General features: G+C 38.4%; 2 protein-coding genes across 2 annotated transcripts; both read left to right on the top strand.

Moving 5' to 3' along the window:
* Positions 1–2156: 2156 nt before the first annotated feature.
* rnaset2 (ribonuclease T2) lies at positions 2157–9736 on the top strand. The gene is made up of 10 exons (XM_041981239.1): positions 2157–2352; positions 3904–3981; positions 4230–4284; positions 5783–5832; positions 5945–6002; positions 7277–7341; positions 7943–8056; positions 8257–8302; positions 8450–8524; positions 8633–9736. The coding sequence occupies exons 2-10, from the start codon at positions 3911–3913 to the stop codon at positions 8825–8827; spliced, it is 729 nt and encodes a 242-aa protein (XP_041837173.1). The 5' UTR covers positions 2157–2352; positions 3904–3910; the 3' UTR covers positions 8828–9736.
* Positions 9737–12073: 2337 nt separating this feature from the next.
* On the top strand, positions 12074–35055 carry LOC121637214 (ribosomal protein S6 kinase alpha-2-like). The gene is made up of 22 exons (XM_041981225.1): positions 12074–12669; positions 15336–15452; positions 17283–17364; positions 19165–19245; positions 24143–24222; positions 24665–24771; positions 24871–24908; positions 24998–25140; positions 25991–26061; positions 26588–26676; positions 26995–27059; positions 28957–29059; positions 29287–29435; positions 29675–29797; positions 29951–30040; positions 30193–30351; positions 30468–30629; positions 30729–30805; positions 31117–31234; positions 31355–31411; positions 32144–32224; positions 33121–35055. The coding sequence occupies exons 1-22, from the start codon at positions 12565–12567 to the stop codon at positions 33283–33285; spliced, it is 2262 nt and encodes a 753-aa protein (XP_041837159.1). The 5' UTR covers positions 12074–12564; the 3' UTR covers positions 33286–35055.
* Positions 35056–56685: the final 21630 nt, after the last annotated feature.

The raw sequence follows: 56685 nt of genomic DNA, 5'->3' as shown, positions 1-56685 counted from the left end.
AAAGAAAATTGACCATGGCGATGTTATTGGGGAGAATACCACACATTTACCAGAGGAATCTATGACTCCAGTACCAGAACAGCAGCAGTAGAATGAACTTTCTTAAGTACTACTTAAAAAAGTGAATGGACTGCACCTTAGTTTATTCTATAGCACTATTCTTTAATTGCTAAATAATTATACATATTTTATATAAAATACGCATAATTTTAATTACATGTAAAATGATAATTAATTGTTGTATTTCAACGTACATAATATCTTGAGGGTACAGGTGTTTCACTCACATTTAAATCTAGCAATGATTTGGACAGCAAGTACGCTCTCAAAGCTTTTTCTCCATCTGCATTAAGAAATATCTTGAGACACTGTGTTGCATGCTGAACTTTGGCCATGGCCTATTTATAACAGTAGCTACAGTTACTGCTAGACTATTCCTGACACAGTGGAGAAACTGGGAAACACATTTCACATCTGAGACTAAATCATGTGAGGGGACAACGTAAGGTTACATTTTACAGCACAGGGGCCTGGGAAGGAGTGCTTGATGTGAGTGGTGTAGATAGATGGAAGAGTGTAAAAGAATCTATCTATCTATCTATCTATCTATCTATCTAGATGCTAACATTATTTTAATGCTTGACATCTGACCTCTGACCCCTAAAGGGACTTGTACCACTTTAGAATATTATTTGACTCATCTGGTTCCATATTGCATATTTGGTATGAGGCTTAATATTATAGCATCTTTCTGAATTATCTGGCAAAAATTATTTGAGAGGTCCACTCTCGAATAGGTGAGGTGAGGTGAGGTAAAAACTGTTTTTAAAAAGCCGGATGGTATCATGTCCACAGTGCATGTTGTAAATTTAGGATTTTTAAATCAACCATTTTAAATTGCAACATAACATCAGAATTATTTCCGGGTTTTAGACACAGGCTAGTTTTCTTGTTTGACTGTGTGTAATTAATATTTTGCCTAATTGTTTTAATTTTTTGGCTAAAAACGTTGGCAAATTGGTTGCATTTCTCAGTGGAAAGGAGCTCTGGTCTTATCTGTTCAGGCGGATTTGTAAGTTTTCAATCATAGCAAACAGAGTATGAGAATTGTTGACATTCCTGTTAATCAATTCAGATAAATGCAGCTCTCTGGCCTTGCACAGCTCATTGTTTTAGTTACCCAGGCTTTGTTTGTACAGCTCATAGTGAATTTGAAGTTTATTTTTCCGCTGTTTCCGCTCAGTTTTTCTGCATTCTCTTTTTAGGCTGGTAACCACAGTGGTGTTTCTCCATTACATTCAAGACTTTCAGATTGAAATGATCCAGGAGTCCATCTATTGACTCTGCACTGGTTGTTGGTAACATAGCTATGGCCTCCACAAACTTAGCACTTGTTCTTTCATTAATGTACCTCTTCCTAACCGAGGAGCAGGTTGGTTGGACATTCTGAGTGATCAGTAAATCAAACAAAATACAAAAATGGTCAGACAGGGCCAAGGCAGTGACCGCAACAGAAGAAATATCAACACCCTTTAAAATAACCAGGTCCAGCATGTGACCTCGAATGTGGGTTGGTTCTTTTACATGTTGCCACAACCTAAACATGTCCAATATGGAAGAAAATTCCTTGACATTACCATCCATCATGTTATCTATGTAAATGTAAAAATCCCCAATTAAGATGAAATGGTTAAAATCAGTAGAGATAACCGACAATAACTCAGAAAATTCATCAATAAAATTTACACAGTGTCCTGGACGTCTGTAGATGAATAGAAAAAAAATAAATAAAATAAAATAAATAAATAAATAAATAAATAAATATATATATATATATATATATATATATATATATATATATATATATATATATATATATATATATATATATATATATATATATATATATATATATTTGTGTGTGTGTGTGTATGGGGTTTTTTGTTTGTTTTTGTTTTGTTATGTGTTATAATGTTGCAGTTGTGAGTGCAAGGGATAGTGTGTAATCTGCAACCTCTTAAAAATATCACCGCAATGTTTCTGAACAACCGGAAGGGGGCCAACAATGCATCAAGCGAGCCCATTCTACAGCGTGATGACGTATAATCCATGCGGAAGTCACTATTGGCTGAGCTGACATACAGGCAGTGAAGAAGAAGCCTTGGGACCTCTTTTATATACGGTCTATGCTTGGGACGTAAACAACTAGCTGCACCCGTGTAATGTTTTAATCTAGTTATCTCAACACGATACCTTCCGGTGTTCATTTCACTACCACAAGTCTCTGTTGCTCGTTATACGGTCCAAGGGAAGGTAGTTTTTACGTTTGATCTAAAACTGAGCGTTAATTAGGTATGTATACTTTAAAGTTTAGTATCACTTGAATGTTTTATGGCTAATTGCCACTCTGTAGTCTTTACTGTAGTTTGACTAACTTTAACTTTTGCATATGTTATCTACTGAAATGACATTTCCCTCAGTTCTAACGATTAAAAGTTAACTTTTAATCTTTGTACTCTTGTCTTCGTCGTATAGGTCGAAGTTTTACAAAATATTGATATTAAGGTATTTTCTAAAGTTTATTCACCTCCTAAATTGTTAATGTGTAATTCCTGGACACTTTCTTTTATAGTGGCGTTAAGAATTTCAGTGCAGTCTTAAACTATTGCTATATAATAATGTACATGAGAATAATTACATGTATCAGGTTTATTTATATTCTAGATCAAAAATATCTTTAAGGTCACTGAGCCTCAAAGCCAAATGTTAAACTAAGGAAGAGTGAGTTTTCTCTCTCTCTCTCTCTCTCTCTCTGGGGTATTATATTAGTCTACTTAATTATTAGGCAATCACCTTCCGAAAGAAATTTCCACTTGTAACCAAAAAGTAACAATAACAGGCTACTTTATGATCCTTTAAAAAATGATCAGCTCATAATTCTGGCGTCTTTCAGGCCTTTGTTTGGTCAAGTAGTGGAGTACTTGTATGCTGTGATGAAACATAGTCCAGTATAAAGATCACAGCCTTCATGTATGATGCAGACTTTTGCCTGAACAATTACATGAAGAAAAGTAGCTTCCAAAAGCTGTCAGTATGGTCAATAAATTATTTTTACTCCATCATCAACTTAAAAGGTTTCAACATAACATTTTATGACTAGCTAGCAGTACTCCCTCACCTGACTGGCACATAACTTACCCATTAAGGCCTCCTGCTTATAATGTTCATTTACTTCATAATAAGATTTATCCTTGGCCACATCTTTGAGTGATTGATATCTTGTACCTCTGACATTCTGGCTTAGACTTGTTTTTTTTTTCTCTCTCTGAGATGTAGGCTGTCAAGTTGCTTTGCTTATATCATCATCTTGTAGAATGTCTTTGGCCCTTTTTGCTTACTTTATTTATTTATATATATTTTTACTTTCTGTTGTCACAAACATTTGCATAAGGAGAGCGGAAATTGTGTTTTTAATTGATTTAACTTCTCTGTAAATGATGGGTGTACGTTTACTGTTTGTTTAACTCGACCATGTAGGATGTTTTCAACTATGATGTTTGAGATGCATTTTATATTTCATGTATATCTGAGAAGGGAAATGGAGATTGCTGTGTTGAATAAATGTTTAATAGCTTATGAACAGTATCTTTATAACTGCTCATTTCAGCCACTTAAAGCCATTGCTTCTCTTTTAGCCACTGTGTATGTGCCTATAACTTTTCCTTGATCAGTTTTTTTCATGTATTGTTTTATCAAAGCCCTAAAATAGGAGTGAATGACAATTAATTTTTTGATTTATGGTAAATTCTATATAGGTTCAGATGTGGTTTTAATGTGGATGTTGCAAGAATCTGGGATTCTGTTGTTTACGCCTTATTTTTTGTGAAATCTATCCTCTTCTAGGTCAGCCATGAGATTCTACTCTCCTCTCCTGTTCTGCCTTGCAGCAGTCATGTCCTCCACTGCTGTCTTTTCATATTCGTAAGTACAGATAATACAGGAAACACATACAGATGACTACAATAGTGGATTGTCTGAGGGATGTTGCTATTTTCTGCATTTGTTTTTGTTTGTGTATGTTTTTTTTTTTTTTGTTTGTTTTTTTTTTTGTTTTTTTTGCATCACCTCTCTCCAGCTAATCTTGTCCTATCAATTTAGTCTTGTATGTCATTTAATATGAATAACAAACAAATTAGAGGCTGCTAAAAAAAAATGTCTGTTTATTTCAGCCATATGTGGACCAAGTTGGTGCTGACTCATCACTGGCCCATCACTTTCTGTTCTGTGAGTGTCTGTCTTTATTTATCACGTTGTATCATGTGCTTTTCATCAACTATTATAAAACCAAAGCCAGATTTGATTGTTTTTGCACATCATAGTGAAAATAATTTGTTTGCAACGCTACCCGTACCTACTGTATTATTTACTGATATTAGTGGGATGTTTTTACTCACGTATTGTTTACTTAAGATCCAAAACACAATTGTTTGATGATTACTCGCCACAGATTGTATATAATAAGGTTACAAGATGTAGTCCCTTCGCCACAAAAAAGTCCGCCCTTATTGTTCAAAGACTAAAATAATTTGTACCAAAATAACAGCTGTTTTTATCAGCTAACATGAAGTTGTTTGAAGAAGTAAAATGTGGTTTGATGGGCTAAAATGCAGAAGTGTGCTTTGTAGCTGTCAGCAGTGTTTAAGGTATTTATTCCTCTTGTAGTGTTGCTGACATTCAGCAAAGTAAACATAAGACAGGAAAAGTGAAGCACCCTCTGGTAATTTTGTGGCACACGTGATGGTGATCTCGTACAATTTCTGTTGTTAGGAATATTTTGAGTATCTGCATCTTGAGAAACCAAAGTATAATAGAAGGAAAACAACATCCTCATGTCTATGTAATGATGTAGCCAAAGGCAACCTTTTAGAACAGATAAGAAATGTTTCTAAAAGGCAAATTAATCACTTGTTATTATTAGTGGGATGTGGGTGTACACTGTTAGCTTTTGTCTAAATATATATAGTTGAATGTGTTTATTTTCCATCTGGCTTTATGACATGAAACAGCCATCAGCCTAATCAGTGCCACAAGTGAGGTAAATGTTGTCAAGCTGGTTTGAAGCATTGTCAAGTTACATACTTGTCTCTTGGGATCAGCAGAGGAAAATCAGTTACTAGATGTGCTTTTGTCACCATGCCATGGGTTAATCATGAGACTGGCTGTGTGTCAACAGGCTGGTGGGGTGTGGTAACTGTCTGATTGTGGTTACAGTAGATTCTGTAAGTCACAGCATAAGATAGATATCCTTTATTTTGTACTTTGTGGTTGCATTTTTCTAGCTTATTATGCTCTCTTGAGAGCCTTTCTGAGCATTCAGTTTGTTTTTTTCTTTTACGTAAGTGGCTGCAGAATAGGTTTGGTGTGTCAGCTAGTTTCTAGTTGATGTGGTTTTGCATACTTTTTTATGTTCTTTATTTTATGTTGTGTATAATTGTTGCTTCAGTAAAGCTGAACGTTATATTACAACCATCTTAAACACAACCCGACTGCATTACTTTTAGTTAGGTTTATTTGATACAGAGGTTATGGAACATATAAGTAGCAACTAAGGTGCTCAATTTCCAAATCAAGGGTGGGTCCATGTCAGCCTTGAGAAGCATAAGCTTCTTAACTAAGTATACAGTATATGATGGCTAGTTTGAACTACGGGATACTGACTCTGTGCTGTTTATACAGTATTATTGTTTTTGTTGACAGTATTTATTTATTTCATATGTTTCAGATGGAGCACTGTCATCCCAACATTAGCTACTGGACGCTACATGGACTCTGGTAAGTGTGTGCGCGCGTGTGTTTTTTAACCTTATTGGAGTGAATTTCTGTATGTGTCCACATGACAAGCTATCTCTGTCTAGAATTAAAACTAGAACTTTGTGTGTTTCAGGCCAGATCAGGGGATCAACTGCAATAAATCATGGCATTTTAACTCTTCCCAAATAAAGGTAAAACACTGTTCAGAACAAATATATTTGTCATTTGGTATTAAACTTATATTATCTTTCCCTGGACTGTCTCAAACTGGTAGATTAATTAGAAGTGTCTCCAGTTTGTAGCAGTGAAACAAAGTCTACTGGCAGCCAGGACGAAGACAAAACACAGGAACACGTTTTAGAAATGCAAGATGATTAATTTCATACTTGGTTTGAGAATTTGAGTAGATAAATGAATGTGTTACCCCTCCCTACACAGAGAACTACCTTCTCTGATCGAATCAATGGACCTCATTTAGCAACCGTTCTTATGAACAAATTCGTTCTTACATCCTACTTATGAACATTTTACGAAAACTGTGGCATTCACCAAAATCTTTGTATCTAATTCTATCGCTGGTCTTTCTAACACCATTGGTTCAAAAGATTGCACACACACCAGATCCGTTCCCTCAGCAACAAGAATATCCCTCCTTAAATGTCTAAGTCACCTGTGACTCTCAGATCCACCTGCTGAATGTGGTCTTTAATAATTAAAATTTACTACAACAGTGTCTTTTATGGTAATAATTACTTTTATTAAGAAATTAAGTTTATTTCCTGGTTAATAACACCTGTTACTCAGCTGGAGGATTCTTCAGATGCACCACTCACTCCGTAGGTGAATCGCGTCTTAAAGTGATGCCACAGCAGCTGGAAATTTGCTTTACAAGCTATAGAAAGTACAGCAGGCTATGTAAAAAAATTTAGTCTGTAGTGTACCACTTTCCTCTTTAGCCACAGCACCACAGGGATGTGCATCATGGGACCAGACTGGAGGCTTCTGTCCAAGTTCAGGAGTAATTCAATCCGTTTATCTGTAAAGCCGTTTTTTTATTATTTGAATTATTTATGATCAAATAAAGACTTTTAAAATAAAGAAATCCGGCTTCATTGCACATCTTTATTATTATTTTTTCTATTCATTCATCATTTTGTCATTCTGTTTGTTATTTTTCCTCATCTGTTTCTCTTTTGTGCCCATAAAGCACGACCTTTTATGGGCATTTTTTTGGGCGTTAACCTATGCAAAGTAGGGCCGGCTGGGCCGTCCTTTCTACTTAAGGGAGATTAGCATTCACCAATCTAAGAGGAAAAATACAAACAATTCTGCGGTCTACGAGCATGTTCATGAATCTGACAAAGGGTTTTCATAAAACTTCTAAAGTACAACTTAAGAACAAATTTAAGAAGATTTGTAAGAAGATATTGGTGAATAATATGTTTTTGGTGGTGTGTGCTTTTAGGACCTGCTTCCAGACATGGAGAAGAGTTGGCCTGACCTGCTTAACCCTTCATCTGCTGAATTTTGGTATATATCTGATCTGCCAAGCTTACACTCCTGTTATTGTTATTGGTGTTTTAGCTTTAAACATTGTAGTCCTGCTAATATTGCATGTTTATTATCTTTATTATTTTTCTGCACATCTGTTTTTCAGTGCAGCCTTACACAGAGTTGGATGTGCCAGTTATGCACAATGATCCTAATGAACAATTACATCACTGTAAAATAATTTCACTTATAGTAACGGACAGCCATGAACTTTGAGCGTAAAGACAAATGTGTTTGCTATCATCTTTTTTTCAGAATAGTTTTTTTTTTTTATCTAATTGTGCACAGTTTTAATTAATTATTTCTATTTTACAGTTTTTAAGATTTACTTCCCCTCGGAATAGCTGCAAGAATTTAGTATGCAGAAATTTGTTCTAGTTGATTTTTTTTTTTTATTGTTTTCTCTTCTGTTTGGATTTGTACTTTTGTCCCTGCATACAGTATGTATTTGTTATAGTAGTGCAAATAAGATATAAGCGCATCTTAGTGACCACACTAACTTCACGAGTCGATTTTAGGAGCCATTTACTTCAATGTGTACATAAAATAATAAAACACACTGCTTGCATGTTTTCAACAGGAAATATGAGTGGCAAAAACATGGGACATGTGCAGCCAAAGCAGATTCACTGAACAGTCAACATAAGTACTTCAGTAAGGCACTGGAATTATACCATAAACTGGATCTGAGCAGGTACACAATAATGACACATTCTCACACATACACATGTACACACTCACCCACTCACTTTGTTTATCTAGTTTGTTGTATTGATGTGATGTTCTGTACCTCAAACCTCCATGTTTGCCATCCACAGTTTATCTCCTTGCATGCTTATTTTAATTCTTTTTGGTAACAGCTTTTACTTTAAAGATTTTTTTCTGTTGTTGCAGCGTCTTGAGGAAGTTTGACATTATCCCATCTGAAAAATACTACACTGTAAGCATTTGTTTATAATATCAAATTATAGGTAAACGAAGATCTGATCTTATGTTAGAAATATCTAATAACTGAATGTGCTTCCTACTGATATGGTCACAGCTACTGTCTTTCACTCATGCTCTTCTCTCTGCTCCTGTTGTGCAGTTTTCTCAGATTGAAGGAGTGATAGAACAATTCTATGGGATCAAACCTAAGATCCAGTGTGTCCATCCTTCAAAGGTATACACTGCTAAATTAATTTATGTAAGGAAATCATGTCTACATTATGCATGCCGCCACTTTCCTATAATGTGGAAAGTCATTTTTTGTTGATTTTTTTGTTAACAGAATGCTGAAGCCCAGATTTTGGGGCAGATCGAGATTTGTTTCGACGCTGACTTCAACCTGCTGGACTGCGAGAAACGGCTTACAATGGACGCTATTTCAGAGGGAGGTTGGGACCATGACGCGGACATCAACAGAGCATCTGGATTCATGGTGTGTGACCATGACATGCCAGTTTTCTACCCACCACTTCCATGACATTCATGCATGCACAAACTGAAGTGTAACAACACACTAATCTAAAAAAAAAAAAAAATGAGCAATACAATGAGCAACTTAACTTTTGTTTACAAATACAGTCTAATTTAGTTTGCACACACATTTAGGGATCATTCATTTTATTTTTCAGGCTTCACAATGAACATTATACCTCTATTGATGATGTGTAAAAATGATTCAGTGCAGTTTGTTTTTGTGCTATATTTGTTTTTACTGTGTGCCAAATGTTTTTAGTTTGTTTGTTTATAGGTTTTATTGGCGTTAAAGTTAGTTCACAAATGCCTCTTTGAAATGACAATGAAATAAATCCAACACAACAATTGATAATCATCAATACTGCTGAACCAGTTTGCACACAATACTAACCAACATGCTTATTTTTAAGGTTTTTGGACAAAAATTTGTTATATTTTGAAAACCCTAAATGTCTTTCTTTGCAACATCTGTATATTTTATGCATTATGAACATAAGTGACAGTTATCATTGACTATCTTTGGATCTTTGCCAAGTACATGCACTTGAGTTAAATTTTTCCTGGTTAGGTCTGTGCCTCTGTGGTGCACGGTAAGAACTGGACAGCTTCAGTTCTTTCTGCGCTGTTGATTTTTTAGAAATGAGCGATTCTAGGAATGTGGAAAACTCAAGAAAAGCACATTGCACAAGATGTCACACAATCTCTTTGCAAATCGTTGCTGCTCTGAGGCCTGCATAATGGCACATTTCTCTCTCTACTGGTTGGCTGTGGCTTTTTCTATGAAAAGATTAATCAATTCAGTTTAAAAGTAAATGATTGTTGCAATATCTGCAGTCGACGATGCTGTGATGTAAAATTACTGAAATGAACAGCTGAACGCTGTAATTTGTAATGTCAATAAAATATCTTGAAATTCTTCCTTAATTCTTCATTAATTGCTGTGTCTATAAAATATTCAGTACTGTGCAAATATCTAGAGCCATCCGTTATTTCTTCAGATATTACCAGGAGAAAAGGAAATACTTGCAGTGATTATTGACACGGGTTTGTACTTTTTAACTAATTGGAGAGTTAATATTTGGTGTTGTCTTTGTTCTTCAACAGAATCTGAACCCCTTTTAGACTCCTCTTCTGGAACGTTTTCCAGACTTCTTGAAGGACTTGTCAAAGCTCCTTTTTGGATGTTTGCTGCTTTTATTTCATTCTCCATCAACACTGCTTCAGTAATGCTAAAGTTTGGGATCTGAAGAGGATTCATCACTCCATAAGAGCTGTTCTCACTAATTTTCAGTCCAGTTGTGTAATTTAGCATCTCACAACCTTTTCTCCTTTCCCCTCCCATAAGGATGGCTTCTTGACATCCACCCTTCCATGGAGACCATTTCTAATGAGGCATCAGTGAAGGGTAGATGGATGAATTAAAGGGTCCAATCCATCTCTCATGTCCTGTTGTCAAATCTTTTTAGATTTTTTTCTCTTTCTTAATGACATAATTTTGAATTGCTGTTCATGTACTGTAATTTTTTTTAAGGCTTGCAGCTTCTTCTTTTGTCCTCCACTTGACAATTTTACTTAGATCTATTGAAGACCAAATGCATCATTGGTGCAAGTGCATCTGGAACACATGCACCACCCACATAATTCTTAAAGTATTGTTCTAAACAATTTGATGTCTTCTACTCCCCAAGATAAGTCATGTTTCTTTGTATGTACAAGACAACTCAAAGTGCTTTACAATTATATTTGAACAAAGGGTTTATTGATATTCTGCTAATAAAAGCAGTCCTAACCCTCACAATTTTGCTGCCTCCAAACTGTAAGTGGACACACTGCACACCATTCTGAAATATGTCAGATTTTTAGATAATAATCCGTGGGAGTCACCTTAAAAGATACCATCCATCAAACTGTTATCTGGGATTTCTCATACATGGAACTAAAGAAACATGAACAAATTATGTCTTTTTCTGACAGGACTGGACTTGAAATTAAAAAAACTGAAAATATCTTCATGAGAACTTTGGTTCCCTGGAGGTAAATTATGAGTAAATAAGGATTGCTTATGCACATGATTTGTCACAATACCTTTTGTAGATGCATTTTAAATGCATGTAATTCACAGTGAAATGCAATGTTATGTTAAAATGCATTTTAATGTTTTCCTCTTTATGTATGATAATGTTGTATAGTCACAGTGCTATATTTATTTTTTATTTATAACTAGGTGAGTCAGTTGAGAACCTGTTCTCATGAAGACCTGGCCAAGAGGCAGAAGAAAATTTTAGTCTGTCTGTCAGTCAGTCTATCTGCACGTATAAATATTAATGTTGTGATCTCCTTACAGAGCCTTAATCCTACCAGGACAAAGACACCAGTCCATAATCCTGAATCTCCGCCCACAACACAGCACAGCAGACTGACTGAACACTTCTGATTACATTTTCAGTGGTGCAGAAATGCCCCAAAACAACATACCATTTATCCAACTGTTGTCTAAATCCTGTCAAACACTTGATGGCAGCACCATATGCTCCACATGTCATATTTCAAGTTTAGGGATCACAGTTGGAGCATTTGATGTGAACTGGACTGAAACTTTCTTTTAGAAAACATTTCAGCTCCGGTCAACTGTACACATTTTACTCAGTTGACTGGTAGTCCTCATCTACCCTCAAGCGTTGATCAATTTGGTCTCCATTGCCATCTCTCATCCTCTCTCGCCCTATGGTTATGTAACACTGCAGCTCTGCAAAGCTGCTGATGTGACATATCCAAATACCTACCCGTCCCCCCCCCCTCACACACACACACACACACACACACACGCACACGTGCACACAACTCAACCAGATCATGCTGCACTCTCTGTGATTGCTGTCCCTTTTCCTGTCACCAATATTGATTGCATTGACTGTTGTCCTTAACATTGTGTTGAATTGTGATGTAAAGTCACTGTTTCTGAGACATGATATTGTTTTATCTCTTGACAGGCTAGAAAGAATCTTTTTTTTTTTCCTCTCTCGTTTATCACTCCATCTGTGTGAATGGGGCAAATGAGAACGGGCAGAGGACGAGGGACACAGGGAGAGGTTGCTAGTTTACACAATGTGACCTCGCCAGCTGTTGCTGTATGCTGCTGGGAGATAGGGACAGGGACAGGACACGCAGAGAGGGAGGGGGCCGAGAGCTTGCCGGTGGCGCACAATGTGACTGGTGACAATCCCGTGTTCCGCAGAGAGAAAGGGGAGAGGTAGGCAGCGGGGGGATGAAAATAAACATGCACTAGCAAAGACGTGAGGAGGGAGCTCACACACACCTCTCCTGATTCAGCGGAACAGATTTATTCGTCACCTCTCCCTGCAGCCTTGCAGCGAGCCTGCTGCAAAACACAAGGCAATTCCAAACCCGTCAGCAACCATCCCGCTGTGAGGCTGCGTGGATTAACAGCTCTGCTACAACTCTGACTGCGTGCTTACTGGAGTCCACCGCAGCTGACAGACACAGGGGAGGGGAGTTGGTGGTGGTGGGAGGGAGACGACAGTCTGAAATTCACCACAAAGACAAGCGGCGCGTGAGAACGATGGCAAAACAACGAAGTCACCACTGCACTGAGGATGGGCCGATGGAGAAACGGGACAAATAGAGAACTAAGACAATCTGTTACTGCGTCTCTACCTTAGGACCCCCCTCGCAGGGAGATGTTCTCCATTATGGGATAGATACACAGGTCTGCTTGTTGCTATGGATACCAGCACGCGAAAATTCACAGTGCGGAGATGGTTTTCCATCTACCTGAAGAACAAGGCAGCGCGCAACAAGAACAGCGCTGGATTCTGTCAGCTGGAGGTCAGTTCCTTCTGTCTGGACATTATGAGCTGAACACGAGAAGCATGCACGTGCAACTCAGTGTTTTCTGGAAAGAGGGTTGCATCCTAACGGTGCCATATGTGTTTGTGTGATGACAAATATAATTAACAGCAGTAACCATCTTACATCCAATGTGCGTGTGCCAGTGTAAACAAACTGTGTGCAAGTGAAACTGGGTGTGGAGACATTGTAGGATGGGTCATCAGTCCGGTTCGCGGATTGTCACAACACGGCTCTCCTTATCTGCCAAGAAAAAACATAACCAGGAGGCCAGACCCTGTTTTTCCCTTTCCCTTTTCTTTTTCTTTCTTTCTTTCTTTTTATTTATTTATTTATTTTTGCAGGTGTTTGGTGAGATTGGTTATAGAAAATATGGTTAGACAGAGCAAGCCAGGCAGGTTTCTAGATGAATGGATCTAGGCAGATTGATTCAGTTGACAGCAGAGAAGTTCTATTTATAGCTCAAACACATCAGCAGGGGAGAGAGGAAGCCACTGTCAGGTTTGCAGGACATCTACCTGTCTGTGTAACCTATAAATAAATAAATAAAACACACACACACAAACACTTTCTCTCTCTCTCTCTTGCTCTCTCCGTCTCTTCATATGTTTTGTTGTAATGGAATGCTAATGGATCAAATTGCTGATCTACTTGTTTGATTGTCTCTGGATGGCAAGTGTCTGTCTGCCTGTGTTTGTTTGCAGATATGTTATGTCAGCTGCCAAACAAAACTTCCAAATTCTTCGGTGCTCCCTCAAATGCTCCGCCAAAAGCAAGCACTAACTCAACATAAATTTCTCATAATGCAATACATTTATGACATGCACAGAAAAAAAAGTAGCTCAGATGTAATGTCAATATCATTAATTCTTCAGCTTTAGTGTTTGACTTAGCTAGCTAGATGTGATATGTCTTTGGTATTTTTATTTGTTTTGTTTTGTTTTATTTTTGTAGGTGTAATGTGCCCCCAGCTGGTATCAACAATCCTAGAAAGTAAAGTTATTATACACATCAGTGCACACATCAGTATTGGTGTGTTTGTACATTTAAAAAACTGATGTTCCAGCTAAAAAAAAAAAAAAAAAAAAGCAGGAATACAACATGCATTTAGGTTGTAAACAAACGTAGCTCCAGTGCATTAAAGAGAGTGCAGTTACTGACCTCCAAAAATATGATTTTTCAGTTCAGTGCCCATGATGCATTATCTAACCACGTGTTGGTTTATGGACTGTGGTTTTAAAGCCTTGATTGTTGGATGTGACCAGATTGGGACCAAATCCTGGTGCTGGACAGGATTCTTAAAAGTTGATAAGAAAAAAAAGTGTGTCTTTGAGGACTTAAAGTTACATCTTTGGAACCTCTACCTGGTGGCCATTGCTGGTATTGCATATTAGGCACTTGTACAGTTTTCATCCATTATTTATACAGTCTATGGGGAAATCTAGTGTAGATGTTTATTTTAGCCAAAGTAAGACAAACATAAAATCTAAATAGATTAACTCAGTGTTTCCCAATCCAGGCCCTCAGAACTTACTGCCCTGCATGTCTTAGGTATGTTCCTACTTCAACACCTGATTCAGATTAATAAACTTCCTCATCAAGTTTTTTGCAGCCTGTTAATGAGCCATTCATTTAATTCAGGTGTGTTAAAGTAGGGTTGCTCCTAAGACATGCAGGGCAGTGAGTCCTGAGGACCAGGATTGAGAAACACTGGATCAGCTACATGTAAGTGCATAAATACGGCATCATAAACTCAATAGGTGACAGAGGATAAAACCTTTTAACAGTCTATAACTGTGCTAACAAGAACAATTTGACATTTAGTTAATAACATTTCTTAGTTTGGGTTATACATCAAAACTACTTGTGTCGGAGTAGTAACTGGCATGGTTCAGGTTGAAATGCACATATACACTACACTACCTTCACTCTTGTAAACACCCGTTATACATGTCACATAAAGTTGCGCTCATGAAGTTGCCTATTCTTTAAACATATTTCCAGATCATATATGCCTGCACAAACATATGACCCATAAGCACATTTTGGAGGAGCACAGTGTCTTAGAATGAGTTTCTGGTTTCAGTTGTTAGATTTATTTAATGTTTAATGTGTAAATAATGTTTCCATTTTGAGTTAACTTGGATAACTGAAACTGAGTATGCCTTTGAATCAGCATTACAAAGAAAGTTCTTTTTAGATTATTATCATCTATACTTAACAGAAAAAAATATCATTAACTGTGATGTCTTCATTTAAAAACATAAAGCATGTTATTTTTTTGTGAGCATATCAGTCTTCAGAATCTGCCCATAATTTATGCAAAATTCCTGACAGAAGTAAAACTGCTATGGCATATTTAAAATGACTTTATTTTCCGGGAAGTTTTTTTATATCCTACTTCCATTTCCTACTTCTATTTCCAAAAACAACAAACATTGTATTCTCACTTAAGTAAACATGTAAATAAATAAATTGTCATGTTTATTTAATTTGTATTAAGGTTACATGAACGATATTCCTGAGATGCTGAAGTTTATGGAATATTGTTCATGTAAACTGTCTTCAGCTTTAGTTAATCTTATTGGTTTGTTTATTTTATGTTAATAATGTGCTTGTAATAACGTACGCCTTTCTTTCCTCAGGATGACAGCATACTCAAGGAGATTGATATCAGCCATCATGTTAAAGAGGGCTGTGAGAAGGCTGACCCCTCTCAGTTCCAGCTGCTGAAGGTGCTGGGACAAGGCTCCTATGGAAAGGTACTAACCCAGTAATCACTCCCACTTTCAAGGTTTCTATAACTGGCCTGGGTGGCCCAGAAGACCATCGTCTTAGTTAGCATGTGTGCCGCTTGGAGTGTGCTTCTGTTTTACTACAATTTCTGAACTTCATAGTTTGCCCAAAAGTATGAACAGACTTATGATTGTTGAACATTTCTGAAAAAGCAGAAGATTTAATTTGCTGCCATGATTGCTTTTAATCCTTTGGAAAACATTTAAAGTAGATTTTGGTTGATGTATTTGTGAAAAACTAAAGCCACCTGTTTTTGATGGTTTCCAAGCATGGTTCATTCAGATAAGGAATCAACCTTACACTGCTTTCCGTAAATAGATATGTTTTTGCTTTTTGTTTTTTGTTTTTTTTTTGTTTTGTTTTTGTTTTTTTTGTTTGTTTTTTTCAATGTGTTGTATAACTGGTATAAAGGATGTGTTGTGTAGCAAAGCAGTTAATTAGTAGACAGCATCACTGTGTCACTTGCCATGACACGGTTGTTTGCTCCTAATTTTATAAATTTTAAAAGTTCTTGCTATGCATGAAATTAGTGTTTTCTTTAAGGAGAAAAACTGCATTTTCAATCCTTTACAAGCTTCTTTTATCTATAGAGTTAAATCTCCTGCTTGGTCTTACAGTTGTTGAGCTGTAATGTGAGGATGCCTTATCATCAGAAGTTTTAAAAAGTTGAAAGCTTAAAACTCACTACAGAACTTTTGCAGTTTTCTCAGTGGCATGCTCCCTATTGACAGCTAATTCGGAGTCCATCTTGCATCCTACCTGCACTGTATGTTAATTAACCGTTTGTCAGATCATACAGAGGAATCAAAATACTAATTAAAATGTAAAAATAAGTAAAAGACAGACATGAAGTAAGGCGATAATAAATTAAATTAAAAATAAAGTGATAATAGATGTCACTGTGCCCAGCAGTGCAGAATACATCGTTTTAAGTCCGGAAAGTTACATAATGCTTCTTCAAGGGGCTGCAAAATACTCCTATGAAGATTAATGAGAGATAAATTAATTAAATCAATTTCAACATGAGTCAGAAAGACAACAAAGTTCAAAAAGTTGAAAGGGCCTGAACACTTTCCAAATGTAAAAAATAAACCAGACTTTAAAAAATAATTATAAGGACATAAAAAATTTGGGAAGCGGTTGCTCATTTACATTTGTATGTTGTGTGTGTGTGTGTTTTTTCCGTTTACCAGTCAGTCATCTGCTAATGACAAGCCTTTCATTTCCAATTAGCTGTAGATTAGCTGCCTTGACAACCGCTTCATAGATCACTAAGCTTATTTAAGTGAGTAAAGGCACACCCATTGATCTACTATTGCAGATTAGAGGTCTGCATGGGGCAGACATGTAGCCCTGGCAAAAGCTGGCAGGTGGAGCAGGAAAGTTAGGTCAAGTCACACCGTGGCCTGGATAGCATATTCACTGAGCTTACTATGTTGGCAGCTTTTGACAGAACTTGTTTAAATCAAAGCTGCAGTTGCTCTATGACAGCACGGATGTGGTTCTTACATTAAATATGGCGTTATCTTGCATTTACACCAGCCTGAGAACTTATAAATTAGATGGGAATGCAGCATTAAAAGGAAAAAAGTGTGACCTCAGCAGCTTATTTTCCTGTTTTGTTTTTTTTATTATTATTATTATTATTATTATGTTTAATACGGCTCCCAAAAGTGTCTCAAAAAATCTTTAAATTATAATATTTACACACAGGAATTTCTGTATCTAGCTATTGACCTGATAAACTAATGTTTTAACTGCAAAATAATCTCAGAAAATGTGGTCATTATTTTCAGGTGTTCTTGGTTCGGAAGATAAGAGGAGTGGACAGAGGACAGCTGTACGCCATGAAGGTTTTAAAGAAAGCCACGCTGAAAGGTAATTCAGTAACTCATACTTACAGATGACATACGGTAAAATGCAACACTCAAACATAATTAAAAGCTGACATTTAAAATAAAGAATTTTTGTTGTGCATCATGCTCTTTATAGTATAGGACAAATTGATAAAAAACAAAAAAAAAAACAAAAAAAAAAACATAATAAATAAGATAAAGACTTCATAACAGGTCCAAGTGAGAATTTGTTGAAATCAAAATAACGTTTAGGAATGAAATGAGATGCGTGGTTAGCAGATTTAACAGTGTCCTACATTCAGGGGGATTTGGCGTAAAAACAGGTTAGTTTGTACTTTTGATTCAGATAAAGTGTTTCACTTCAACTGGGATTAATGTAAACTAGCGTGTTCTGTAAAAGCAGGTTGGTATGTCATGCTGATCTGGTGTCTTCGTATGAGCCTTAATCCTCTTAACCTGCACCCCTGGAATTGGAAGAGTTACAATATCACCCTGTCAACGAGACAGATGCTACAATCATGATGTTTTTTCTGCTTTCTGCTGCACTACATACTTGCAACACAATGTTAGATTCTTAACCTTTTAAAACCTGAGGTCCCCTGAGTGAAAGACTTAGAGAACAGATGGTGACACACTGTGCCAAAATGGACATTCTGAGACCTCGTCCTGAAATATCTGCACCAAACCCAGTCTAATTTTGTTCTGCTTTACTTTATCAGATTTGGCCTTTACAGAGATGATGTTTATATTCTGTATGATTTGATTTAAATTTAGAGCTAAAGCTGTAACATTTTAAATGGAAATTCATATTAATTCTTAAGTGTTTATGTTTCATTTTAGGTGAGCCTGAGACTTTCATTTGTGCTTTGTGCCATCTTCCTTTATTCTTCACCAGTAACACATATACTGATATCTTAACAAATCTCACAACTGTTCCCTTTACTATGATTCTTTTCTACTATTCTACAGTCATTTAGCAGACGCTTTTATCCAAAGCGACTTACATTTGAGAATAAGAACAACACAAGCAAGACTCCAAAAATGACTCCAGAAATATTCAAACAGACCTTGTGGTAATATGTAATTTTCAAGCATAGCCCTAAAACATCGGCACAGGGCTCAAAGGATTAATTATATTTTAGGTCTTTATTAAAGACATGACTTAAAGAAAGCTGGAACAGATTTTAATATGTAACTAAAATAGAATGCAATGCTTTGCAAATCATGTAAACCCTAAATTTGATAGTTTATTTACAACATATTAAATATTTTAAAATAGCATTTTTTGCTACAGTGTATGCTGATTTTATAAATTTATGTAAGAAGCTCAACTCAAAAGTTTTAAATGGCCCATTTTATCATGTTCAGCAACACTAAGAAGACCTATTGCTGCAACTCTAAGATTAAACTGCTTTTCCATTCAGGTTATAAGATTTCAGCTATGCAAAAGTCTGGGACCACCTTTGTTGTTTATTTATCTGTTTTTTATGCTGCAAATTTCCTCAGTGGGTGACAGGTCTTCACACTTGTGCAACAGGTGCAGAAACTGATTTTGAATTGTTCTCACTTGTTAATTCATCTTCACTTTTATTTCAGAGAGACTCAGCCTCCTTTTAGATGCTTTTTTTTTTTTTTTTTTAAAGTGCCTGACTGGGAATTAATTTGAAATGTTGGATTCTTAAGTGAAAGATGGGGCTTAAATGATTTGTTTGTCTATGTACTCTTTTTCCTTTTATTTATAACAGACTTAAAATATTTTAGTATTGAAGGCTTTTCATAATAAATGCAGCTGCATTAAAATCGTTGCCTATGTCCTTTTCAGTTCGAGATCGAGTACGATCAAAGATGGAGAGGGACATTTTAGCTGAAGTGAACCACCCATTTATAGTTAAGCTCCACTATGGTAAGTATAAATTATTCACCAAAGGTTTCTAGGTTAGAATATTATATTATATATATTCTCATATATTACATGTTACATTTCACATAAACACACAGAGCTTTTTTTTATTTTAATAAATCTATTTTTTAGATGGACATGAACATGGCCCTTTTGAAGCTGCCTTTTGGCTTTACAGCTATATTTGAATTTAATACCAAAAGCATGCAAATGCCACTTCATGCTACTGGCCTTTACTTGTGTGTGTAATTCACACAAACTTCAACAAAGTGTACTTGTAGATAGAATATAATATCTATTCTGTCTCTTTTATAAAACAGCTTAAAACCCATAATTTAAAACTTGCTTTTGTTTAGCTTTGTTGTTTTTATTTTTTAGTTGTGATTTTAATCTTGAAAGGTTCTACATAAATAAAAAAAAATACTTACTTACTTACTACAAGGCAATTCAAAATAGCCAGTTTCATGGAGCTTCCCTCTAAGTTTACTGGTTTATCATTGTTTTCATTAGCATTTGCAGGTGTGTGTGACGGTTGATTAGATTAGATTAGATTAGATTAGACTTTATTATCTCACAGTGGAGAAATTCACTTGTTACAGCAGCTCTTGTTATAGAATAAAGTACAGAGAGGCAAAATAAGGTGAACATGCATCACAGCAAGAAAGTGCAATAGAAATTATTTACAAGTCTAAGAAAAGCAAAAATATGTACCGTTATAATATAAAGATATATATATATATATATATACATACATATATATACATACATACACACATACATTATATATATATATATATATATATATATATATATATATATATATACATATATATACATATACATACACACACACACACTACATCCATACATAAAATAAAATAAAATATAACAACAACCTCACAGACTATATACATATTTACATGGTGATGGTGGGATATGAAGAATATGATGACATTGATAATGGGGGGTATTGCACAGTAAAATATAAATAAATATTACACAGTAATATGACTATACAGACAAGTTGTACAGTCTGACAGCAGTGGGGATGAAGGACCTGCGGTAGCGCTCCTTCCTACACTGAGGGTGTCTCAGTCTGCTGCTGAAGGAGCTGCTCAGCCCCCCCACAGTCTGGTGCAGTGGGTGAGAGGTGTTGTCCATGATGGATGTGAGCTTGGCCAACATCCTCCTCTCACCCACCTCCTCCACAGAGTCCAGCGGGCAGCCCAGGACAGAGCTGGCCCTCCTGACCAGCTTGTTCAGTCTCTTCCTGTCCCGGTGGGTGCTGCTCGCTCCCCAGCAGACAACGGCGTAGAGGACAGCAGAGGCTACCACAGAGTCATAAAATGTCCTTAGCAGAGGCCTGCATACTCCAAAGGACCTCAGTCTCCTCAGGAGGTGGAGGCGACTCTGGCCCTTCTTGTACAGGGCGTCTGTGTGGTGTGACCAGTCCAGTTTATTGTTGAGGTGAACACCCAGGTACTTGAAACTGTCCACCCGGTCAATCTCCTTCCCCTGGATGTTCACCGGTGTGTGGGGTAGTGTCCTTCTCCGGAAGTCAATCACCATCTCCATGGTCTTACTGGTGTTTAAGCACAGGTGGTTGCGCTCACACCAGTCCACAAAGTCCCTGATGACTGACCGGTACTCCAGCTCGTTCCCCTCAGACACACAGCCCACAATGGCTGAGTCGTCAGAGAACTTCTGGAGATGACAGCTGCTGGTGTTGTAGGTGAAGTCCGAGGTGTAGAGGGTGAAGAGGAACGGTGAGAGCACTGTTCCCTGAGGGGCCCCCGTGCTGCAGACTACCACCTCAGACACACAGTTCTGCAGACGCACGTACTGTGGCCGGTTGGTGAGGTAGTCGATGGTCCACGCGGCTAGCTTTCCATCCACACCAGCTCCTTCCAGCTTCCCCCGCAGCAGCACCGGCTGGATGGTGTTAAACGCACTGGAGAAGTCAAAAAACATGACTCTCATGACGCTCCCAGCGGTCTCCAGGTGAGCCAGCGCCCTGTGCAGTAGGTAGATGACAGCATCATCCACCCCGATGTTTGGCCTGTAGGCAAACTGCAGCGGGTCCATCGCGGTGCACACCACGGAGCGGAGGTGACCGAGGATGAGCCTCTCCATGGTCTTCATCAGGTGGGAGGTCAAGGCGACGGGTCTGTAATGGTTCGGTTCCTTCGCGTGTGATATCTTAGGAACCGGAACCACACAGGAGGTCTTCCACAGGACAGGGACCTTCTCCAGGCTGAGGCTCAGGTTAAAGATGTACCTGAGCACCTCACAGAGCTGGTCTGCACAGGTCCTGAGCAGCCTGGGGCTGATGCCGTCGGGTCCTGCAGCTTTCCTGTTCTTCAGCCGCCTCAGTTCTCTCCTCACCTGGGCCGATGTAAAGGAGAGGGGGGAGGTGGAGGGCAGTGGGGGGCTGGTGGTCGAGTCCATTGGTGTGGAGTGGAGATGGGGGGTAGGTGAAAGTGGAGGTGAAGATGAAGGTGGTCGGGGGAAGGTGATGGTAGACGCTGGACTGGGGATGTGTGAAGAGGGGGGAGGGGGGGCAGGGAGAGTGGGGTTTGAATCAAATCTGTTAAAAAACAGATTTAAATCATTGGCCCAGCGCTGGTCTCCATCAGCTGTCCCTCTGGCACCACTCTGTCCAAATCCAGAGATCTCCTTCAGCCCTCTCCACACGTCCCGTGTGTTCTTCTGCTCCAGCTGCTCCTCCAGCTTCTTCCTGTAGCTGTCCTTGGCCCGCCTGATCTTGTACTGGAGTTCATGCTGAACTCTCCTCTGCTCCTCTCTGTCCCCTGAAATGAAAGCCCTCTTTTTCTGGTTCAGCAGGACTTTAAGCTCAGGGGTCACCCAGGGTTTGTTGTTGGAGAAACACCGCACCCTCCGGGTTGGCACAGTGTTCTCCACACAGAAGCTGATGTAGTCCGTGATGCAGTGGGTCAGGCCATCAATGTCCTCTCCATGAGAGCTGCAGAGTGTCTCCCAGTCTGTGGATTGGAAACAGTCTCTCAGTCTCTCATTGGCCTCATCGGTCCACACTTTCACAGACTTCTTCTGTGCCAGCTGTCTTCTCACCCTGGGTGTGTATTCAGGGAGCAGATGTACGAGGTTGTGATCAGAGCGTCCAAGCGGGGGGAGGGGGGCGGAGGTGTATGCGTCCTTCACATTAGCATACAGTAGGTCCAGCGTCTTGTTCTCCCTGGTGTGGCACTTCACGTACTGGACGAAAGTAGGGAGAGTGGCAGAGAGCGAGGTGTGATTGAAATCCCCGCTGATCAGCAGGAGGGACTGCGGGTGGCGAGTCTGCATCCGAGTCACTGCGCTGTGGAGCAGCTCACAAGCAGCTGCTGCATCAGCCGAGGGAGGGATGTACACATTAAACAGTATAACGTGTGAAAACTCCCTCGGGAGGTAATACGGCCGCATGCCCACAGCGAGTAACTCAATGTCCCTGGTGCAGAGCTGTTCCTTTACACAGACGTGCGCCGGGTTGCACCATCTCTCGTTGACATACACCGCGAGTCCCCCGCCTTTCCTCTTACCACTCTCCGCCGCACTCCTGTCCGCGCGCGAAAGTTTAAATCCATCCAGGGAAACCACAGAGTCCGGAATAAGTCCATTCAGCCACGTCTCCGTTAGACACATGAGGCTACATTCCCTGAACTCCCGCTGTAGCCGGGTCAGCGCCGTGAGCTCCTCGGTCTTGTTAGAGAGGGAACGAACGTTTCCCATAATCACGGAGGGTAAATATGGCCTGTACCTCCGTTTCCTCTCCTGGAGCTTTCTTCCTGCTCTGCAGCCTCTTCTTTTTCTCCGTATCTCCGCGGGAATCTCCGGCTTCTCCGCGTAGAGAAGAGCAGTGCCGCTCAGAGCTAACAGCTGGTCCCTGGTGTAAACAATGGAGCCGTGGCTGAAACCAAAGGTGTCCCCCGCCGAAGTTTGGAAAAGTGCCAAAAGAAGCAGAAATCCAAATAGAAAAACAATAAAAGTAGGTTTCCCATGTGCAGAATTGCACCTGGTACTGACTACTGTAAAGGAAAAAAGAAAACCACGTCTAAGAACCATATAAAACACTAAAAAAAGGAATAGAGGAGGCAGAGCCGCCGTAGCACGCAGCTGCTCGCACAGCGCCATGTTTCACATTTGTGCAGTGTGTTTATAATCCCTTCACTTCTTTTTGACTTTGCCAGAGTATATTATTAGAAATTTTCATAGTTGGCATCTTTTTTCTTACTTTTATCATTTTAATTCAGTGTTTTTATTTACTTTTAATTAGTTCATAGCTCCACAATGTCACAATGACTGATTTCCAAGGACAGTACATGAGCAGCGTTATCAATCTGACTAAAACAATGCACACATGTTAGCGTATGCGCATACACAGGAATCCAACTCAAATTTACTACATGTGCAAACTCTACTTAATATACAACTAATAGCAGAAGGAAAGAAGTTGTTTCAGCTATATAAATGCTCAAACAGAAAAGTTATTGTCCATTCGCCACATTTTGCTTTTTGCTGCACAAGATGGTGACTACAATGGACAATTCTTCACAGCTTCTACACAACATAGTAATGAAACAATGGCGAGACCAAACAAGTCAGAGGCTTCTTTAGATTCGCTGTAACAAAACATTATAGAAGGCCCCTCACGCCATAACAAGAGCAATGCATAGCAAGAACTTAAATGAGAAATATTTTCTATTTTCTAAATATATCTTGTCACTGTACCCACCTACAGAGAGACATGCTCACTGTACAGCAGTTTTTTCAAGAAGACATTCTCAGAATAAAACACATTACAATTAAGTCTTAAACAGCATAAAAATGTGTTTTCTTACTGCTATGTCTGTCTATGTATGTGCATGTGTGTGTGTGTTTGTAGCCTTCCAGACAGAAGGGAAGCTCTATCTGATCCTGGATTTTCTCAGAGGAGGAGACCTTTTCACCCGTCTGTCCAAGGAGGTAGGTTTGCTGGTGACAGACTCTGTCTCTTTCTAATGACAACAAAAACAAAAACACACACACACACAAGCTTCAAAGCTCTAAGCATTCTGTCCTTACAGAAGCTATTTTGTGTAATGTAATGAAGCATTTCCATCCTGTAATCAGACTATTTTCTATAAAGATAAAATCAGAAACAAACTAAGTGACAAATTAAGTTTAAAAATGAAATAAGAATCAGACATTGGTCTTCTGTACCGTCTTCAAAAGGGAAAGAGTCAATTTTGGCATAATCAGGAAAACTTTCATCTCTTAGTTTGTAGTAGAAGTTCAGTAAACAGTTATGTATTCATTCTTCTGAGGGTTTTCGCAATAGGTCCAATTTAGTTAAGTTGTATTGCTTTCTAACTTAAAAACGTCCATTATAGACCATTAATGTATCTACATGTCTGTATTTGTTAAGGTCATGTTTACTGAGGAGGATGTGAAGTTTTACCTTGCAGAGCTGGCTCTTGCCTTGGACCATCTACACAGTCTGGGGATCATCTACAGGGATCTCAAACCTGAAAAGTATTGCTTCATAAAGCCTCCTTTTTTTGGAAAGTTTTAGAAAGTTACAATAATTTTTATTTGATGTTTTGGTTAATATTTCTAATTTTCCTCTATCAGTATTCTTCTGGATGAAGAAGGACACATTAAAATTACTGGTAAGTGAGTAGATGCAGACATTGCACATCTACACATCTTTCTGCTTATATTTCTCTCACTTTGTACCTCATCTCTTTCTATTGCTCAGACTTTGGACTGAGTAAGGAAGCAATTGATCATGATAAAAGAGCATATTCCTTCTGTGGAACGATCGAATACATGGCTCCTGAGGTCGTAAACAGGAGAGGGCATACACAAAGTGCTGATTGGTGGTCATTTGGGGTACTTATGGTAAGAACTGTTAAATCATTAAAAAAAACTTTTACATTGTCTTTACAGCTTTGCATCCAACCTTGTCACTTTGTTAGTTGTTTTGCATAATAATGAATTTGATATCTTCTACAAGGTACATACAAGGCTCTAATTCACAGTGTCAGTGTTCTGGTGTCCTCATTTGACTTTCCTCTGGCAGTAAAGCTGCTTAATTACCTTCTCTGACAGATTAAGTAGCTTCACTTTCCGAAATCATGCAGCTGCTAAACTCAGCTTGTTTTGTTAGCTTGTTGGCTTATTTTACTAATGCGGAGAAGGAGGTCATCCTTCATTGACATCTGGCAGTTACACCATGGATAGATGTCACCATCGTCTACCCATGGCTAGTATTTGGAACATAAAAATGTAAAAAAAAAAACATTAGATAACTGTGGACTTGATATTCTTGCTGGATTATACAAATTTGGAAAAAAGGAGCTCTATCATGTTGGCCGTGAGTGTGTGTAAGTGAATCAAGTAAATCAAGACATACTGAAAAGCTCTACCAGAGACAAGCCAAGTCAGACGACTAAGCTGCTCTAACACCTTCATAACTGGCACTGCCTGCTTTGTTAGATAACCATGCTCCTTCCTTTGAATCTAGTTTGTTTTAAAAATAAAAACATATACTGTATCTTAATGTTACTGTGTCTGGTCAAATGTGTCTGACTTCATACAATAGTGGGTAAAAAAAGGCACAACCTTTAATGTTTGTTGCTAATTGCTTATATATAGCAGAGATCAAATTAATCAACTTTAACAATTTTCCTTCACTGTACCTTTTATCCATCAGCTGATTTTCTGATGCTTGTTTTGCTCTTTTTTCCAGTTTGAAATGTTGACAGGATCTTTACCCTTCCAAGGAAAGGATCGTAAGGAAACAATGGCACTAATTCTAAAGTAAGACCAGTTTTACCTTTATACTCTTATCTTAAATACTTATCTTTAACTTCTAGTGGCTTGGGTATTATTATTATTATTATTACTATTATTATTATTATTATTATTATTATTATTATTAATAGTAGTAGTAGTAGTAGCAGTAGTAGTAATATTTATTTTTATTTATTTTGTTTAATCATACAATTTTCCTGATGTTCAATTACTATTTTGCATTTCTCTTATGTGTTGTTGTTATGCAACAGTTTATGATCAGCCTTCTCATTCCCTCTTCTTTATCTGCAATTTAATATCTATATTCTTTTAATTTCTATATGTTAAAAAGCACTATATAAATCTAATCCCTTCTTCTTCTTCTTCTTCTTCTTATTATTATTATTATTATTATTATTATTATTATTATTATTATTATTATTATTATTTCTTATATGTTAAACTACAATTAATTTCTCAGGAACTGTCCTAGATAACCTTCTGTCACCAGTCTGCTTGTGAATAACATTTTTTCTGGATGTTGTCTGTACAGAGCGAAGCTGGGAATGCCACAGTTCCTGAGTCCTGAAGTGCAGAGCTTACTAAGAGCTCTCTTCAAAAGAAATCCTGCTAACCGACTAGGTGTGCTACATAACATACATACACTATTTACACTCTCAAAATTTGCACTCATTTAGAAAGCCAGACACCTAAAGAATCAGTCCTGTGGACTTAAAAGAAGGGGAAATGTCAAAGCTGGCTATCAGGAAGTAATTAAACAATATCCTATGCACTTGGGAGTAAAATATAAGCAGGGGATGTTTGTTTGGTTGTAGTTTTAGGTTATCAAATCTTATGTCACTTTATCTACACATTAGACCATTAAGAAGTTTTTAGCACGTTTGCATTTCCTGAAGACCTCATTGTTTGCATCATTCTGCTTACCTGTATGACTGACAGGTGCAGGACCAGAAGGAGTAGAAGAAATAAAAAGACATCGTTTCTTCGCATCAATAGATTGGAATGTAAGTAAATTAAGATTATTCTGCATTAGTGAAGTTTAGATAACTTGAATCATATACAGGATTTATACACTATCAGATTGATAAAGTCTTAATCTAAGTCCAAATAAAACCAGAAGAAAAGTCTGAAGATCATGTTGATGAGCCAAAGGGCTGTTATAAAAATATTTTGTGGAGAGATGATTCAGAAATAGAACTTTTCAGTTTAGACGAGAACCTCAGTTTTCATTCAACTTCTTTGTTCCAACTCATAACCTCATCCATACTGTGAACCCTGTGCAAGTGGTGGAATTTGCATAATTTGGCCCTGATTTGCTGCCTTTGCATTGATGGATGTTGTAGAAAAATTACCAAGAGTCTGGAATGAGTAAAAGTATAAAAAAGTTTATTACAGGAGAATTATTGAATACAGAATTACTTGCAAGTAATGAGAGTGGTCGTCTCGACTCGCGTAAAGTCGAGAGAGAGACTCTTGGGAGGCAAGAGGGAAAACAATAGTTATACATTTCTGTAGAAAGAATCCTCCTTCCTGAAGACCTTGGGTGGACACACAACTCCAAGAGCTGGCGTCAAAATAACCTCACATAGTTGTGTCTCCACTAGAACCAGTCTGACTAAGGGTCTAGGGCAGGACCAGATAAAGCTCATCTTACCCTCCTATTGAACTTTTAACAGAGCATGTATATGAAGAGAATAAACCCCAGAATGATGAGTAAAAATGTACAATGTAAAAAGTGTAATATAGTAACAATCAGTGTAAATACAATTTATAAATTAATATAGTAAAGAAAGTAATTATAGGTGTGATTATAATATTATATAGAGAGCATAACAAGTAAAATTTCTTCCAGATGGAATCTTGAACTAGATTTTTATTTGCCATTTTAAAAGTAAAATATCAGTAAATAAATATATTTGTCTTATCTTTTATTTGAGTTATATTTAGAAACTTTAAGAATTTGTAAAACTGAAATGGTTAAATTTTTGTCTGCATTTGAGAACAGTGACTCTAATTTCCAGCAGAATACACTAATCTTTCCCCTCACTATTGCCTCTTGCTGTATTTTTCACCACATTACAGCTTGTTCACTTCCCACCAGACACCAGATTTTCCCATTTGCTCAATATTTGCTTAATATGGCGAGCTATCAACAAGAGGCTTATGCTTTCCTCCGTGCATTTCTGATTAAATCCCTGTACTGTTATCAGACAAAGGGCTGTCACCAGTCTATTAATCTTTCTTGATTTTCTTGATTTTTTTATTTTTATTCTATTTACTTTAAACTTGCAAAAAGTCAGATTTAGAGGGTGTATGACTGGTTTACTGGTGACGCTTAACACAAATATTGGAAAATCTTTTTCAATGTCCTTGACCACTGGCAGTTACCTAATGTGTTTCACCTCTAGCTGTTTACAGCAGGTGGCAGAAGGGTTGATGCTGCAATTGTGACACCTGCAGACCATATTCAGTAATACTTCTAAATGAAAATAGTGTGTGTGCTGTAATATTAAATGACGTCCATATACAGCAGCTTTTAACCGGCATTAAAACACCTTGATTAAAAAAATTATTCTTTCAGTTTGTCTCCTTTTCAATGCATTTACATTTCAATGTCAAGCAATAGCACCGTGGAGTCGGCACATGTTAGTTGTATGGGTTTAGTTTCTGTTGATAGGCCACCACCTTTTTTGTGACATAGATTGTGTGGCATGTTTTTTTCTGTGATACTAAAGACAATAGCTTCATGTCAAAGTTAATATTGACTCAATTCATACAGCTGTAATAATGACTTTTAAATGGCATTGTCCTGTAAACATGCGCCAGCTTTACAGTTTGTGTGTTATTCTGCAGTGAAACTGGTTGTTGCTGCTGTAACAAGACTGTTGTTGTCATCTGTAGAAGTTGTATAGGAGGGAAATGAGACCTCCATTCAAACCAACTGTGGGAAGACCTGAAGACACTTTCCATTTTGACCCCGAGTTCACATCCAGAACACCAACAGGTAACTTAAACACAAACATAAAATAAAGTGCATGTGCATAAACAGGCAACAGAAGAAGATTCCTTTATTCCTTTCTGACCCGACAGCTGGTTGCTGTAGCAGATTTCAGATTTATTCTTATACATTTAGATTTAGTAACAAATGAGGAAGTATTAGAGACACTTTGTTTTTAATTACTGCACTTCTCAGATATGTATTGGTATAAACTTGTATTTTTCTTTATCCAGATTCTCCAGGCATTCCTCCCAGTGCAAATACACACCAGCTGTTTCGTGGTTTTAGCTTTGTAGCTACTAACCAAAATCAGGAAGCTCCTGTTGCTCCGGTCCCGGTGCCAGCTTCACGTCAAGAGGTGAACATCAACCCTATAGCACAGGTACGTACTTAGTCAGGAAAAGACAAAACAAAAAGGAATGTACAAGCCCCACAACCAATTAAGTCAAACACTTGCTAAAATCACTGTTATATAAGGCAGTTGAGTTATTTAACATGGCCAACGAAACCCTCATAAATCACTGCCAGCTTCTTTTATGCTACAGAGCTGCTGAACTCATTCACTCATGTATATGATCTATGGGTATGTCTATTAGTTTGATTATGTGTGCTTTTCAATAGCATATCCGTGGCGATGTGGCCTTCAAAGATGTTTACGAACTGAAGGAAGAGGTGGAACAAACGGGAGCTTCTGTCCAAAGAAGATGTTTGCATAGAATTACAGCTGTGGAATATTCAGTGAAGGTAGAAGAATTTATTTAGAAAAAACTGTTTTTCCTAAAGAAGATTTGGGACAGTACAGAACATTTAGTTGTAGCAAAATAGTTGAAATATGTTCCAGATATGTTAATGTGCTGCAACGAAACAACATATTCTCTGGGTTTGCTCATTTTTCAGATTATTGACAGAACTAGAAAAGATCCAGCAGAAGAGATTGAGATTCTTTTAAGATATGGACAGCATCAGAATATCATTACCCTGAGAGATGTAAGTATAAGAGACAGGCTGCCACACTCTACCCAATGAAGTGATAAGTGGAACTGCAGATTTTTCTCCTCATTATCAGGAGGTAGGAGATTATGGCAGATATTACATATAATTTTCTCTTTTTTTTTGCGCGTGTTCTCATCCAACTGTAGGTATTTGATGATGGCCAGTCTGTGTACTTAGTTCAGGATGTCCTGAGAGGAGGTGAGCTGCTGGACAAAGTTCTGACGCTACCAAATTTCACAGAGAGAGATGCATCTGATATAATCTGCACACTGACTAAAACAGTGGAATATTTACACTCTCAAGGGGTAAGACAGATATAAATAAACTAGATTTATTTTTTTACATTCACATATCCAGACATGGTGCATCAAGTCTATAGTATGGATTATTATTATTTTTTTGTTTGTTTGTTTGTTTTCAGGTTGTACATCGAGACCTGAAGCCCAGTAATATTCGTTATGCAGATGACAATTTTCTCCCAGAATCCATTAGAATATGTGATTTTGGTTTTGCCAAACAGCTCAGGGCTGAAAATGGCCTGTTGATGACACCTTGTTACACGGCTACATTCATGGCTCCTGAGGTAAAACAGTAATCAGAGCTATAACATGAAACCTCTAATATCTTAAATGAAACATCCAACAATAACTTCTAAGTGTGTGTTTGTTTTATGTGTGTGCAGGTTCTAAGGAAACAGGGTTATGATGCAGCCTGTGACATCTGGAGCCTGGGAGTCCTGCTCTACACAATGATAGCTGGGTCAGTTCCAATTCTAAAAGCAATAAAAAGTAGAAACATTAACATCTAGTTACAGTACAATCAGTATGTAAACTATATTATGTCAACATTTTTTGCAAACAACCAACTAACAGCTGCTTCTGTCTTCTAAATAAACTTTAACTCTGGTTGAAGACAATTTTTTCAAGTTTTCAACCTATCAACAAAAGTTCACTGCTTTATTTTCTCTGAATCTCCAGATTCATATATCAAATTTCTAAATGTTGTTCACTACATTCTTTTCTCACTTATTCACCACACAATACCTGTAAAATTGTGTTCTTGTTGTTCAGTTTCAGTCCATTTGCAAGCAGTCCCAACGACACAGCAGAGGAGATTCTGGCTCAAATTGGCAGTGGGAAAGTCATCATCACAGGAGGGAACTTTGACTTGGTGTCAGATGCTGCCAAGGTTACATCTTTAATGTTTTTATTCTTCATATGCATTCAATGGTTTTCCTGCAGACAGCATGAAACTGGTGCTGTTTAATTATACTAATATCCTCTGTGCATGTCTGTTTGTGTTTAACAGGACATTGTGACAAAGATGCTTCATGTAGACCCTCACCAGCGTCTGACTGCCCCACAGGTGCTATTACATAATGATAATAATTTGTTTTGAATTGCAATCTTATAACACACACTCGGATAAATAAAAAGATTGAAATGGAAGTATATTTACATACAAACATTCATGTAAACATACATATAAGCATTAGGTAATGTCCGTACACAATATGGCATCAAGTCAAGGTTTAAAGCAAATGAGCTTGTGGGGAACATGAGAAAAAGTAAAGAAAATACATGAAACTGCAATCTTGTACAACAGATTTTTAGCCATTTCAAACAAAACAAAACACAGACGTAATAAAGTGTTTTAGAGCCAAAAAGAGTCCTGATGCCAGATCATGGAAACCAGTGAGAGAGGGCACTGTTGACTGGTTTTGTATGCAGTGTAACTCAAGCTGCAGAGAACTGAGTAATGCAGATAAAATGTTAGTTACACAGCTCTAAATGAGAAAAAAGCAAACAAACTATTAACCAATTACCATCATATTATATTTAGTACAGATGGTACTTTTGTTCCTATGTACAAAAGTCATACAGAGTAGGGGAAGTAAAGGGAAGACACACACACTGTACGTCATACCATTTCCCTTTTCCCACGTGTACTTTTGACTTCAGTTCTATAAGAGAACTATACACTTTTACATGGAGTTATTTCTACTGTATTATTTGTAATATACTCATTGCCAATTTAGTTCTAGATGTTGGAAAAAGGTATTTGGATTAATATAGGCTTCAATGCAATGTTCTTCAGGTTCTCCGACACCCCTGGATTGTAGAGAGAGACCAGCTCTTTGACAAAACTCTTACCAGACAGGATCCAGTCATCGTCAAGGTCAGTCCTACTGTGCATGCATGGGTGTGTATATCAGTGTGTTTGTGTGTGTGTGTGTGTTTATACCTACCCACCTAGGGCTGTCAGTGTAATAGGGCAACATTGTTCAAACAGCAGTTGGAAGGTGGGAAATCTCTGGAAGTCAGTAACCTGTTCTAATTAAAAATTGACTGAAATCTTAGATTACAAGCTATGTAAACACAGGCTTTAGATCATTAGAAGTAGTTTTACTCATTATCCAGCAGTGGGCGATCTAATATGAACCTAACCTAATACATACTATGATAACTTATCAATCAAATAAGCTAATGTTATGATTGCTACATTTCTACAAAAATGAAGGAAACTACCATGTCCATACCCGTGCTATGAGCACAATCATGACATATTATAATCTAAGGTACATTTTAATGCATTTTGCATTTTACACCTTAAATAGTTTAATAATGACCAAAGAAAAGATCATCATTATAAGCAGCTGCCATTCATTATAAATGAGAAACGAAAAGTCAACATCATCTCACTGCTTGCTATTCAGCCAGCATTCAAAAGCAACATAATTAACATTATTATATATTGTATTATTGTTGAGCAGATAGAAATTTGCTGCCTAAATGTTGTACAAGGGATATTCCACAAAGCTTTGTTGGGGTTAAATGACATGTATCATTTGAGAAAATAACCAGTTGCTTATATTTAAATATTGGATGTAATTTGTGACTCTGATTTCAACACCCTAAATAAATCTGTTATCTTTCTCAGAGAGGAGTTTATGTCACCTTCAGCTAACTGTACAAAACATTAATGCTTCTCTGAGTCCATTAAGTGACGCTGTCTGCCATGTATGCAGTTGTAACCCAGATTCTACTAATGTAGTGGTCTTTTTGATCCACTAGGGGGCTCTGACTGCCACCTACTCTGCACTGAGGCGCTGTGCTCCGGCTCCAGTCCTGGAACCTGTGCAGTCCTCCAGCCTGGCTCAGCGGAGAGGGATGAAGAAACTGGGGAGTCCGAAAGTCACTTCAGATCCTAAAGAAAAGGAAACCCAAAATAAATCTTAAGTCTTAATTAAAGACCCACATAATCAAAGGAGATTGCTCTTCTTTAGAAAAGCACAAACCATGCCTGATTAACTTAACCAGTGAAGTGTCCCACTGGCACTGGCATCAGGATTGGCTTTCATTCACTCCACTCATAGCATAAATCTGAAATCTATTAAATGTTAAACTGTGATATAACATTCAAAATGTGCATCTTCACAGAGATTTTGACACTAAACACAATGATCACAGTAAAGTGGCTCAAACAAAGAGGGTTTAATTTGAACATGCAGATGCCTTGTTAGGTATTTTATGTCTTATTTACTTGTCCTGCAGCCATTTCATCTGCAAGCTGAAAGTTACCGTCACTTCAAATTTGTTACAAACATTTATATATGATAGATTCCTGCTTTGAAGTAATTTATTATTATTTTTATTTTTTTTTTTTTTTTTGGGGGGGGGGGCATATTTCTGGGAAAACTGTTGTGCAATATACCATTTGCAATATACACAGACATACTGTTGCCTGCCTTGAAGTGTACAGTACGGCATGTAGAGTAAAATGTTTTGAGTGCCACACTTTACTTTCAAAACACATATATGTGCCACTCATAACACTGAGACACACACACAGACATACAGTATATAGTGTTTGGATAATGCATTCTCTGATAGATGATGGAATTTTCTCTATAATCAGTCTGAGAATTGTTCTGAGTTAAGCTGTTTTAAATATATATATATATATATATATGTATTACTCATCCTTCAACAATGCTATTTACTCATGTTAATGATGTGCTGCATAATTTTACTGTAGGCATTTTCATCTCCTATGAATACAGTATTTGACTCTTTAAGATATTTTAATGTTACATGTATCACTGCTGCACGTCCCAGGTCAAATTTACCAGTTAGCTGCAGTTGTTTAGTAGTTAAGGATTTTAAAAACATTGTCTTTCATTATACTACATATGTTAAACTCTTGGCAAAAGTCAGTCTATACATTACATTATTAAAACAGTACATTAGTCAGTGCAGCCTTTAGGAAGGCTACCAGTAGGCATGTTTGTTAGTAGTGTCTGAAAGCCAAAATATTTGATAACCACTGTGTCAAAGGTTTGTATATACTGTCTATTGCTGCTGCCCTGATTCTAACTAATGAGATGTACAATTGCTGATACGAGGTAAAATAGAACAGGCATAATGAAAATGCAGATATAAGTAGCACTTATGCTGTGTCTTACACTTATAGTGTTGTACAGTTTACTAGTCATGTAGATTATGATGCTCTATAACTCATACACACTTACTAGACAGAGGTAAAACAAAGCATAGTGAGCTGTAACCAACTAAAGAACTGTAGCATAGGTGCAGTAATTGTATATATATTATGTTTGCTCATGCACAGACTATATGTGCTGAGTTGCATTGCACAACTGTAGCAAGTGTAGCTGGGACTGATGCAATGTTTAGGTATTCAGATAAGCCTTTAGAACTTGTGTGCTACACTGCAAGCTGGAGGTAAAGCTGTATATAATGTTTGCTAATTTTAACTGTACATACTGCCACACATACCCAATTCTAAAGTTAGTTTCTGTAGATATGCAGAGTTGTACACCTGCTGCCAGGAGGACTGTACATATTGTCTTTGAAAATATATTGAAACTGTACATATTAAGATGGGTTGTGCATATATTGCTCAGATTGCACATACTGTCTACAGCAAGCCAATCGTTGAGATAACTGGCTAAAATGCCAAAATTTTACAAATAAAGAAAATGAATTGAAATGGCTGTATTAAAGTAGTGACGTGTGAGTGAATTTTAAACATTTACTGACATTTCTACACAAAGGTTTTTCATAGAAATTTAACTACTTGGATATTAATAGGCATCTCAAATTGGGATAAATGAAAAATGGCAGGTGTTACTAGTAAACAGCTGCTTGGTTCCTTTTTATTGCCTCTGTAAGTCATGAAATTGTGTCATTGAGTCTGCACAATACTGTTTTCATTATCCTCAAATATTACTAACATATTTCACCCTTGAGGTCAATCTGACCCCAGGGATATTTGCCTCCAGAAAATGATTTACAAATAACTGTTGACCAAGTTTTTGTGTCAGGCACATTCTTTATTTGCTGAATACACAAATAACCTCTTGATAATGAAACCTTGACCTGTCCTCTAGTGCCACCATCAGGCCAACATTTTAAAATTAGAAGTTTACCTTGAAAAGTCTTTATTCAAATTTTCTCAGCTTTACTGACAATATTAATTACTGCAAAAGTATGAACCCTATCGATTTTGGTAAAGATATGACCTTTCCTGCAGCGCCATCACCAGGTCAAACTTGATGTTTTCAACATGGCTGACTGCTTATCTGGTGGGACCTGCAACCATTTGATGATTTGATGAATTTTAGAAGCACTAAGTCTGCTGTTAAAGTGGGGAAAGGGACCATATCATCTTTCCATTTTTGAAAGGAATCCTGTCTGCTGGTGGCTGAGTGACAACAGAAGGGTCAACACTGATTCTCATCAGATGAGAATGACTCAAAATCAGGATCCTCCTCAACACACACATTCTTCTCTCTGTCAATTTCAGTCAAAGAGCTGTTCCAAAACATCATTTACAGTAAACCTTTTCCCAGAGGACATTTTTCAGAGATAGAGAGAGACAAAGTTCAGACTGCCGTATGTACAGTGCAAATTGAGGAGTGATTTAGAGAAGAGGGCTGCCATGAAAACTTTTATATGTTTGCTCCTCCCTTATTTTGCATGAACTACCAATGTCCTTGCGGGAGTATCCTGCCCTCCACAACATGGGAAATATCATTTCTACTTCGGCAGCAGGGAGTAGTAGGTCATACATATGTACACATACACATATATTCATCTCCATGGTGCAGGAAAGTTCTCATGTTCACTCTCCCCCATGTCACATATCAAGTTAAGTATCAACTCTGAACTTGCAAGTGCGTGTATTTTAGGACACATATGGGTCACACACAGACAAGTGTTACATGGCTAAAGCACCTCGGGGTCAAATTGACAACAGAGGAACACCAATGCATACAACATGTGTTCAGCACATTGAAAAAATATTATTGTGATATTTTATGCCTAATCAATTGTACCCATCCAATTAGGAAAAATCATGAAATATGAAGCAAATAAACAAAAGTAAACTATTATTTTCGAATGATAAATGATTAAATTGACCCCAAGGATAATAAGAGGGTTGAAGGAACTAACAGGAATTCCACCAGAATGAATAGGAACAATACTTTTGCTGAACACGGCATTTCAGTGCAATATTCAACCTTACCTCCTGATCTCCTGATGGAGAGGTTATTCTGGTCCTGAGAATATAAAGATTAAATTATTACATCACTTTCCCAAATGTTAAAGGAAGAATTAAGATCAAATTTAATGAAAACTACTTATTTCAAAGACACTTAAACACAAATTAAACTCAACAGATTCCTCATCCATATTGTACTAAATTGTTTACTTTGTAGGGAGCAAAAAGGTCCATGTAAAGAGAAAGTTGTTGAGAAGTAGGTCCAACCAGGACCCAGGAGACTTGTGTTCAAGTACTCTTTTAAATCAAATCCAGTGATTTTTAGACCTTTTACTTGACTTAGTTTGATCTGTCTAATGCAAATGAACTAAAAATCCCATGTTCAGGAAAAGATCATGGTTTGGGTTGATGTAGATCCATCTTTTCAAATCACATGCCTCTCCCTGCATCTGATGCCTCACATCACTCTGTTGATTAGTTGTCACATGGAGGTCACTGAACTCTTTAAAGTCAGCTTGCAGGGCTGAATCAAACATGTTTGCAGAATTGTATTCTCCTAGCACATGAAACTGACTAATGTTCGCATAAGAAAAATGATGCACCCTATAAATATTTCTGTTTTTTTTATTTTTAAATTGCAAAAAAAAGAGTAGGAGATCTGCAATATTTGCTTTATCTTAAATTATTGTTAAAGAGACTGTGCCAATATGTTATATACAACCGCAACTATGGGAAAGCAACCCCTGTTAGAGCCACTAGATGGCAACCAGTCACAGCCAGTCCTCACACTTTCTTTTTCCCACTACCTTTCCTTCTTTGTAGAAGTTATCCCTTTGGAGCTATAATCCCCTCAAAAAGAAGAAGAAACTCTTTAATTTATATCAACCACCAGACTCACACTCCATAAAAGCTTTTAGCAGGCGCTGAGCTGATGTGTCAGGTGGGTGTGGCGGGCTCATCAGTCCTGACATTTAAGTGCAGTAGTGCTCAGCACAGAAGGGATTGTAGCATATGAGTAGATACAGATGACAAGCCCCCCTACCAAGATGATTGCAGTGGAGTGACAAGAGGAGACCAAACAACAGAAAGAGGAAGGAGAAGGTGTCAGGAGGGGAGAGATGAAAGGCGAAAGACAGAAAAAGCTTTGAGAAACAATAACTTAACCTGACAATTATAGCTTTGTCTGAATTTATATCATAGTTCACAAAGGAAAACTTCAAAATCTATTTAAAGTAAAGATTTTTATTCATTTTACACAGTATTTAAAAATATGTTTTCTTGACGCTTAATGATGTCTGAGATTTGAAACTTTAGGCCATTTCTATTTCTAATGAGAAAGACTTGGTCTGGACAGGAAAATTGAATGTAATAAATTATGACTATGAACCAAATTTGAGCCTCACCATTATTTTTATCAAGACAACTAGTGGACCAAGCCCTTCTAAGGTCTTTGTATCAAAATATACTTGAGCACATAATTTAAACAGCAGTATATATATTTGTTATTGGAGGAGTGTTGTTGAAGAAACAATTGTCTTTGTGTGAGTAAGAGTAGAGCCTCCTACCCAGGGAACACTGAATGTTAGGTAGGATTTATGCTCACGTCAAAAATTTAGTGGCAGATACTTGGATTTTAAATTGTCACTTGAAACAGTTGAACTGTTCTCAACTTTCCACTAAAAGCTATGCTGACAAAAAATAGACCAAATCATATTATATTAAGTTATGTTAAGAACACATGTCATTAATTAAATGATAAGCACAAGAGGCTCTAGTGGAAATAATTTTGTGAATTATAGTTATGCAAAAAAACAGAGCCATGATATTTACTGCAGTATTCAATGCTCACACTGTGAAGAGAATTATAAAAAGCATCTCATTTGAAATTCAGAGAGGAGAACTCATGAGCAATGACATATATCTGATTAAGCTGTCATAAAGATGAGGAAAGACAAGGATGAACACAGGCAAAGAGAACAAGTATGAGTACACGCTATTTAATCCAAATTACAACATTGTCTTGTGCAAATATATCTGTTCCTCCCCTGTAAAACATTCCTCCTTCTTCACAATACAGACAGCTGAAGACAAGCGACATACACACTCTGACAGGGACAGAGATCCCACCACCCATGTCAGTGGAGGCACACACACTCACACAAACCCCTTGGACACCCTGTGGCACTACAGCTCGACCTGCCACTCGGACATTCACCGAATCAGACGGACAAATCTCCAACAGACGGCTCCTGACAAAGAGATTATCACCGTGACAGGAGAAGAGCGTGCAGCTGTGGGTGGTGGAGTTCGCAGGGGGAGATGGGGGTGAGGAGGAAGAGTCTTTGTATATTCACACATTTGGTCCTTTCTCATCACCCCAGTGTATGCAGTCAAAGTCAAATTTACTTCTGTCTGTATGAGCTACACCTGTATATGCACTGAACATCCATCACCTTGCATCCATCAGTGTGTGTATGATCAAATATGCACTTGCAGTAAACACACAGACAGATTCTGTGTGTCTGTGTGCATCCGTGTGAGAAAAAGCGAGATGTAAAGTAAAAATATTAAGTAAAATATTAATTTAATTATATATATATATATATATGTATATATATGTGTATATATATATGTATATATATATATATGTATATGTGTAATTTTTACACATATAAATATGTGTAATTTTTTTTTTTACTCCAACACTGACTAACATGTGGTAAGCTAAATTTCAGTCTGGATTCAAATTATTATCTGAATCTATGCTAAAATGTATTTATAAAGTACACAAAATAACAGCTTTGTTCAAAACAGATCAATTTTAATCTCAAATTGTGTGAGAATTTTTGATTTGGGGAGAAATTGTCTCTCATTCATATGCATCTCCAACAACATACCTCTGTTATCATCAGGTACAGTGTGTCTGATGCAAAAATCCCTGTCTGTGTGTGGAGGCCAGTGGGATGATGTGGAAAAGGACATAAAAAAATGATTAAAATATAATTTCTGTATGTTGACTGAGGTCATGAGAAATGAAGCACAATGCTGCTTCAGCATTCAAACATGTCTGATGTGGAGATTGATGCACAGCATCTAAATGTAACAAAGAGAGTGTTTTCATTAAACATCTGTTAGTTCTTCAGAGTCTGAGCCTATTATGGCTATTTTTAAAAACTTTTGACTTTACCATAACCTTATTATGTTTAGCAAAAACTCACATACATAATCAGATAATTATTTTATTCTTTTTTTATCTGCTTTATAAACATATTGGGCCCAAAACAATATAAAAATCATCAAATCTGAATAAAAAATACAGTTATTACAATAAAAAACACAAACATACTTAATTAACTGCACAGCCATCTGTTTAAGGTAAACATTGGTTGCAAATATGAATATGTAAAGGTAAAATTGGAATATACTAAAACTATATAAAGCAGCAGCTACAGCAGTAGATGTACTGTTTGAGAGCCATAATACTAGTATTTCATCTTATTGATATCCTCTCAACATCTGCATTCTTAATGTAGTTATTTCCAACTACACAATAATGACAGCTGAATTAAACTTAATGTAGTTTATTTCCAACTACACAATAATGACAGCTGAATTAAACTTAATGTAGTTATTTCCAACTACACAATAATGACAGCTGAATTAAACTTAATGTAGTTTATTTCCAACTACACAATAATGACAGCTGAATTAAACTTAATGTAGTTTATTTCCAACTACACAATAATGACAGCTGAATAAAATTGTAATACTGTTGTTGACTGTTAATATAAAACTTAATCTTAATAGTAGTGTAATTGTGACAATTTCTTATATTTTATTTAGAATAAGAAGGCGTATTTCCGAGATAGAAAACTCATAAGTGTTCTGTATTGCATTTGTCAGTCTAAAACCACATAATATTTTAAACAACATTACCACCAAGATTTGCACTAAGTGCATGAAAGTACAAAGTAGATGAAGAAGAAACTTGAAAAAGTGGCTGATTTGACACAGTTTGATATTTCCTGACATAGTCTTGAACCAACCACAAATTGCTACAATAATTGTAATATAATCATGTAATCCAAACACAAATACACTCACAAGTCAAAGGTGCCAGGGGAGCATAAGTGAAGCTCTGCAGAAAGTCAATTAATCTTTTCAGCAGTCCCCCTTCCCTCCGCCCTGCTTAAAAGCTTCATTTACCTCCTATGGAGAAAAGATAGAAACACCATTAGTGAGATGATGGCAGGACTGGAAAGGGGAAAGGAGAATCTCACAGTTGGATGAGCTGAAACAGTATAGGTCTCCATCTCCACAAAAAAGTGTATGCACACAAAAAGGCGAGCGCATCTTCTGCATGGCTGAGCTCAATTAGATTCTATCTTGATTATCAAAGGTAGTGGTGTACAACTTTTGAGAAGGAAGTGTGCCTCAGATCCAAAGGATGACAAAGGGTGAGCTAACCTGCAGAGCTGGACCGATAACAGTGGAGATACGGCTGAGGGGCTCTTTGCTGCATGAAGGTGCTTTTGCAAGGCGTGCATTAGTGGATCAGACCCCAACCATTATTTCCATATCTCAGCTGATGTTTGTGTGTGTATATTTGTGCATGTGTGTGTTCCATTGGACCTCAGCTGGATAAATGCTATTCATGTGTGTTTACATGCACGCGTTTGGGTGTGTAAAATGCCAGTGAGCATAGCGGCTCTGCTTCACTGAGCTCGGCTGGCTAGTGGAGCACAATTGGGGGCCTCTCTGTGTGACAGAGGTCGAAATACACACACACATATACATACAGGAGTACAAACACAAACAAGGAAGTCTGGCTGAAGAGACTTGAGACTGCAATAATCAAATAGTATGCAAATTAGCAACTTCTTGCTCTTTAACTGAGATAAGCAATACCAAAATGAATTTCTGAGTGAGAATAAGTAACACTGTAAATGCTACTGAAATTAAGTTATATGTCACAATGTTGTTGCATTTCTTTGTCTATTTTCTTCACATTTAAATTCAAGCCACCAAAGTTCACCATTCTTAGAATTATTTCAGTCAAGTTGTAGCTTTTTTTTTTTACTTTCCACTTTAGTCTCCTTACACATAATTAGTGTAGATCTAATATTAGGGCAGCAAACTTTAAACCTGGTTCATAGTTGCTGCTAAAAAAAATCATAAAAGGCTACCTGTCAAATTTCTCTTTGTTGCAAGGAGCCACTTTTATTTACCCTGTGGACCAATACAAGACATGTCGATCAAAATATGCTGCACGACTGTTGCTATTCATACTCTTTAAAGTGATGATTGGCTAACATTTGAAGTCATGATTTTCAAACTAATTAGTTAGGAATCAGCAGCAGGATTAGCTACGGTTATCTATGTGTGAGTATAACACAGTCTCTTCATCTCCCACATGAATAAATACATGGCTTAATGTGTCTATGGGCTTGTATGAGCTAGTATAATGTGTAAACAAATGCTTTGTCCCAGTTAACTAGATCCCAGTTGGACCAAACCTTTTTGGCATTGGTCTACTGATGCTGGTGTGCATGCATTTGGGCTGCAGTGACATGTATGTGGGCATATGTGTGCGTTGTGAACGTAGCAGCCGGGGGGATAGCATGCTGCTGCTGCTGCTGCTGACACTGGGCCTGTCTGCCTGGTGTGCCCCTTTCTGCACCAGTAGAGCTGGCATTGCCTCATGCCTCTGCCCAGCCGATTCACAGCGTGCCAGCTGGGCACTACCAGGAGAGGCCCCGCAGAGAGAGGACACAGGTCAGCTGTGACAGAGGGACACATGAGAAGGGAAGTGTGGAGTGTAGTGAAGGTTTAGATACAGAACAGGGATGCAAACACACTGAAAGAAAAGTTATGGGAGACTTGATGAAGAAAGATGGAGTTAAGAAGACTATCAGTTGTAAGACAGTCTAAATGGGGTATATTTCTAATCATAAAAAGGATTTTTAAAAAATATTACATGGAGGAATTCTTCTGAAATTCCATGTATTGTTTTTATCTGCAAGAAGGATGTTTTACTGAAAGGGTACTGCATTTTAAGACAAAAATAAATTGTAAATTATAACAGCAGTTAAAGAGCGTCCTTAGTGAACTCTGCCTACCTTGTTGCTGTTACAGATTTCAGAGGATAAAATCTTGATTAAGCCACAGAATAGTTTCAGAATAGGTCAATAGTTTCCCTGTCAAACTGTGACATTATATTTCCAACATTAAGTCTATTCTATTGAGCAAATTTACATAAATAAAATTCTCATAACTCATTCTCAATTTCTAAATTAGTTTGGTTAACTGTAACTTTATTAAGTTTTCTACCATGTTGACAGTATGCCCTTTACACCTGCTGAAGTGCTCAAGAGGTTCCCCCATCTCCCGTTTTAGTTTTTTAAGACATCATTCCAACCTCATATAAATACTTTGTATTGATCTGTTTAATCTAATCTAGATGTTACATACAAATACCATGCTGCAATTATTTAAAATCTGCAAGTTAAAAATGAAGTTTTGCTTTCTTATTGTGATGACAGCACAAACAAATATATTTATGCAAAGACTAGCCACTGCATTTTGTCACTTAGGTTGTGATCACTTGCGTTCAGTTATGCTCTTGTCCGAGGAGTTGTGGAAAAATGACTGACCCTGGGTTTATTTTGCTTGTGATATTGCTTTCAATTTGTCATGGTCTGTGAGTTTGGGTTTTGGGGTTCTATTATTTGAATTCTGTATTATTTTATTTTGTAGTTGTGTATTCTGTTTAGCTTTTTGCTTCCTGATTGTTAGTACACCTGTTTTGATTTGCTCATTCACTTCACCTGTTCCTTATTAGTCCATCTGTGTATAAAAACCTCTTAGTGTCCTTTTGACCAGTTGATTGCAATGTTCTTGTAGTGGTTTCCCTATTTTTTGTCCATGCATGCTCTCTGGTGCTTGGGCATTAAATCCTTTGCTTCTGCACCCATCTGCCACCTGTTTTTGAATCCTGCATTTGTCTGTTTCCTTCTCAACTTGTGACACAGTTTGCCTCCTTTCAACTTCATTCAATAAAGAAGTGGCAGTGTGGTGGATGTGGCTAAATGCATGGTTATCCTCTAACTGGAAGGTTGGTGGTTTGACACTCAACACCTTCACATGTCAAAGTGTCCTTGGGCAAAATAGCGAACCCCCTCATTGCCCTTTGATATGTTCACTGGTGTGTGATTGTGGAGCAACATATAAATAGTTAACCTGCAGAGTGTGTGAATGGATGAATGAGTAACACAAAGTGTTTTGTAGAACTATAACAAGCTTAAAAGGCACTAATTTACTACGAGTATTAATACTTTACCATATCTCAATCATTGTAAAGGAATTATACTCCTTTCACTCTAAGTCAGGGTTTTCAAACTGTACAAATAAGAAAAGGGGGTAAATAAGATACTTTTAGATCAAATCACCCTCTGTATTTCTTGGTTTGCTCATCCATGTGTAAACACTTTTTTGCAATATACAGCAATTGTAGTAATTAGATACTGTATCTGCTTAGCGGAATCAAAGTAAGGTTATTGCAGTTTACAACGTTTCCATAAGATTTTTCCATAAAGAAGTTGCTGCCCTGATACAGAAAGTATCTGTGCTTTTAAGAGGGGGTCAGGAAAATCTTCCCTGTTTAATCAAGAAAAAAGGTTTAACATACCTTCAGGGTGGTACATTCTTCATTCTCAGATTAAATTTAGTTAGAGACATTTTTGTATTTCTTTACAGTTCAGGAAATGCAATGCTGTATGTAAACATTTTATTTACAGCTATTCTTAAAAGCACATCTTTAGATGTTAGCATCCTTTGTATTACACCTTCGGTGGTTCCTCACTGTCTATCAAGAGGAACATACCGAGTTTATTTAGTAAAAATAAACATTATTTTGACCAAATTACAACAAGAAATTACAAGTTGTATGAATACTCTAATCTAATGTCAATAGGCATGTTGATTGCAGACTGCCTGTTTTGTCTTATGTCCTGAAAATATGAGAACTTGTCACCAATCATTCTATTGAACAAATTTGTTCCCAAGCCCTACTCTTGAACTTTTTATGTGGCATTCCTGAAAATCTTTCTATGAACTTCCTGCGAACACTCAGGAGTAGTCTTGGGAACACTTGAGGGCTGACATCCTTTTAGTCTGTCAAAGTCTGTTGTTTGTGTCTGGTGTTTATGTTGTCCAGTTCATTAAAACACATAATAAAGTTACAGTAATGATTTTGTCAGGTTTTAAAATGCTTTTTAGTCATTTATAAAGAATTTTGTTATTTTAAAATAAATTGTATGATACTACAGGCTGTGTTCTAACATAATTACCCTCAGGGGAAAAATTAAACTTTAATTGATTTCATTCAAGGACTAAAGCAACAATGATGACAGACAAATTGAACAGATATTTTAATAAATAATAAAAATATGTGAGCGATGACAGCTTGTCTCATACACCTCCACATTTCAAACACAGATCTGAGCCACAAAGCCACCAGAACCACTGGAAATGAGTAAGCTCTCCAGTAGGGTCAAAGGAACCCCAATTTCCTCACCTCCTTTATGTTTTTTTATGCTCCCTACCCCACCACGGACACCCTCTGGACACCCTGCCACAGTCCATGCCTTCTTCAGAGCGGTTTCTCTCCCACCCTCTTCTCCATGGGCCCTGGGTCTCTGGCTGGGGCAGGCTGGCACAGCTGCGCCCGAAGCTGTGCTGTCACAAGTGGTTAGGGTGACAGCCACTCACACTTCATAATGTCCCTCTCACAGGTCACCGAGCGACAAGCTGGGTCACCTCGCTCCAGCAGGCAGCCCCAGGGGAAGTTGACCCCCCCCCACCCCCCCCACCTCACCCTTCCCTTCCCATCACCACTACCTTCCCAATCCCTTCCTCTCCTACCACCTCTCCATCAAATCATCCTCTTCCCTCCTATTGCCCAGGAAAAATGAAGAGACAGGAAGGGCAGGTGGAGGGAAGAGGTGCTCCATTCTATCTTTCATGTCGAAGTCTATCCGGGGTCACAGTTGAGGTGGGCCTGCCACTGCTAGTTCTTTTTTTTTTACAGATGATGTTGACAGTGTGGGTTAAGGTCAGTATGAGACACTATGGTAGCAACTGTAAATCTCATAGGAAACATTATGATGAACTACCATACTTAAAACTTTAGGTCTTGAGGTAATGGAGTGGAATGCAATGAAAACACAGCTGTAACACAATTATATCACATTGCAGCTACATTAACAACTTAATGGGATCAAAAGCAATACAAAGCAGTGCTATTTTCATATATAAAGGATGAACCTATAACAAGATTTAATTTTCTATAGGCAAGGAATTGACTTATCTTAGTATTAAAGGCATCTATGCTCCTGATGTCTGCTATCCACTATCATTAATGTGCACTTTCATCCTGATTGTCTAATATGATAGTAATACAAGTCTAAACACACAATGTTAAGATCCATTTTCATGGGCTAACAATTGCACCCTTTTTAATTGGTTTGCCATTTATAGCAAACATATAGTTTTCAAGCCATTACTGACTGTTTGAATATGCCGTTTAAATTAAATGATTAACCATTGCTGACTCCTATATTTTCTGTACCTATAAATTAAATGTTTCTGTCTCCAAAGATTTATAAAACAGACTTTGAAATAGGAGTTTGTGGGAGGGGGGTGGGGGGTTACTGTATATGTAAAAGCTCTGCAGAAAACAAGATAATCACAGCTACACAATGTACTGTTCACACGCACACACAAAAAAAAAATGTTTTCTATCTTTACGCACTAACAAATGACAAGTTAAGCATGTGAATTTGGGGTCAGATTAGCTAATTGAATCCAATGCCTGGGGTTGGTTTCAGCTGTGAGTGAGAGGCCTCATACCTAATTCCCGTTATTCAAACAGTCACGCCCTGAGAGCGGTTAATTCACCGAAGGTGCGCACACACCCACTGAACAATGTGTAGCAATTAATTTCGCTCTCCCTCCCACATCTGGCGCTCCAGTGTGACCATGTCTCTGCTGTGCCGTGTCGCACAGGCTAGGCCAGCCTCTGCAATTTCACACGTAAAGGACCCCAATGAAACGTGAAAAGAATATGTGGCATTGTTAAATTGCATTAAAGAGTTTAAAACAGTAGATCTGCACCCCGCCCCTCCTTGTTCAGAAGAAAACAAAGCGGTAAATGTGATCAAATGCTCAGTGATGAGATGTGACACTGTAATGTGAACAGAGGATGCATTTTCACAAAGGGGAAAATTTCATCATGAGGCCCCATCTCATGAAAAACACCTCTGATGCCACCACTGGAGTCACGTCAAAGCGATTGGCAGGCCTCACTCATCGTGTTTAACTTTGATGCAAAGTCAATTTTGAAGTCCTCAAAATATTCTCAGGGTAAAGAGGAGCATGGTCAGTTCAATGCCTGGACAATGTGAGGAAAAAAATCACACAAAAAAATCTCATAAAAATCTCACAAAAAGTTGTTGACGGCTTAGTAAACAAAACAGAAAAGTTGGAGACTATAGTTACCTTATGGGGTCTCATCTTAAAATGAGAGATAGTTATCTATCGTCTTTATATCAGACATGAATTGTGCATTTGGTTTCAGGCAGCATGAATTTTAAAGCAATATAATTTTATCTTTAAAGTATTTTAAGTACAAGGCTTGGTCTCACATGTTTTCTGATGTTTGCTCAAGGTCAGAAGTCACCACCCTGTAAGCTAGGAAAGGAAGATTTTACTGCATTATTATAGAGCCAGTTTTAACAAAAGTCATGCTTTTTTTCTAACTATAACCCTTATTTCTATCTCCTACACCAAATCATACAATAGTTTATAAAAATCACATGTCAAAATAGAGTAAATTTGGAGAGTACAGGGCGGGGCTTGACAACCATGTAGTTCCATCTGCAAACACCTCCCATGTTTTTCATCTGTTCAATCTGATCAACGTTCCTTTTCGGACAGTTTCACAAAATACCTTGAGAATAATCTCCTCAAAGTTGTCACTTCCACAAAACAAACTAAAACATTTCTGTGTCTTGATACAAATCAAAGTTTCACATTGCTGTGCCAGTTTTGAAAACTTTAGACAGACAGACAGACAGACAGACAGACAGACAGACAGACAGATAGATAGATAGATAGATAGATAGATAGATAGATAGATAGATAGATAGATAGATAGATAGATAGATAGATAGATTGGCAGTAATGTGGCAATTTGTTTTTGCCAAACACCAAAAAATGTAAAAAAAAAAAGAACTGCAGAACAGAGATCAAACTAGGAAGAAAGTTTTTAAACTTTATAAAATCAACCGTTATCATGTGCACCGGGTCACTGAACTGAAGGTGAAAACTGTGTAAATCTTAGATTTTTGTTTCACAGTTATCAGATCAACACCCAGTTGACCACCTCTTGACGATTTTAGACTGATATCTTAGACCAGGGATGACATGGGGGCCAAAACTGGCCAGCCAATCTGGGTCCAATCTGGCCCATGGGATTTGGTAAATGTGATAATGACAGACATTAACTGCAACTCTGTAATAAAAGTAACTGCAATTAATAAGATGTTCAAATGAGTTTTTTTTTTTTTTTTTTTTTTTTTTTTTTTTTTTTTTATGTTTAAATTATACATTTACAAAGCATTTACAATGGGGATAATTTGTGTTTATATAAGCAGTGGGACTCGATTAAAAAATAATCTAAGCAATTACAGGCTTTGTAATTAATTAATCTTGATTAATTGCATTTTAATCACATAGCAATATTTGCTCAAAAAGCAACCTTTTTTCATAATTTAAATGGATTTTAATGAACCACTGAATCAAATAATGGACCAGTGGCAGCTGGCCAATAGAGGGCGCTAGGGTGCCCCCCCACCACTCACCACTCCCCACAAAAAAAAAAAAAAATTAAATAAAATACTTCGAAATATATGTATATCTTTTTTAGATGAGCAAGATAAATAATATATAATTAGCAAGTAAATTTGTTGTGTTCATCTACGTTGTTTAAAGTTACTGATTGGTCACGTGTTTCCTCCCCCGGGCACAAAAATCTTTACTCATAGACTCTCGCTGTAAGTTGTACGTGTGCAGTTGCTTCTCTTCAATGCAAGAGATAGGAGCTTCTCGGGGCGCAGCTCTCCTGCGCCCAAAGCTGAATTTGCATATCCCTGCCCTGACTAAGCTGCGGGATGACGTCACTATCGTGCGTGACAAGGTGCACCAGAGTGAGTTGGAGAAGAAGAAGAAATGGCTAACGACAAATTGAGTAATTCAGTAAAATCACTTATAACAAAACCATTTGAGAGGAGGACATTTCAAGAGAAGCTTAAAGTCAAACAGCTTAGGCCTGATCAGCCAGATATTGCCATCAATCAGCAGTCCAAAGACAGAGGGAGACAGTACACCCGGTCATTTTCCAGGACCTGGTTTAGCAAGAAGGCTTGGCTGACTGCATGTAGCGACGCTAAGGCTTTATTCTGCTTTCCTTGCCTCCTTTTTCAAACACCTGGATCAGACCCAGTATGGATTCAGACTGGTATGACTGATTTAAAGCACTTTTCAGAAAAAGCAAAGATGCACGAACAAACTGGGATCCACATGCAAAATGCACTGCGACTAGCCATGTTTGGGAAAATTAACATTTCTGCTCAGCTTGATGAAGGCTACAGGATAGGGATTCGTAAGCATAATGAGGAGGTTGACAAAAACAGGCACATCCTGTCTAAAATAATAGACTGTGTCAAGTTCTGTGGTGTATTTGAGCTAGCCCTGCGTGGACATGATGAAAGTGAAAGCTCAGAAAATCCTGGCATTTTTAGAGGACTGGTGGACTTTGTAGCATCACTAGATGCAGTTCTACATGAGCACCTGCAGACAGCTACTGTATTTAAGGGAACGTCCAAGACTGTACAGAATGAACTCCTTGACTGCATGCTCTCAGTGTTGAGAGAGTGCATCACTGAAGAAGTCAGGAGTGCAGACTTTGTCTCCATTCAGGCTGATGAAACAATGGATATCTCAACTCAGCATCAGCTGGTACTTGTGATCTGTTACATTGACAAAGCCCATTATGTGCAAGAGAGGTTTTTTGAGTTCATACCTCTCCACAGTGCCACAGCTGACTCCATTGCCACAGCACTTCTGGATAGGTTGAGCTCCATTCTCCCTGATGACCAGAAGAGCAAGCTCATTTCCCAGGCATATGATGGTGCAAGTGTCATGAGAGGAGCCACAGGTGGTGTGCAGAAGAAGGTACAAGATGTGTATGTGAATGCATACCATGTTCACTGCTACGCTCACCAACTCAACTTCATTATGCAGCAGGTCACATCTCATATCCCAAAGGTTAGTCAGTTCTTCTCTGACCTGGCTGGATTCTTTAGCTTTTTCTCAAAATCTCCCAAGAGAACCTGTGTGCTTGATAAAGTGGTGGCACACAGACTCCCAAGAGCAAGCACAGTAAGATGGAACTTCCATATCCAGGCTGTGAGCACTGTGTTTGAGATGACCTGATCCAGTGTTTTGAGACCATCAGGGACTCAGGAGAGTTTGATCCCACCACTGTAAGAGAAGCTGGAGGGTTTGTGAGACTACTGGAGGATGACACTTTCAGCTTCTTCCTGAAACTGTTCCATCACATCACTCCTCATGTGGACATTCTGTACAGCCAGCTCCAGAAACGGACCATCGACTCAGTCGTTGTCCGGAGAATCATGCAGCAGTTCAAAGACAACATACAAAGTATCAGGTAAATTAATACGTATTTTGTGCTGTTTAATATTTCTGATATTGTGTTAACCTCTGTCATGCTTGAACTTGACATTTCTTGTTGTTTTACCTGGAAACTAAAGCTCAACTTTTCTCTTCTGGTTCTGTTCAGAGATTCCCTCCCTACTTTCTGTGGAGAACATAGTGGCAGTGTATCTGAGCTGGCCAGGAAACGCCGCACACTAGGCCCAGGTGATCTTCAGAGGGTAGCTACAGAGGTGAGATAGAAGCTAAATGTGTGGTGTTTTTTACAATGTTTTAAATCATAGTGGTGCATAGTGGTGTATTGTGTAGAAAAGGGGGGAAGACATCTTAGAATAGGCCATGTATAATTAAGTCTACTTTTATGGAGATGCTATGTTAAATTGCATTGTCCCTTAAATTAAATGAACACATAATTCAAAAAATAATTTGTTTGAATAAAACTGACTTAACTTCATCTCCATATTGTATAAAATCGGTGAATTATTTTTTTAGGTTTGTGACACCATCTTGGGCCATGCAAAAGATAGGTTCTCCTTCACCAAACATCTGATCAGTGCTACACTGCTACAAGCAGACAGATTCCAACAGTACAATAGCCAGTTCCCTGAAGCAGCACTGAATACCACCATGGAGGCTTACCCTCTTCTGAACAAAGAAAAGTTGAAAACTGAACTGGCCCTCATCTACAGCAATGATGAGTTCAAGAGCTGCACTGCTGCTGTGGCTCTATACCACCTTTTCATGAGGAACAATCTTCAGGACACCTTCTCAGAGACTGTGGCTCTGCTGACGATCATCATCACAACTCCTATGACTACAGCTGAATCTGAAAGGTGCTTCTCAACACTGAAGAGAATCAAGACCTTCCTCAGGAACACAATGGCACAGGATCGTCTCAATGCATTGGCCATGCTCTCTATGGAAAAGAAACTTGTCAAAAACATCCCTGACTTTAACCATAGAGTCATTGAGAAATTTGCTTCTCTCAAGGATAGAAGGGCAAAGTTCATGTACAAAAAGTAAAGCACTACATGTCACTGTAATGTTGCTTTTGTTGTTTTCAGTTATTTAAATACAGTGATACTATATTAGATTATTTCCGTGCTTTTTTTGAATGTTTTGTATGTATGTTTTGGAGTTTGGTATAGCCCCCCCTAGAGAAAACTACACCAGCTGCTACTGTAATGGACACAGATATTAATATAGTAAACTCAAGCTCTAGTAAAAGTAAAGTAAGAAGTAAAGTAAAAAGAAATAGAAAATATAAAATTGGATAGTCCTAAAGTTAAAATGTCACTCTAACTAACAGCTGTGGCTGTTCTCTGATTAAGAGTGTACAACATGTTTTTGTTCACACTCTTCATTAATATACATTAATATCTGACGGTAAGCCAGGGCAAGAACAACCAGCAGCAGCTTTGCACGTTTAAGTTTCAGTCTGGTCATGAAGCAGAGGTGAACATCTCCTGTTCTTTCTGCAGCTGTGAGGGCTCAGGGATGGGGAGAGGGCCTTGCGGAAGCACTGCTCATTGAGAAGAAGTAAACTACATGTGCTTTCACATCAGTTTCCAAAAATCTTCGATAAAACATCAGAAAAAGTCTCTAGATTTGTCATTAGTCACTTCTTTGAAATAGTCACTAGGTGGGTCTGAAAACTAAAAAAATATAGTACCAAAGTAGTTAGATTGGCAACACTGATTTAATACTTCAGATAATTCAATACCCACAATACCCCTGACATAGAAACAACTCGAAACTCAGTATTCCAACATCCACAAACGGCAACTGCTATCACAGAGGTTGAAAAGATACAACACGCAAATGCTACAGCAAGGGGGAGCCAGGACAATAGGTCAGAAGGGGGAGTTAACATCAACTCCCCCCAGAGACTGGGTACCAAGCCCCAGTGGGATGAATGATAATGATGATGATGATGAGGGATAAGATCATGCTTAAGTTGCAAGCCTGTCAGCCCCTACATCGATTAGCAAAAACTTGTGAGGTACAACCAGAAAGTCTTCTAGCTGCTGTGAATGCAGCACTAAGAACAATCCCTACCACGACCATCAGTGAAAACAATGAGTTGATATACATACAGCAACTGTGATCCTGGAGATGCTTGGCCAACATAAATTCAACATGAAGGATAAGAATGAGGCACCATGGAGGAGGAGGTTAGAAGCCAAAATCAAGGCCCAGCCAGCAGAACCACATCATCTGCAAAGAGCAGAGACCCAATCCTGAGGCCACCGAAACCGGATCCCCTCAACACCTCGGCTGCGCCTAGAAATTCTGTCCATAAAGGTTATGAACAGAATCGGTGACAAAGGGCAGCCTTGGCTGAGTCCAACCCGCACTGGAAACGATTCTGATTTACTGCCGGCGATGCAGACCAAGCTCTTACACAGGTCATACAGGGACCGGAGAGCTCGTACAAGTGAGTCCGGCACTCCATACTCCTGGAGTACCCCCCACAGGAGTCCCCGGGGGACACAGTCGAATGCCTTCTCCAAGTCCACAAAGCACATGTAGATTGGTTGGGCAAACTCCCATGCCCCCTCAAAGACCCTGAAGAGGGTGTAGAGCTGGTCCACTGTTCCACGACCGGGACAAAAACCACACTGCTCCTTCTCAATCCGAGGTTCGTCCATCCGACGGACCCTCCTCTCCAGCACCCCTGAATAGATCTTACCAGGGAGGCTGAGGTGTGTGATCCCTCTGTAGTTGGAGCACACCCTCCGGTCTCCCTTTTTGAAGAGGGGGACCACCACCCCAGTCTGCCAGTCCAGGGGAACTGTCCCCGATGTCCACGGGATGTTGCAGAGGTGTGTCAGCCACGACAGCCCCACAGCATCCAGAGCCTGAAGAAACTCTGGGTGGACCTCATCCACCCCCGGGGCCTTGCCACCAAGAAGCTTTTTAACCACCTGAGTGACCTCAGCCCCAGAGATAGGAAAACCAGCACCAGCTACCTCAGACTCTGCTTCCTTATCGGAAGACGTGTTGGTGGGATTGAGAAGGTCTTTGAAATATTCCTTCCACCGCCTCATAACATCCCGAGTCAGGTTAGCAGCCCCCCATCCCCACTGTGCACAGTGTTGACAGAGCACTGCTTTCCCCTCCTGAGCCGCTGGATGGTGGACCAGAATCTCCTCGAAGCCATCCGGAAGTCATTCTCCATGGCCTCTCCAAACTCCTCCCATGCCCGCTTTTGCCTTAGCGACCGCCGAAGCTGCGCTCCGCTTAGCCCACCGATACTCATCAGTTGCCTCTGGAGTCCCACAGGCCCAAAGGCCCGATAGGACTCCTTCTTCAGCTTGACAGCATCCCTTACTGCCGGTGTCCACCAACAAGTTCGGGGGTTACCGCCACGACAGGCACCGATGACCTTATGGCCACAGCTGCGGCTGGTCGCCTCGACAATAGAGGCACGGAACACAGCCCATTCGGACTCAATGTCCCCCGCCTCACCTAACATGGTTGAAGCTCTGCCGGAGATGGGAGTTGAAACTCTTTCTGACAGGGGACTCTGCCAGACGTTCCCAGCAGACCCTCACAACACGCTTGGGTCTGTCAGGCCTGACCAGCATCCTCTGGTAACAATGCTGTTAGAGATGCAAATTTAATCTCAATTTTAATCTCAAAATATTGTGGTCCTAAAGTGTTATTTAACACCATTAGTAAATTAATTAGTCCTACTGCTCCGGCTGTTCCCATCGCTTCAAACGAAGGTTGTGAAAAATTCAAGTCAAAACGGTGAGAAGCTCTGTGTCTCAATCAGCTGTGTTAACTCTCTGTTCTCAGTCCAGCTGATAAACCCAAGCTCAATCCCTCTCTTTTTAGCAGCTACAGCCCTATTTCAAATTTGCCATTTATCTCTAAGATTTTAGAAAACTGATGCTAAGCCGCTTACAGCTGCTTTAGAGGCACACAATATCCTGGATCATTTTCAGTCTGGCTCCGCAGGGCTCACTCCACTGAAACAGAGTCTCCAATGGCATCCTTATGCAGAGCGATGCAGGTCATTGTTCTGTGTTATTGTTACTGGACTTGACCTGAGTATGGGGCTATTATTGTAGCAATATTATCTACAAATCCGTGTTGAAAGTCACAAATGCATACAGAGAGTCGTGTATCCGTATCTTAATTTGTGTGTGCACAGTTGGATTCGCAAATGTGTAAATAAATCCACAAATGTGTGATGAGATTTCTGTGTCTGTACAAGAATCTGCAAATGTGTAAAACAACTTGTGTGTAACCCGGTTTGCAAATGTGTAAAAAAATTCCACAAATCTGTATTTAAAGTTGCAAATGTGTAGACCAATCTGTAAATGCGTGCTAAGATCTGCACATGTGCAGACCGATCTGTATCCACAGAGAGACATGAATGCCTGGAGTATTTCAGCTACAAGACCCAGAAATACAGACAAATCGCTGGTTACGAGTCAAGCAGCTTCTGGATTGGCTCTCTCTACACACGTGGATTTTGCTACACTTGTTCCGTGAGAAATCCACAAATGCGTGTCAGGATTCGTATCCGTAACGCTTGGGTTTGCGTGCCCTGACCGCTGGCTCACAGGCTGCCTCACTCCGGCTGCCGTTGGTTCGCTTGCTCTGCTTCTACTGAGTGCGCGCGAGTTTCACCAGGGCAGGAAAGATGGCGGTGGCTGCTAATAGCGAGACGGAAGCTGAACTTAGCAGATTTCACTCATTTTTCTGCTGTTTTTACCCATAAGACCTGGTCCAGATGTTATAATATCACACTGAGTCAGGTCAAACCTGTCCTAGATTATTCTACAGAGCCTACTGAAATCTGCCTTTATTGCATTTTCACAAATCAGAGAAAGGTTTCACAAATCAGAAACTATGTTTTTCAGATTCAGTAGGCTCTGTAGAATAATGTAAGACAGGTTTGACCTGACTCAGTGTAATATTATAACATCTGGACCAGGTATAGTGTGTAAAAATGGCAGAAAAATGACTGAAATCTGCCTTTATTGCATTTTCACAAATCAGAGAAAGGTTTCACAAATCAGAAACTATGTTTTTCAGATTCAGTAGGCTCTGTAGAATAATGTAAGACAGGTTTGACCTGACTCAGTGTAATATTATAACATCTGGACCAGGTATAGTGTGTAAAAATGGCAGAAAAATGACTGAAATCTGCCTTTATTGCATTTTCACAAATCAGAGAAAGGTTTCACAAATCAGAAACTATGTTTTTCAGATTCAGTAGGCTCTGTAGAATAATGTAAGACAGGTTTGACCTGACTCAGTGTAATATTATAACATCTGGACCAGGTATAGTGTGTAAAAATGGCAGAAAAATGACTGAAATCTGCCTTTATTGCATTTTCACAAATCAGAGAAAGGTTTCACAAATCAGAAACTATGTTTTTCAGATTCTGTAGGCTCTGTAGAATAATCTAAGACAGGTTTGACGGCACTGAGTATCAGTAAAACGCAGGGTTAATAGAGAAATACAGTCACTTGCATTCTGACTTAAGGGTCCCTTAAAATTTCCCTTAACTAGCGAATCGGAGGCTGTGCGAATCGGAAGCTAAGTTCAGCTTCCGTCTCGCTATTAGCAGCCACCGCCATCTTTCCTGCCCTGGTGAAACTCGCGCGCACTCAGTAGAAGCAGAGCAAGCGAACCAACGGCAGCCGGAGTGAGGCAGCCTGTGAGCCAGCGGTCAGGGCACGCAAACCCAAGCGTTACGGATACGAATCCTGACACGCATTTGTGGATTTCTCACGGAACAAGTGTAGCAAAATCCACGTGTGTAGAGAGAGCCAATCCAGAAGCTGCTTGACTCGTAACCAGCGATTTGTCTGTATTTCTGGGTCTTGTAGCTGAAATACTCCAGGCATTCATGTCTCTCTGTGGATACAGATCGGTCTGCACATGTGCAGATCTTAGCACGCATTTACAGATTGGTCTACACATTTGCAACTTTAAATACAGATTTGTGGAATTTTTTTACACATTTGCAAACCGGGTTACACACAAGTTGTTTTACACATTTGCAGATTCTTGTACAGACACAGAAATCTCATCACACATTTGTGGATTTATTTACACATTTGCGAATCCAACTGTGCACACACAAATTAAGATACGGATACACGACTCTCTGTATGCATTTGTGACTTTCAACACGGATTTGTAGATAATATTGCTACAATAATAGCCCCATACCTGAGCTTTTGACACTGTAGATCATCATGTCTTACTGGACAGGCTGAGACATTGGGTTGGGGTTTCAGGATCTGCTCTTATTTGGTTCTCCTCTTATCTATCTGGGAGATTATTTTCTGTA

The sequence above is a fragment of the Melanotaenia boesemani genome, chromosome 1, assembly GCF_017639745.1.
Source record: "Melanotaenia boesemani isolate fMelBoe1 chromosome 1, fMelBoe1.pri, whole genome shotgun sequence".
Lineage (NCBI taxonomy): Eukaryota > Metazoa > Chordata > Actinopteri > Atheriniformes > Melanotaeniidae > Melanotaenia > Melanotaenia boesemani.
Note: the sequence above shows the minus strand (reverse complement) of the source record. Positions and strands in the feature narration are given on the sequence as shown.

Bases quoted from the DNA above. Each gene is read 5' to 3' on its own strand.
- rnaset2 (XM_041981239.1), top strand. From the start codon at position 3,911: ATGAGATTCTACTCTCCTCTCCTGTTCTGCCTTGCAGCAGTCATGTCC. The intron at 4,285-5,782 runs GTGAGTGTCTGT...CATATGTTTCAG, and splicing joins GGCCCATCACTTTCTGTTCT to ATGGAGCACTGTCATCCCAA. The intron at 8,057-8,256 runs GTACACAATAAT...CTGTTGTTGCAG, and splicing joins CATAAACTGGATCTGAGCAG to CGTCTTGAGGAAGTTTGACA.
- LOC121637214 (XM_041981225.1), top strand. From the start codon at position 12,565: ATGGATACCAGCACGCGAAAATTCACAGTGCGGAGATGGTTTTCCATC. The intron at 26,062-26,587 runs GTAAGACCAGTT...TTGTCTGTACAG, and splicing joins ACAATGGCACTAATTCTAAA to AGCGAAGCTGGGAATGCCAC. The intron at 30,806-31,116 runs GTCAGTTCCAAT...CTTGTTGTTCAG, and splicing joins CTCTACACAATGATAGCTGG to TTTCAGTCCATTTGCAAGCA.